Genomic DNA, 72,089 nt, shown 5'->3' with positions numbered 1-72,089 from the left:
AAAAACAGTCTCAAAACCACTTGTGTAAGTTAAACCGTCTCAAAGTTATTGCCATTTAAAGTGACACATGTCAGTTTTGAAAAAAAAGGCCTGGTCTTTAACATACTTTTGGGCCTGGTCCTTAACCGGTTAAACAATGTGTTTTTACCTGCTTTGTTATGAGCTGTGCATATATAATTGACTAAAGTAATTGAAACTGATTGATCAAATTTACATTGGTGGGGTCCAAACATTGGGACACCAGCTGATGGGTATTTTTCACGGGACCACTTCTTAGCTACAGTGCTTACATGCTGTGTTTTATAGTGACTGTTAATAGCATTGCAGTCGTGTCACATTCACTAGAAAGGTGCATGAGTACACTGACTGCAGTCCCGTGTAAACAATTGATCAACAGGGGCCCCCCTTGATGATCTGATCGGCAGACCCCCATCTATCTAAATTTGATACTCTATCTTAAGGATAGGCCATCAATTCAAAATAAAAACATAAAAAATGGATATCTCCTTTAGGCCGGAGTCCTACATTGTGAAAATGCAGAGATTTGTCTGCGACGTTTTACAGTACCTGCAAAGTGGATGGGATTATGACTAATCCCATCCACACATTGTAGAAAAATATCCTCATGTCAATTATACTGACATATAGGTATAACAGGGACAGAAAATCTGCAGAGAAAATCTGTGGGCTTTCTGTGAAAAGTGCTGTGGGAAAAAAAAGTGATGTGTTTATCTTTCACATGATACTAAGTGTTGTCTAAATTATTTCCAGAGATGTCACAGGTTGAAAACAGTCGGAATTGGGATTATATGTCCATACCTCCCAACTTTTGAAGAACCGAAAGAGGGACAAAATGTGCAAATTTTAGCCCCGCCCACTTGTGTTGACTCCGCCCATTCTCATTAATTTTTCATGTGCCCGCACACAGTATAATCCTCCTACAGTCACCCGTAAATTATATGTCCCCCCTCTATCTCTCCCCCAGTTTCCTATACACCCTTCATCTGCCCCCAGTTTCATGTCTCCTCCATCTCTGTCCCCAGATTCATGTCCCCCCATTCCTGCCCACAGTTTCATGTCCCCCCATCTCTACCCTCAGATTCATGTCCCCTCCATCTCTGCCCCCAGATTCATGTCCCCCCATCTCTGCCCCCAGATTCATGTCCTCTCCATCTCTGCCCCCAGATTCATGTCCCCTCCAACTCTGCCCCCAGATTCATGTCCCCCCATTCCTGCCCACAGTTTCATGTCCCTCCATCTCTACCCCCAGATTCATGTCCTCTCCATCACTGCCCCCAGATTCATGTCCCCCATCTCTGCCCCCAGATTCATGTCCTCTCCATCTCTGCCCCCAGATTCATGTCCCTCCATCTCTGCCCCCAGTGTCATGCCGTCCTCTCCTTCATCTGCCCCCAGTTTCACGTTCCACCTCAGTGTACACATTACACTTACCTTCTCCTCGCCACTCTCTCTGCACCTCTCTCTCTTTCGCACACAGTTGTAGGTGCGATGTGACGTCATCACATCGCGTCTACACAGCCAGTAGCCGGCGTGCAGCGGCGAAGCAAGGAGCTGAGCTGTGACAGCTCCTTGCTTTAGCCGCGTATGTGTTCACCTCAGATCTGCATCCTCTGGACGCAGATCTGAGTTGAAACCGGGACATACCTCCCTCCAACCGGGACACGTCACCGAAATCGTGAATGTCCTGCGGAAATCGGGACGGTTGGGAGGTATGTATGTCATATATATTACACAGCTGTATATAAATATCCTAATCCTGACTGTGAAGAGAATCTCTTCTTTCATATGACACCAAAAGCAGGTTTGTACATTTCATAATTCTTGAGATATATGACCCTCACCTACTTTCGTTTTTTTTTTCTACATATCAAACAGCCCCCTTACTCCCTACACAGGAACATTCAGCGAGAAGCAGAAACAGCTCTCAGTACAGAAGGAAAGAGTGAAAAAATACAAGATTTTCCAGAAAGGATCCAAAATGTGCTTATAAAGTATATTACTGTTTAATTATTTATTAATGACACAAATACTGCCAGAAAATCAAAGGTTATCCAAAAGTTTAGTTATGCTTTAAGGATTGGTTATTATGGTTTTATTGTATTTGGCTACCTTTATCACTGAATTCATTATTTCTAGGAATGAACAAATTGGTTCGCAAAAAACAATTTTCCAAAAATTTCTCGTTCATCCGAACCTAAAAATTTTTGGGGTTGCCACGCATGAACCACTGTTATACTCTAGGGATCTCTAATAAATGGAGACCCCAGGGAGGTGAGTAAATATAACAGTCTCAATCAAAGCCTCAGTAGTCCCCCAGGGATTTATATTGTGTGTGCTGGAATGGTGTAAGAATTTAAGATATTTTTTGCCTCTTTTCACAATGAAAGAAATAAGAAGATCATTGCTAATAATTCTGAGAATGTTTTTGTCAATTTGGGAAGTTATGTCTCTTGTCTTCCACAATCTATTGCCTTTTGAGGTTACAATGTTTAAGTACTTTTCAATCAATGCTATTGTGCCCTTGAAGTGCATATGTTACCATTTTTGTTGAAAGATTTAATTCCAGGGCACTATATTTAGTAAGTAAAAATTACAGTACCCAAAAGAACTAGACCATCTGCCAAATGGCAAGAGCACATCCAGAATACAAGATGAAAAAGATAATGATTCATGGTCATAAATGACATAAAAAAGCATCAAAAACCCTGGGGAGTGTTTAAACTCAGACTGAAGCAAAGCAGAAGGAAATGTACTGAAAATCTAAGCTATTTCCTTTAAATAAAACTTTCTTGACTTGTGTAAAACAATCCGTAATAAACATATGTTATACACACATAAAATGTGTAATGGTAGACATTACAGATCTCATTGGTATTGTCACCCAACCTTCTGAAGACTCTTATTTAGAATATAAATCTGCATTTTTTTCAGCATGGTTTTCTTCACTTCTTTGTTTTTGTGAATTTCCACACAGAATTAATTCTGGCATTAACAAACTCTGGCCATGAAATGGTTAAACACCAAAAACTAAAGCCTTATTCATATGCCTGTTTTTTAACATCCATATGCCATTTGTATTTATTATGGATGGCGTAATGATACATTCATTTGTTTGCCCCTAATGTGGAGGCATTAATTTAAAAATAATTGATATTAAAGACTAATTTAAATAGAATATACTAGTAATATGAATAGAATATAAATTGTACACAAAACAAGCAGCTACATACATGAAAAAACGTCATTGTCATAATTAAAGAGGACCTGTCACCCTACAGGCTTGTTTATTTAGTAGTACTTATGGTCTTCATTAAATAACAATTTTGGAACATCTCTTCTTATGCCTCTGCTTTGTGTTGTCCCCTTTTGTTCCTCCTGGAAATGTATGTATACATTGAAACGTGGGTTATATCATCCCTATTGTCAAAGGGGTGTGTTCTGACACAGCCTCAATCTAATAGCACTGATTGGACAGTGTGATGCCCCCAACTGGTAACACCCAGGTGTCAATTCATTCATGAGATTTTAGGAGGATTAATAGAGGAATAGCACAAGGCAGTTACACAATTACCGTATTTTTCGGACTATAAGACGCACCTAGGTTTTAGAGGAGGAAAATAGGGAAAAAAAATTTGGAAGCAAAAAATGGTAAAATATTTAATATATGGGAGTTGTAGTTTTGCAACAGCTGCAAGGCCACATTGACAGGTGACCCTGCAGCTGTACGGGGACGCATAGAGTGTTTTTTTTTTGCGGGGCCAGAAGTACTTTTTAGTTATACCATTTTGGGGACTATATATTTCTTAGATCACCTTTTATTGAAAAAAAACGGTGGTTTATGATATATGATTTTCTACTTTTATATATATATATTCTAGGGACAGGAGGTGATTTAGAACTTTTATTTATTTCATATTTTTATTATATATTTTTAAAGTTTTTTTTTTTTTTTTTACTATTTTATTCCCCCCCAGTGGCTTGAGCCTGCGGTCACTTGATTGCAAGTCCCATAGACGGCAATACAACTGTATTGCCGTCTATGGGACATTCTGTCTATTAGTATTACGGCTGGTCATAGAGACCAGCCGCAATACTAATACAGCAGTGACAGGCCGGGGAGCCTCATTAGGCTCCCGGCTGTCACCCGAACAGGTTGGCTCCTGCGATATCGCCGCGCAGGAGCCGGCCTGCAACTCTACAGGTACGGGGCCGGTGGGGACCGGCCCCGGGGGAGAAGGGGCCGCTGATACTGACCCGGCATCCGCTGTACTAGAGAGGCGGATGCCGGGCGAGGGATAGACGCCGGGGCCTGAGACATCGCTCCTCTGCCCTGCCTGAAGCCAGCAGCAGGGGGGACGGAGGAGCGGAATAGCATCGCTGCTGCTGGCTTCATGCAGGGCAGAGGAGCGCAGCGATGTCTCAGGCCCCGGCGTCTATCTCTTGCCGACATCCGCCTCTCTATTACGGCGGGTGCCAGGCGCCACATTCAGACTATAAGACGCACCCCTCTTTTCCCCCCAAATTTTTTGGGGAAAAAGTGCGTCTTATAGTCCGAAAAATACGGTAGATAATTCAGAATTGTTATTTTATGGAGAATACAGTTATTTATTAAAACAGACATGTCAAGGAAGTTGATGGGTCCCATTTCATATCCTCAGGCACATGCGGTTTTATATACCACTAGAAAGTGCACGGAATTCAGTGCACTGCTGGTTTTCCCGTTATGTGCGCCAGGGAAAGAGATATCGGTGCCGTTACCGATCTCTTCCCACTGTCAGAAGGGCGTTCCTGACAGTCTAGCTGGGCTGTGAGGACCCCCCAACAGTACTCGTTAATAGCCCTGTACTGTCACAGGGGGTGTTTCTTACTGACCAGCGATGACATTAAGCTGTGAAGAATGTCCCCCAGTACTAGTCTATGGACAAGTACTGTCGGGGGGAGGGTGTTCCTCAAATCTTAGCGTCATCGATGGTAGTAGTAGTAAGGAAGGAAGGCCCCCTTTGACAGTACAGTGCTATGGACGAAACTGTCGGGGGACGTTCCTCATAGCCTAGCTAGACTGTCAGGAACACTCTTTTGACAGTGAGCAGAGATCAGGTAAAGGCACCGATATCTTTTGCCCCGGGGCACATAAAAGGAAAACCGCATGTGCCTGAGGACATGAAAGGCCCTCTTTAAGCCAAAATATTTTTTATTTATGTTAAGGCTAATGTTTGGTGTACCTGGTAATCAGCAATGGGGCATTTACCTACCTTAGCCATTAAGAAAGGCGGGATATTTTATGTGGCAAAGGGACTTTAGGGCACTCTCAGGATCCAGTAGCAACTGCTAACTGCTGTACATTCCCCATAGATAAACCTCGGACCTTAACCCCCTTCTCACTCGACACCGTACTATTACATCATGCTGAGAATGTAGTTATTGCTCAGCACTGCAATAGTATGACACTGTAAAGCCATGGGCACAGGAGCCAGGAACTAGCCGACAGAGTCGGTAGATACTCTGAATCCAACAGATTAACCTTCTGGATGCCATGATCAATAGCGATCATGACATCCAGGGGCCGTGGGGACAAGATAACACGCCCCCTGCCAACCATGAGATCCTTCACAATAAGATTGTGGGATTCAAGGGGTTGTCACAGCAGCCAGGAGTGAACGCTGTTAAAACAATATACTGCTTTGCTCTAAATTATGTATTTTGGTCACTTTGCATCCCACAAAAATGGCAATAAAAAATTATCAAAAAGTCATACATACAGGGGCGTAACTACCGCCATAGCAGTGGAGGCAGGACAGGAGGCAGGACATTAGGGGCCCGGTGACAGCCACTACCGCTGCTATCATTATACTCGGGGGTCTTTGCAGACCCCCGAGTATAATAATCGGCGGATCGGGAGAGGTAAGGGAACGTAAAAAACACTGTTACTTACCTCTCCACGATCCTGCCAGGCCTCCTTCCTAATTGTCTGACGTCACATGAACCCAGCTTTCTTCCTGGGTCATGTGACGTCCGACGTCATAGAAGAAGGACGGCAGCAGAGAAGACAGTGTAGGAGCCGGGGGACAGGTAAGAAACAGTAATTTTTTATGTTTTTATTCCCCCCGGTCTCCGATTATTATACTCTGGGGTCTGAAAAGACCCCAGAGTATAATAATTGTTTATGGGTGTCCACTATGGGCTATAATACTGTGTGCAGGGGCCACTAAGGGACATAATACTGTGTGCAGGGGCCACTATGGGGGATAATACTGTGTGCAGGGGCCACTAATGGACATAATACCGTGTGCAGGGCTTACTAAGAGACATAATAGAGTGCGGAGGAGGGGTCGGTCAAGGTCTTCGGTGTCGGTTGGGGGGGCCCATGTCAAAAAATCGCCATGGGGCCCGCCACTCCTAGTTACGCCACTGCATACATACCAAACACTAGTACCAATAAAAAGTAGAGCTTGCATCACAAATAAAGAGCGTTAACATATCTCTGTCAACAAAAGGGTAAAATGTTATAGGAATCAGAATATGGTGACCGCAGGAAAATTGTTCATTTTCAAAAAGTGATTTTTTAAATTGTAAAAGCAGTAAAACACACTAAAACCAATATAAATGTGGTATCGCCGTAATTGTAAACACCCGCTGGACAAAGTTACCATGCCATTTGTAAGGCAGTAAACAAAATGCAAAAAAAATTATGATAGAATTGTGAGGTTTTTACACATGGACTCCCAAAAAGTTAATAAAAGTTAATCAAAGCATTATATGCACCCCAAGTGATGCAAAATAAAAGTAAAACTCTTCACACAAAGAATAAGCCCCCACATAGCTATGTCAACGGAAAAATAAAAAGATTATTAATTTTGGTAGGCGGTGAAGGAAAATAACAAAAAAGTTTTAACGTACAAACTACCCTGCGTCCTTAAGGGGGTAAAAAAAAAAAAAATATATATATATATATATATATATATATATATATATATTTATATTTTATCTCTTAGAAGAATAAATATTTATTTAATATAAAATATATTTATACATAATAATAAAGTGATTGATCAATGATGAAACAGCAAAGAAGCAAAGAAAAATAAGGTATACTAGGGTACTACGGTGATAATGTTCACAAAAACAGAACAGTTGTGTCCATCCTAGCAAAATATCATAGGGTGTAAATGACCACTCTGTTGAATTCTATGGATTCTCCCTCCTAAGCAAAATGAACATAAATGATAAATCCGATAGATCAGTAAACTGGAGAAGTAACACGAAGAGAAATAACCAGTTAAATCACTTTAGCTATGGTTTTGTATTGCACTGTCCCCAGATAATGACCCAATAAAAAATCGGCAGTGTTGTGGTCATTGCTCAGGAGCAGAAGCAGACCTTTCATCCATTCAATATCGCCCTGTCCCCTGCCGTGCAAAAAATCAATCCAAACACCATTAACCTTCAGCATAAGTAAGCAGATGTTGCCCTGGAGACTTTTATAAATCTTACTGAAGACAAAACTATATATTTATTATTTCAACAAAACTGACAGTTTTTGTATCTGGGTAAATCTTATAGTTACCAAGGCAATATGATGAGATGGACTGCCCAAAGGTACAATGAATTCCTATCAGTTAGGCCTCATGCACAAAGCAGAGTCCTGTGTATGCAGGTAATATAGCAACTGTAATACCTCAATGTGATTGCTTTACAGAGCCCGACAGACTCCAAGACTATCTCTCAGTCAGATAGATAGATAGATAGATAGATAGATAGATAGATAGATAGATAGATAGATAGATAGATAGATACAGTGGGGCAAAAAAGTATCTAGTCAGTCACCAATAGTGCAAGTTCCACCACTTAAAAAGATGAGAGGCGTCTGTAATTTACATCATAGGTAGACCTCAACGATGAGAGACAAAATGAGAAAACAAATCCGGAAAATCACATTGTCTGATTTTGTAAGAATTTATTTGCAAATTATGGTGGAAAATAAGTATTTGGTCAGTAACAAAATGTCATCTCAATACTTTGTTATATATCCTTTGTTGGCAATGACAGAGGTCAAACGTTTTCTGTAAGTCTTCACAAAGTTGGCACACACTGTTGTTGGTATGTTGGCCCATTCCTCCATGCAGATCTCCTCTAGAGCAGTGATGTTTTGGGGCTGTCGCTTGCAACACGGACTTTCAACTCCATCCAAAGGTTTTCTATAGGGTTGAGATCTGGAGACAGGCTAGGCCACTCCAGGACCTTGAAATGCTTCTTACAAAGCCACTCCTTCGTTGCCCTGGCGGTGTGCTTTGGATCATTGTCATGTTGAAAGACCCAGCCACGTTTCATCTTCAATGCCCTTGCTGATGGACGAGGTTTGCACTCAAAATCTCACGATACATGGCCCCATTCATTCTTTCATGTACCCGGATCAGTCGTCCTGGCCCCTTTGCAGAGAAACAGCCCCAAAGCATGATGTTTCCACCCCCATGCTTTACAGTAGGTATGGTGTTTGATGGATGCAACTCAGTATTCTTTTTCCTCCAAACACAAAAAGTTCTGTTTCTACCAAACAGTTCCAGTTTGGTTTCATCAGACCATAGGACATTATCCCAATACTCTTCTGGATCATCCAAATGCTCTCTAGCAAACTTCAGACGGGCCCGGACATGTACTGGCTTAAGCAGTGGGACACGTCTGGCACTGCAGGATCTGAGTCCCTGGCGGCGTAGTGTGTTACTGATGGTAGGCTTTGTTACATTGGTCCCAGCTCTCTGCAGTTCATTCACTAGGTCCCCCCGCGTGGTTGTGGGATTTTTGCTCACCGTTCTTGTGATCATTTTGACCCCACGGGGTGAGATTTTGCGTGGAGCCCCAGATCGAGGGAGATTATCAGTGGTCTTGTATGTCTTCCATTTTCTAATTATTGCTCCCACAGTTGATTTCTTCAATCCAAGCTGGTTGCCTATTGCAGATTCAGTCTTCCCAGCCTGGTGCAGGGCTACAATTTTGTTTCTGGTGTCCTTTGACAGCTCTTTAGTCTTCACCATAGTGGAGTTTGGAGTCTGACTGTTTGAGGGTGTGCACAGGTGTCTTTTTATACTGATAACAAGTTTAAACAGGTGCCATTACTACAGGTAATGAGTGGAGGAAAGAGGAGACTCTTAAAAAAGAAGTTACAGGTCTGTGAGAGCCAGAAATCTTGATTGTTTGTAGGTGACCAAATACTTATTTTCCACCATAATTTGCAAAAAAAATTCTTACAAAATCAGACAATGTGATTTTCTGGATTTGTTTTCTCATTTTGTCTCTCATAGTTGAGGTCTACCTATGATGTAAATTACAGACGCCTCTCATCTTTTTAAGTGGTGGAACTTGCACTATTGGTGACTGACTAAATACTTTTTTGCCCCACTGTAGATAGATAGATAGATAGATAGATAGATAGATAGATAGATAGATAGATAGGAAGAGGAAAATATGGCAGCATTCCAACATTTAGAAAAAATGTTGGAGTGCTGCCATTTTTTCCACTTCTTATGTAAGGTTGAAGATTAGCCATCTTCTAGTTTGGCTCTGCACCCGGTTTGTATGCTGTGCTGCTTCTGCATTTTGTTCTACTAGATAGATAGATAGATAGATAGATAGATAGATAGATAGATAGATAGATAGAATCTGCTTGCCATTGGTAGGGTTACCAAGGAATGGGACCTTCATAGAATGGGACCCCTTACCAAAATTGATTTACACTAATAATTCACCCTAAGGCTCTTTGGACTAGGCATCTGATGAGATGTCTTTGACTAGGGTCAGGATGTAAAAATAAACCTGAGCCTTGTCTCCTTTTGTACACCATCAGTTTAAGGCCGGTTGCAGACGACCATGGTGTGGGTCAGCGTGCTATCCATGTATTTTTACATTCCTATTTATTTAATGAAAGGAGTTACAGAAGAACGGCCCATGCACGGGCGGCATGCAGTGACATCCCCGTATAACCCCCGTGTGCAGCCCGTGCTTATATATCATGGCAGGCCGGTTGCAGCACAGTCGTCTGCAATCGGCCTCAGAGAACCTCTACATGGTACATGTCCTACCATATATTAAATTGTGTTTAATAGATTCAGCATCTTTCATGTTCTTCATACGCATTTGTTTCATGTCTGGCATCTACTGCAATGCTATATGTATATGGTTACACATTACATGATAAAAAATGTGATTATATCAATAAATGTGAAATACCACAGAAATATTTGCTTTCCCTTCCTCCATCTGTGTTACAAATGAACACAATCTACATAAATGCCACAATTTGCATGTGTGAAGCCAGCAATTATTTAGCTTTTCATCACATGGGACAAGCAGGCATGTATGACAAATGGCAGGGCTGTTCATAATGCATTGCTATTGCATGATGAGATATTAATAGCAGCAAATATAATGTCAATTTCTTTATAATAGGGTTTACATCCTTTAGGCTTAGTTCACACGTAAACTACATGTGGCTTATTTTGGCACCGGAAAAAAATGCTTCCTAATTAGGAAGCTTTTTTGGACCTTGTTTCGCTTTTTGTAGTGTTTTTTGGAGCGTTTTTTTTTTTTTTTGTAAAAACCGCTTCAAAAAACGCCAGGCTGTTTTCCCCTCCCGTAAGGTGAATGGGCTGAAAAAAACGTGACGCCTTTTTTTCCGCGCGGTATTTTGCAAAAAAAGTGACACTTGCATTTTTTGCCTCCCATTCACTTCTATTGCTTTCTTCAGGCGGAAAACGCCTGAAGAAAGGTCATGTCGCTTCTTTTTTTCAGCTAGCAGAAGAAAAAAGCTAGCAGTCTACATAGATCACTATTGTAAAAGGGTGGATTTTGAAGCGAAATCTGCTGTCAAAATCAGCCTCTTTGCCCCTGTGTGAATTACCCTAAGGTTTTTTTTTTTTTTTTACATAAAAACTTCATGTAGGAACATGTCTATTATGGGTGGTACAATTGTTATCGCATTGCAGACTATCCACCTATCACCATCATTCAGTAGAGCCCTGTATACGGCCTGTATGGCTTCACAGCACATGTTACTAGTACAGCACTGTGCCCTGTCATACAGGCACCATCAGAATTCAGTGCACTAAAAGATGCTCCCATAGAAGGGAATACCGTATGTACTCGAGTATAAGCCGACCCGAATATAAGCCGACCCCCCTAATTTTACCACAAAAAACTGGGAAAACTTATTGACTCGAGTATAAGCCTAGGGGGGAAATGCAGAAGCTACTGGAAAATTTCAAAAATTAAAATGGCCAGAGTTTTTGGGTGCAGTAGACGCTGGGGAAGGGGAGGGGGTGTTTTGGTTGTCTGTCTGCCCCTTCCCTGAGCTTGAAGACTGATTTTTTTTTCCCCCACTTGAAATTCAGCCTGGCTGAATATAGGGTATCTGCAGTGCTCCTATTAACCCCTTCCCGATACCCTATACTTAGCCTGGATGTAGTCAGGCTGAATTCCAAGTGTGGGGGGGGGGGAACTCAGTTTCGGGGAAGGGGCAGTTAGACAACTTTTTTTTCCCGCTACGGCATTTACCGTACAGGAAAAATATATTTATAGGTATGTAGAGCGGACGTGTTTGGAGACAGGGATAACTAATGCGTATGTGTTTCACAGTATTAACAGTATTAGTTTTATATGTGTTCTAGGGAAAGGGGGAGGATTTGAATTTTTAATACTTTTTATTTACTAATACTTTACTAATACTTTATTTTTATTTATTTATTTAATTTTTTTTTTGTTTGCATTTATTAGAATCCCTAGGGCTCTTGAACCCCAGGGGGTCTCATCACTAATGCAATGCATTGCAATGCATTGCATGCAGGGTTCTTCTGTCCGCTTGAGAAGTCGGACATCTTCTCTTGCGGACAGGAAAGGACGGGCACGGAGTGCAAAAGAACGCACCCGATGCCCATTCAAGTGAATGACAGGTGTCACGGACACATATAGTGTCCGCTCCTAGTGTCCGTGACAGATTATGAGCGGACACTAGGAGCGGACACTACATGTCAGACACCGACGGTAGTGTGAACGCCCCCTTAGTCGTCTTTGAATCCTTTTTCGGGATCCTAGGTGATGTCATGCGTCCAAGTTCACTGCTGAGGCCCAATCATAGTAGGGATCCTGAGCATCATGGCATAGTTAAACAAAACAAATTTGTCCAGAGGGTCATTACAATGATACCATACTTATAAACTTATAATGTTTTTATTATGTTTTTCAGCTTTTACTAAATGTAATTTTTTGAACATTATTGGCTGCCTGGCTGTCATGGCAACCCTTCATACCTTGCAATTTCATTACAGAGATTCCGAGTATGGTGCAGAGCGGGCATTACTCCTGTATATTATCTATGTACTGTAACACCACTATGTATATTATCTCTGTACTGTGACAATACTGTGGATTAGCCATGTACCATGACATCACTGCATTCATTATCCTATTACTGTGACATCATTGTGCTTATTATTCTCATAATGTGACATCACTGTGTATATTATCTCTGTATTCAGAGGCGTAATTTGAAGCTTCTGGGCCCCAATGCCAAATCTGTATTGAGGTCCCTACCTACCTTGTGCCATTTAGACTAATACTAGATTTTATGCAGCAGAGGGGCCTTTGAGGTCCCCCAAGGCTGAGGGCCTGGTAGTGATTGCTACCTCTGCACCCTTTATAGTTGTGCCCCTGCCTATATTGTTACATCACTGTGTGCATTATCTGTACTCTACTGTAATGTGAATTATTGTGTAAAGTAGACTGAAATGATAGTGCAGTTTTCAAATCTAGAACTTGCTGCTTAAAGGGGTTGTCTACAAAAGACTATTTTTTTTTTTTAATATAGAGGCTGGGGAAGGTGAAAAAGAAAAAAAAAAAAAAAACATACTCGGCTGTCCCAGGCTGTTGTGTGATCCTGGCTCTTGTTCTGGCATTAGTCACCGCTTCATGTGACTACTGAGGCCAATCAATGGCCTCAGGAAAGGCCACAGGACGTCACAGGTGACATATGGGAGTGATTTCCTGGATCCTCTCCTAAGGCTGCTGATTGTCCTCAGCGGTCACGTGTTGCGGGACTTCTTCCAGAACAAGCCCTGGGACATCGCAGGATTGGACAGTGGCCAGGGACACCGGGGATTGGACAGTGGCCAGTGTTTTTTTACACCTTCTCCAGCTTCTGGAGTAAACATTTTTTTTCCTGGACAATCCCTTTAAGGTTGTCATGCTATAGTTGGACCTCATTACAAGGTTTACTCTGAGGCCCCGTGGTTACTGCCCTGGTTGGTTGTAGTATTACAGTACAGCCTCAGAGCCACAGGTTTGATCCCCAGTATTGGTCTTGGTCAGAATACTCTTTTTTTTTTTGAGGATTCCAGTAAAGAACACCCACTCCCTAGCCTGAAATGGCTGTAAAGCCATTGAACACTTAATGCAGATATCGTGGAGCTTATGGCAATAAATGCAGCAGAATTTATGTTTAATGTTTAGTAGAAATGACTTTTCCTCTTCCAGTTATTCTCCAGTACTTGACGCGCAGCCACCACATGAGCGGGTTACACCAGGACGCCTGCTCACGTGACGACTGTTCGCCGCAAAGTCCTCCAAACTACAATTCCCATGATGCACAGAGGAAGCGCTGGCCGCTGTCCAGACAGTGGAGACGGGAATGTGGCTGGGAGCTGTGACGTCAGCGGGTGGGTGCGGCCACGGGCAGAGTGTCCTCTGCTTCCAGCAAGTTGTATGGCCGCCGTCCCCTCCTGCTGTTTGTAGGCGGGGACCCCCGACTCTGGGAGGAGCGGCCGCTGCACAGCCAGACTGTGAACCCGAGAAAGAGGGGAAACAAAGAGCGAGCACCCCGGGGAGAGGAGCGCCACTGCCTGGCAGCCGGTGTGTGGGTAAATATCCCGGGGCAGGGCGGGGCGTGCGAGCACATATGTGTCTGTGTGTGCACCTATGGAAACATGCATGTTATGTGTGCTGTCACCGGGCTCTATTGTCCACTCCCCTACAGAAGTTGTGTGTGTGCACCCCAAGTGCTGCTGTGTTGTGTAGATCACTCCCGGCACACCGTGTCTGTGCTGCATCCCACACCCTGGGGGTGATTGTGCCCTGACACCCTGCTTGTCAGCCCCCCACATCCCGCTGCACAGATCCGCCTCCCCCTCCAGCTCGCACAGCATGTCATTGGCTGTCCCTCATTGTATGTGCTGTGTGTACGTGTGTCTGCTCGGCCAGACACGGATGGCTGGAGCTGCCCGAAGAGGAGGAGGAGGAGGAAGAGGGTCATAAATGCCCAAGAGCACACACCACGTCCACCCATGCAGCTGATGCTTGTGCCACTCTCCACAATGGTCCTTGCCCTGGCTTAAGTTTAACTAGAACTCTTGCTACTTTTCCCCAGGATATATAGGGTCAGGGATGATCTGTCACAGGGCTGATCCTATACAGCTGTGTGCCCACCGGGTGTAGCATCATAAATGCTTGCAGTAGGGTGTAGTGCGTGGGCTGTGATGCCAGGTAGGTCTGGCATTGTATTGGAGACTAGTCATGATATGTTAGTGCACTGATCCTATAGGAAGAAAGTCCTGACACAGGAGACCCCAGTAGTTATGTATAATCCTTTACTGGCACCAGCCAAAGCATCCGACTCTTGTGTTTCATGTCAGCCTCATATTGTCCCTTTTAATAGAGCAAGCTGAGCGTCAGCTGTCACTTAGCAGGCATGCCCTTGTAGACTAGACCAGGACACCTTATACACACCATAGGATCCTGCATTAATTCCTTAACATATAGAGAGCTCCTTACCTTGAAGTGACAGCAGCACTGAACCATGTTAATAAAATGTACAAGGTATCAGAAATGGGTCATGTCAAAAATACTGACAGTCCACTCAATGCCAGCTGCAGTTTTACAAGGGAAAGCGAATCTGTAACTCGACCACCTGAACCATTTCCCAATGAAGTGACCTTATTTTGCCCAGAGTGCTAGCATCCCCCTGCCTTATTGAGCCTGGATGACCAGTCCAAAGTGTGGGCTTGACTTCGGTTGTTGAAGCTCAGCAATCTCCTTGTCAGTCTTCTGGGTATATTCCAGCCAAGGATTGTTTGCCCTGAGATAGGTGTCTACAGAGCTTTAAGTATTGCTGAATAAGCATTTTTGGGGAGGCAGGAATTGCCCTGGCTGCTGTAGCCCAAATGTATTTCATATCACAAGCTTTCTAAGAATATCTGTTTGGGCAAAAAAGGCTCACCAAGAAGTGGGGTGTAGCATTGGCATGTAGGTCTTGTATGTTTTTGGTCTGCAGGGGTACAGTTGCATGCATTAGTTTAGGATTATTAGGACATTAGATGTGTAGAAGGATTGGTCCTAGTGATGGACTGTATTGATGGATGAGACATTTGAAAGCCAGTGTTTGGTTGCTATGAACGTTATTCCGTGCTCTTGACTGCACTGTATATTACATATCCGGTATACACAGCATTGATCTATAGCATGGTTATAGACAGCAACATTTTGTTTATTATGTAAATGTAAGGACAGCAACGAACATTAACGGTAGAAGAGCCCCCTCCATTTGTGTCTGCTCCCATTGACTCTAATGTAAACAATATGCATGCGGGGCTTTTTCTGCAGAAAAGTGTAAAACATGACAGAATAAAGCTGACCCCACAACTCTGACCTACATCATTATATCAAAAAAAGTCGTACCATCAATTTTCTATTCCATCAGAGCTGTAGTTACGGTAATATCCACAGGAAGTCCAGATTCCCTGTTAGGTATGGACGGTGCTATAGCGGAGAATTTGTATTCTGCTGACAGGTGCATAGGACAATGTCTGGTGAATAAGAATTATATTGGGAAAGATTCTTATGATGTAACTTATCAGATATTTGGTGGTTGTGTTGTGCTCCAAATCTACTAGGTGAGCCCACACAGGTTAGACCTATATGCAGATGCCTCAGGGAATTACAGAAATAGCCATTCCTTCTTAGTGCTATTGTTGGTGGTGCTCTTTTAGCTTGTATTGACTATGGTAATAGAAGGGGACGCTGCAGGTCACACCAATTTCTTGTGGCTTTTCTGCTTGACTGGTCTGCAGATTGTAGACTCTTTTAGGAGAGCTTGTTGTCTCCTACATTATCATGTCAGTGCTTCTGGCTACAGGGAGTCACTCTGTATTAGTTACTTCAAGGCTGGACAACTCTTTAATAGGCTTTACCTGGCTCAGAGAAAGCGATGATACTTTACTGACAGCAGACTACAGCCAATGTGTGCAGTTGTCTGTAGTTATGTGGACCAGGTTTCTGTTAGAGCAGGGTCGGGAACCTTGGCTCTCCAGCTGTTGCAAAACTACAACTCCCAGCAGGCATACTTGCTCTGCTGTTCTTGGAATTCCCATGGACGTGAATGGAGCATGTTGGGAGTTGTAGTTTCACAGCAGCTGGAGAGCCAAGGTTCCCTACCCCTGTTTTAGAGAATCCATCTTGAAGTCTCTAGAACAGGGGTCAGCAACCTTCGGCACTCCAGATGCTGTGAAACTACAGCTTCCAACATGCTCTATTCACTTTCATGGGAGTTGCAACAATGACAGAGCAAGTATGCCTGCTGGGAGTTGTAGTTTTACAACAGCTGGAGTACTGAATGTTGCCTACCTCTTCTCTAGAAGCAGGCCTACCTCAGCAGATGACAGTTCTGGATCTTCACTCCTCTCTGCCCCCCCCCCTTTTTTTTTTTTCCTTTTTTCTTTCAGCACATTGAACTTGTACCTTGAAATGCTGCTGGTGACCCTTGAAGCTCACAGATCTCCATGTGAACCTTGACTGTATTGCCATAGGAGGCACACACCTTCTACCAGGCAGTGCACCAGGAGGAAAAATATATGCTGGCTCATAGTTGGCTTAATATAGTAGAATAGTAGCTATCGCCGGTTTCAGCTAAAAAAAATTAAAATTTTTATGCCTTGGACAAATATTCCCATGAATGTAGCCATGTTTACAGAGAAACGTTTAGCTTCTCCACCATGTTCTCCACCAAGTCAAGCTCTTTGTATCATCTAATAGTTTCTGCTTCTCTGATTCCAATGCAGTTGGTATTTTTTTCTCTATTCCCCACCATTCCCAAACAATAAGTGCTGTTAGTTTTGGAGTCTGATATGCTATTTAGGGCATGTTCACACCAGCGCCGGGTCTCCGCTTTGCAGGTTTCCGTCTTGTGCCCGAGAAACTGGACAGGAGACAGAAACCTGGCAGTCAGTTTTCAAACCCATGGGTTTGCAAAGTAACCGCCCATGAACATCTTGTGCCTCTCCGCGGCGAAACCGTTTTTTTTTAACTGGACCCAAAGTCGGACATGCAGCCCTTTGTGTCTGGTTTAAAAAAAACTGTTTCACCGCGGAGAGGCACATGACGCTTACGGGCGTTCACTTTGCAAACCCATTTAAGTGAATGGGTTTGATAAGTGACTGCCAGGTTTCCGTCTCCTGTCCAGTTTCCCGGGCAAAAGACGGAAACCTGCAAAGCAGAGACTGGGTGCAGGTGTGAACCCGCCCTCTGGTGGCTGGTGCTGGGCAGCAGCATAGGGGGTGTAATTCTGAGCTCTGACACTAGCTACCTCTGATTGGCGCGCTAAATCATTCCCCCCCTCCTTTCTGCCCCTGCTTAACACTGTCCATCTGACAGTACAGAACCTGAAGAGCATGTTAGGCACCAAACCAACTGCAGTGATTGCTGAGGAATGGAGGAAGCTTGAGAACATATTCCAACTGTGCCAGAGTCATCGGAGGTGCAGCTATTAAGAGATGCTAAGAACTGGAATTGGTGGAGGTGGTGAAAAGTCTTTATTAAATTTATAGTATAAACAGTTACAAGTTAAACACTTTTTCAACTGAGGCTGTATGTTACAGAAAAGCTACTTTTTTTTTGTTCAGGTTATGCTGTATTTTTTTGAGCCAAATCCAGGAGTATATTTAGCAGAAGTATAAGTACTCTTGGCTTTGACTAAAAAAACACAGCTTTCTGGCAATAGCCTTAAAGACGTTGTCCTGGCAAATGTTTTATATATGTTGGTGTGAGGAGAAAGAAAACAATAAAACAGAAATCATACTCTGCTGTCCCCGGTGCTCAGGTGTCCTCCCAGCGCTGTCTGGTCCTGCTAATTCAACGTCTTCTCAAAGTGAAACTGCTCACTGTTTGCGACGTCCTGGATCCCTTCTTCTGAAGCCGCTGATTTGTCTCAGTGGTCACGTGACTGCTGAAACCAATCAGAAGCCTCAGGAAGAGACCCGGGATGTCAGAGGTAGTGACATCACATGCCCTTTGCTGGGGCTACTGATTGGCCTTGGCGGTCACGTGTGGCTTGGACTTCAGCAAGTCAGCACTACGGAAAGGTGTGTATGATTTAAAAAAAAAAAATTCCCACCCCCTCTGGCCTTTTTAAAAAATAAAATTATTGTTCATTCTTGCGTGGAAACCCATTTAGACTGGGGCATCACGAATCCCATGCCCACTTTACAGTAAAAACCTTGGTGCGGGCCCACAGCGACAGACGCAGTTTTCCAAATTGCAGCATGTCAGTTATACCTACAGAAACGCTGGCAGTTCCCCATAAGTATAATTGTAACAGAAAGTCTGCAGAAGAAACCTCTGCAAACTTTCTGTCTAAAGTGCCACGGTTTTTCCTGCAATGCTTTTTTGCTGTGGGATGTCCTGTGGGGCCTTAGCCTCAAGGCTGAAAACACACACAACATTTTCATGTGTTTTTTTTTTTTCATCATTTCTGCTTTTTTGGGAGGTCAAAATGGAACGGTATCACCTATAATGAAGTGTGCAAAAGACTACCTACTACTTGACCAACCAACTAAAAGAAAAATTGCTTTTGTTGACTGTGGCAACCAATCACAATGCAGCTCTTGTTTTATCAGAACATTTTAAGGTTGGATCCACATCTGCACTGGATTTGCCATAGCAGACAGGGTCTCTGTCTTTTGATACCCATGTGGACCCAAACGACGGAGACCCGAACGCTAGCGTAAACATAGCGTAACAAGGGAACATTGCATTGTGATGCAGTTTCTATGGACAACAAACACAGTTTTGGTTTGCAGTGGCTTTTATAATACACACAATCTTCTGTTCTTGCTGTTTTTGTGCCAGTTTTCCTGTAGGACTTAAATCCCCAGTAGGGCTCACTATTAGAGATGAGCGAACACTGTTCGGATCAGCCGATCAGAACAGTACGCTCCCATAGAAATGAATGCAAGCACCTGTGACGCTGACTTTGCCGTCAGCCGGCCGGCGTCACAGGTGCTTCCATTCATTTCTATGGGAGCATGCTGTTCGCTTATCTCTACTCGCTATCTAAGATCCCTTTTAGTATGTTTTTGGAGTGTGGGAGGAATCCAGAGTACTCGGAGTAAACATATGCAAACATACAAACTCCTTGTAGATGTTGTCCTTGGCTGGATTCGAACCAATGACTCCAGAGCTGCAAGGCAACAATGCAGTGAGTCATTTTGTCTTCATATGGAGAACATATAGAAATTTCTTATGTGTTTCTACACTGGAGAGTCTGTTGCCAGTTTTGTCAGTTCTAAAGGCAGGAATAGAACGGCAATTGTAGCTGTCAAAATGACAGACTTCAACCAGCCTGATCATAGGTCAGAGAAGTCTTGTCAGCGCTGCAGTTGGATCTGACACAGAGATATGTCTTTCGTTATGAACAGAAGTTGCAACACGTGAGAACAGAACTTAAATTTGCTATAATGGCAGCAGTATAGTTTGCTATAAAAGCAGATATCCAGTATATGAACATCTTGTTCATAGATTCCTATTAGATAGTACTAAAAGTATATAGATAAATGTATTTTTTGTTATAATCTGTTATACATGGCAGTCCTTGGATTCACTATGCATGACTGTAACTGTATTTCAGACGCAAACTCTGCCCTTTGTTTTCTTTTAAATAAAGTTGTTGAAATGCTGCTTGAGTATGAACTGTAGCATGTGATGAGCAGTTGGCTTTAGTACATACTAACGGCTGTCTTTTTTTCCCCCCTCCTCTTCTCCCCCTTGGTTTTTCCAGATGTATTGTGTCCTTCTTGTAGAGAAAGAATGCACAGCTCTATGAAATCCAGATGCAGTGATGAGAGTACTTGACTTTGTGAACCATCTGAAAAGTATTACTCTTGGATGTAAGCAGAACTGCAAGCAGGGATTGTACTCCATAGTAAAATGGGGGAAGACGCATGGAGAATTGTAAGCGTCTTCTATCTGTTTAGTGACATTTACTGGAACCATTGAATTCGGCCTGCATTCCACTGCCCTTTCTTGTTTGGGATATGTCACTACTGGAATTCAGCTCTAGTTTTTGCCCCGAGGTTTATTCTGCAAAAGTAACACGGTTTGGTGTTCGAGCTCAGATTCCCGACCAATAGCTACAATGGCTCAGACGAGTTTGCTGCAGGGGAAACCTTTCTACTGCAGGGAATGGATCTTCCACAAACTCCAGCACTGTCTGCAGGAGAAGACAAGCTGCACCGTAAGCACAGCAAACAAACTGTCACTGGTGGCAAACTCTGGCAGCAATGGCGGCAGCACTGGCAAGGGCACAGCATGGGGATTACTCTTTGTTGGTGGCCCTGGCTGTGGGAAAACAGCTCTTTGTACAGAATTGCTGTGGCCAAGTTCACCTGCAGGTTTACAGAGGGGCTTGCACCGCCAAGTCTTGGCCTTTCACTTTTGCAAGGCTCAAGACTCTGATACTCTTTGTGTGGGAAACTTCATAAGGGCACTGGTTAACCAGATCTGTCAAGGAGGGCTCATGCCAGGATATGAGGATAAACTCAATGACCCTTCAGTTCAAAAACTTTTACAGCCTGGAGAATGTGAACGAAATCCATCCGAGGCATTCAAGAGGTACAGTATTGTCAAGCCATCAGTGCTTAAACAGTTGTCTGTGTACTGCTTGTCGATGACTTACTAGGTGGTGACAGTGTACTGTGCAAGTGGGCGTCCATGTCTAGGAGTGACTGCTAGCTATAGGGGCTAGTGAGACTACTTCTAGTACTCGCAACATGGATAGAAATTAAAAACTACCAAAAAAGATAGACTCTGGGAGCTTTCTAGGTGTTTTGTTCATTCTGTGATTTTTTTTTTTTCTAGTTGTAAGTAGTACAATTATAGCATTTAGATGACTATTATTTGAGTAAAATACATTACAGTGGTTCCCACGATACAAACTATTTTCTCTTGGCAATATCTTTATACGTGCTGATTTCCTGTAACATCCCAATGTTATGCTGTATTACGGCCAAATCGCTAAATTTCTATGGCCATCTGTACCTCAGGAGAAAGGATAGGATTTGCATGGACAGATTTGATCTGCTGTCATCCACAGACTAGAATGTCTGCCTTTATTTCCACACATCGATAGAAACGTTGCTTTGAGGTAGTAGTCCTGCTAACTATAGTACAATTTCCATGGAGGTCAGATCTGCTCTGATGAAATGGCTCCATACATTCTAGCCATTCCTTGTCGTAGCATGCCTGGCCAGCCATAGTTTTATCTGATCTTTCATCTGCTTGATCACATCAGGTTGTTCTGTTGGTCTGGTAATCTTAAAGATGAGCCTTCACTTATAGGTAAGAAAATAGCATTTACAGCAGCTTCTTCATTTTGTTGTAATGGCCTTTCCCAAACTACAACTGCTAATATTACAAAGGCGGAGTATGCCATCTGTATACAGGTGTCAGGTCCGGCACATACAGCGGCAGAGAACTTTATTCTTCTCTGCCTTCGATACCCTGTTATCAGAATTATTTCGCCTTGCAACAAACTTTTTGGCTTTAAGTATTTTTGAAGGAATTGCAGATTCTTAAAGGGGTTATCCAGTTTTTCCTATTGATAGCCTATTTTAGTACATCAGCTAAACAATAATGGGGACATGTTGTCTCAGTACAGCTGATCTGCGAGGAGTTCCTGGTGTCAGACCCCCACCAATCTAATAATGATGACCTATTCATCAATAGCAGAAAATGGATAACCCCTTTCACATTATAGGAAAGGCATTATTAACAGTTTTCCCAGCTGCAGATCATTCTGCTTTCTACTAAATTACTCTGAATTTTCATCAAACCTTCTGTTGATTTTGTGGTAATGTTCTTTGCACAGTAGTGCTGAAGTTCTTCCTTTAAAGGGGTTATGTGAGGCTATAAAAAAAAAAAAAAGAAAAAAAAAGCACATTCTCTGCAATGGCTAAACTAGCTTAGGCCCTGTACAGATCACATTTTTTACATCTCTAAAAAGCATGCAAGGAGCAGTCAGAAGCTGATGCAAATAGATGACCTTCTGTTTGCATAGATGTCAATATTAAAAAAAACAAATCCATTGCTGTTCTTTTTTTTTTTTCTTTTTTTTTTTTAAAAAGGACAACAAATCATAGTATATCATACTTTTCTGTCCGTCCAAAAAAAACGGACAGCAACTGATCTGTTATTTTAACGTTGTTTATATAAATGGGTAGTCATCTCTGTGTTCACTATTTTGAAGCCATTAAATAGATGTAAAAAACAAGATTCAAAATATTGGCAGGAGAGGAAAGGAATAAAACCTTTTATTCCCCCTTCCCCACTGTGCTCTGTAAAGCTAAAAATGTGGCCAAGAGGGGACCTGCATATATAGTTTAGTAAGTAAGCGTATCCAGTGCCGGGAATGAACTAGTAAGTTTTATTTTTGTCACCCATTAACCGCATTCATTAAACACCTCTTCTGACAGAATTGTTAGGCATGGTTCACATCTACATTCGGTATTCCATTCGGGGAGTCCGCATGGGGACAATGAAAGCACTCGTACCCCATAGACTATAATGGGGTCCGTGTGTTTTCCATGTGGAAAGGAAAGTAGTGCTTGAAGTACTTTTCTCTCCACATGACTTGTGCGGACACTGCGTGGAAAACTCAAACCCCATTATAGTCTATGGGGTCTGTGTGCTTTCATTGCTCACCGCTTTTTAATGTGTTCGAAATTCCATGTGGGGAGTCCCCAAGCAGATTCTCCAAACGGAATACCGAACGCAGATATGAACCAGACCTTATTCATGGTGACATAGTTAGACATGTCAAGAGTGGTAATATACCTCTTTAATCATATACAAGTCTATGTAGAGGGTAGGCAGAAAGATGCAGCAGGAGCTAAATCGTAAAATTGTATCATCCACAGTACTTTATTCACATCCGTACCAGTCAGTAATTCTCCATAATGTCCTGTATAAAGCCTGCTTTTACTGGACAAAAAGCTAGACAAGCAGATTCTTCTCTATACTGTGTGCAGTATATGGGAGGTTACATAGCAGCCATGCAGCAGCTCAGGGAGAAATGAAACTGAGAGCCTGCAGAGGGGAAAATTGCTAAAACAATGTAGAATGCAAGTAATAGTCAGTATTTTTTCTCATATTCACACACTATACTATTGCTTTACGCAGTTTGTTGAAAGTTAGGTGTGCTTTAATGGAATGCGTCACCAAAAATGGCCAATTTATTAAACCAAATTTTTATATCTAACCACATTAGATATACTTTTTTTTTTTTTTTTTTTTTTAATCCAGCAATTATCACTCTGGCCTCTAAGCCTAGAAAATAGTGATCTGTTTCATCCTCTTCTTTTAATAAATATATAAAAAAAAATTGGCAAAAATTGTCTAAATGTTGAGCAGAATTTTTACTATGTTACCTTAATGGGAATAACATTGGTCTAATTGCACAAGCATTAATCTGAACAAGCAGAGATGCACTGTGAAGTATGGTGGATGAACATGGTAGGGGTCTGTCTATCTTGTGAGGTAAGAGATGGATTTAAGATGACATTGTAATAGAACTGCAGACACGGTTCTAAGAGCATCTGTGGCAGTGCCTGCCTTCATAGAGTGCGGCAATGGGCACCTGGCAGAGAAGAGATAAAAGTGGCGATAATTAGAGAAGCTTTGCTGAGTCATTGGAGTTCTAAAAATCACATTTAGGACAAGGATAATTAATTTCTGCTTCTTTTATAACTTCTTTCATTGTGTACGCTTGCAGCTTTTATGAGAAGTAATAGCCTCTCTTGGGGTATGGAATGGCTAATGTAATCTTCAAGTCAGGAGCCAGGATCAGCACAATCCTAAATGACTTTTCAATACTATAGTATTATATTGGCCACATATCTCTTTATTCTTTGGGTTCTCTCTAACGCATAAGCTTTAGCCCGGATGCCACACTTTGCCTACAATGCTGTTCTATGTGGATCACATCTAATAAGACTCGGACATGGTACAGAAAGGTCTGGATGAAAATACAAAGACTCATCTTTTTAAGGTGGAGGACCGAGTGCTGTTATTTGTTATGGTAGCACAAGCACCACTGCCTTAATATACAATATTGGTAATAAAATAAGACCAAATTCTCTTTTGGATAAAGACCACGATGCTTTAATAATAGTAACACTTATACCATAAATAATTGTTACATCATAAGCAGATTATCAAATAATAAATAAATAAATAAAATATCCATCCATCCAAGATAGTGACAGGAGCATTCTTGAATTGGAAGGGTGCAGGACTTTCTGGTGCATAAACTGTATGACCACAGCGACCTACTTTCCCCCCTGGATACTGATGTCCAGTCAGTCGTTGTCAGGAGAGATGACGGCTCAATTTGTTGTACCACTAACAATATAAAACAAGGAAGGGTGAGGACAGCAAAACCACAAATACCAAAGATAATAAACATCCCTAGAAAGAATAAAAGGGGGCTGTGCCACCATGCGTCCCCCCAGCTAAACACCCTTGGGGACCTATTCCATTTTTAGTTATAACAACTGCACGGAAGTAGGGAAAGGAAAATGTCAATGGATGGCCCAGTGTTTGCTGACACTAATAGAGGGAACATAAAAGAGCAATATGGGCAAAACTGGTATAGTGTAATGCCTCATGGTTAGCACATGGCACAGCCATTCTTCTGTTTGGTCTTCTTAGAATGCCTGTGTTATATGATGCCTGAAATGGGGCAATTGGCATGAGCCTCGTGTTTTTTTTTTTTTTGCCTTCCACTGGATCAACACTGTAGGGATTGTAGGGTTATAGGTTGGACTTGATGGACTGATGTCTTTATCCAACCTCATCTACTATGTAACCTGTACCTAGCATATTGGGGGGGATTTGTCTAAAAATGAGATTATTTTTGTTGCCTCTGACAGTCAATTACATAGCTTTTGTTTTGTATTCTATGCTTGAAAAATGACCTGCACTGTGATAGGTTGCTATTGGCAGAAAAGACAGTCTTCCATTTAGACAGATGATGTACAACATGCTGTAGACTGCAGGACACCATCCTATCGGACTTCTAGAACGTATCCTTTGGATGCCATCAACTAGAATTCCTGTTTTTAGATTGCAAATCTGTTTTCTAAGATGTACATAGGAAAACAGTGCCCCTGCTTCCTGCCCTCTAGGGGCAGCCCCCTTACACATCATGCCCGACTTTTTCAACAAGCCTTTAATGCTATGCGGGGATTGGCCAAATCAGCATATTTTTCCCATAATTCCTCCAGTGGATCGAAAAAGGCTTTTGTAAGACTCCATACACCTGAGAAGGTGATCGCTCCGTAAGGAGTGATATTATCCCCGGAACCTGTTTTTAGATTGTTCATGTAGACTGCTATAGCTCTCCATTTGGGAAGAATCCACTAATAGATAATACTGAGTTACCAAGTTTAGCATTTTTTGTTTTTGTTACTTGGCTTTTGCTATCCTTGTATTGTAAATGGTTTTGTGACATAAATATACTGTATATTAGACTAAGGCAGACTGTACAAGTAACCATTTTTGAGCACTAGCTGCTATCTGAAAAGAAAGTATCAGTGGTACACATGAGAATAGATGTAGGATAATGAAGTCCCCTTTCAGAAGAACCTTGGAATGTTGCATTATATAACTCTCTTCCAACAAGAAGAACGGTCTCCACTGCCACCTATTGGAGATAGATACCCTACAAGTCAACGTCCAACCTTTCAACAGGCCTTGTTACATAACTAATGGTATACAACAAACCCAAATCTTCTCTATAAGGAAAAGACTTGTCCATAGACAAATATTTCAAGGGTTTTTGCATTTTGTTTTCAATACAGAACAGGGTAGTAGTTGAAAATTAGGAGGCCTTGGGGGTAGGTCTATGGAGGATAATCTTTTTCCTTGGGTTAAGTTAATGTAGGAAGTCTGAAGGGCCAATCAATACATCTGGGAGGAAATGTATGCAAAGTAGCATACAAGAAGAAGTAAAACTGGTGCCTTTTTTGGTGTTATTTGTTATCGACCATCCTGGCACTGGGAGGAATTTATCAATCCCTCTATGGCAGTTTTCTGGTGGAGAGGGATGATATTGTGGCGCACATTTGGCTTAACGAGGATCTTTCATGCCCTCCTACACATAAGGTTTATATACTGCTAGAAAGCCGACAGTGTGCTGAATTCAGCGCACTGTTGTCTTTCCCGTTATCTCTAGCCCGGGGCACATATTGCTGCCGTTAGTTTTGGCACCGATCTCTGCCCATCGTTAAAAGGGTGTTCCTGACAGTCTAGTTTTGTTGTGAGGAGCACCCCCCCCCCCCCCATTCCTGTTCCTCACAGCTTAGTGTCATTCCTGGGCAGTAAGGAATGTCCCCTCTGACCGCACAGGGCTATGGACGGGTCCTGTCGGGGTTTTCTAGAGGTATATAAAACCACATGTGCAGGAGGACATGAAAGACGCTTTTTAAGGCCCTTTTCTTTACCAGACATGGACCACAACCTCTGTTCTGTGCCTCATCCTCCATATTGTGCGAATGTGAGTGCGGAGTGGACATATACATTTACTACCCATGCCAGTGGACGTGAGTAGTTAAACTAGAAATTTTTGCTAATTCCCAACTGGCGTATATCTTAATTCTGGTGCAGTTGTGTGCGCTTTATTTATAAACAGGCATGTCTTAATAAAACTGCCCCAGTATCTCTTATTACTGGGGATGTGCTTCTTTGCAAACCCTTTGTTGCCTGACCTATAAGACTGTTTGGTCCCGATCCCACAATATAAGGATAACTCTCCAACATTCAGGTCAGCAACATATTATTTTTGCAAATTCCGTTAGCAGACATTAGTTTTCATCATAAAAATGGGGATCCAATGGAATGGGGTATGACAAGCTATCACAATTTTCGCTTAGTCTCTCAACTATAGAATTGACTGTGAAATGTGAATTTAGGCTGTGATGGAAAAATAAAAACCATATATGTTAAAATATATATGTAGGGAAGCTACAGGCTGATACTAGTAGTTACCTCCAGTTATACCTATAGTAATGTTTCTGGGTAGTGATGCATGAACGCAGTCAAATGACGTGTGTATGTGTGTTTTAAATACACCTCTACAGTGTATCGCATTAATAGCTTGTGTACATGTTATAGAGCTTGAATATTGGACTTGGAAGGAGAAAGGCTGTTATAGGAAGCTATACTGACCTCTCTACTTATAAGTGTAGCCATTGTTGAATTGACCAGTTATGAATTTACCGGTCTTTATAAAGCAAAGTTGAAACTATGTAAAGTACTGAAAATTTTATAGCCTACATCCTCGTGGCAGCCACCCATCTTCTGCTCCATGTGGCCTTACGCTAAGTATATCATGGAAGCTTCTGGATAACACTGATGCAAGTTATCACCATCGTAGTTGGCTTATAGTTCTCCTCTATGTGAAAATCATTTAAAAAGTCAGCTTTTTTCAAAGCTGTGGAGTTGGAGACCAGGACAATTTTGGGTGGAGTTGGAAAACTCTTACCGACTCTTTCAAATGGTTATATTATACAAATTTTAATATTGTATAATTAGATGAATACTGTGTTATGTATTTACCATTATAGCACTTCAATCACTAGCTGTTTAATGAATTTCTGACTGGTCCTGGCTGCCAGCCATTTACAAAGGAGTCAGAGCAGGAGATGGGCTGGAATAAAATAGGAGTCTGAGTGGTTGTGCCTACCAACTCCATAGCCCTGATTTTTTTTTTTTTTTTTTTTGTCCAATTACTGTAGAAATCAAGTACCAGTGGTCAGATCTGGAGGGAAGTGGTGAAAAGAAAAGCCAAAAAGCATTCTTATACTACTGAATAGGTTTGATAAGTTTGATGGGAAATATCTAGGGTCAGACTCTTTCAATGTATTTATTTATCACCTACCCAGTAGATTAATAAATGGTTTTGGCTGGAATACCCCTTTAACATTACGTTGTAGTCTCTTTGGTGTTTTGTCGGTATTTGGTTATGCTATTAAGCAGTGTTGGATCCATTGTGAGGAAATGGAAACATTGTAAAACCCAGGCATCACACCTAAAAATGTGACATCAGGAACAGACTAGTAAAAATTCTCATTCGCATTGTCCGCCGTTTTAAAATGATGGACACCCGAAGGACTGCATTATAGTCATTATAGTCACTGGTCTCTGTGCGTAATTGGTATTTTAGCAGTCTGCTTCGGTCTCCATTGTTTCAGTCCACAGTGCTAGTGTAATGTAGAACCTAGTGTAATCCTGAAGGTATATCTGTTGTGTTTGGATGAGTTCTAGATTGCAGATCTCCTATTACTACCTGCTGCTGCCAGATCTTCTCAATTCATTGACAATTTGTTTAAATTAACAGATTGCAGTATAGTTGACCAGTACTGGGTATTTGTTTTATAGGTGGGGCTGCATCGATTTAAAGGGGTTGTCTGGCATTAACTAAAACATTAAAGGGGTTGTCCCATCACAAGGATCCTATCTATACTGCTTGTTAATGTGAATGTAAGACTTTTCCTAAATACATTGCTTCAGCAAAACTGCTTTGTTTGTCCACGATATTACTTTATTCATTTTTTTTTTTTTTTTTTTTTTTTACACATCCCTTGACTTATCTGGTCATAAGTCAAGTGATGTATCTGCTGCTCTGAAGGGGGGAGAGGGGCTAAGTGCACGGGAGCAAGCCTGGAGGGGGGTAGTTTACACTTTGGGGGGAGGGAAGGGGCCACCAATACAGACCCGGCATCCGCTGTAATAGAGAGGCGGATGCCGGGGAGTGTAGATGCCGGCACAGGTGAAGCCAGCAGCGGCAGGAGCGATGCTGCTATTCCGGAGGGGGGGGGGCAGAGAAGCAGAATAGCAGCATCGGTCCTGCTGCTGCTGGCTTCACCTGTGCCGGCGTCTACACTCCCCGGCATCTGCCTCTCTATTACAGCGGATGCCGGGTCTGTATGACATTGTGAAGGCTGTACGTCCGATGCCTAGTGCATCGGCAGCGCACACGCAGGGCCAGCGGTATAGAAGCGACAACTTCTCGCCGCTGGCTTTGCATATGTAACCCCGCCCACCAATGACACAACAAATCCGGAAGACAGAAGAATTTACTGCAGCGAAGACTAGCGAGTATGCGACGTGGGACAACCCCTTTAATACTAAGCTAAAACCCCACCCCTGCCTAACTTCTATTTTACTTCCTTTAAAAAAAAAAAAAAAAAAAAAAGTGGTGACTGCCCCAGGCACATTTTCTGATTTCCTGGTGACGTTTCGTTTTGCTGTTTTTGGAGAAGGGAGGTCACCAGTACTACTTGCTCCCCTCCTCCCTTTCCATCCCCTTCATACTCACCACTGCTTCCTCTTCTGCTGGGCGTTGCGTCCTTCACACGGGAGCTGGCGCCTACGCAATAGAACGTCGGCAGAAGCGAAGGGAAACTTTGTTCTATTGATGACTACTTGTCTTCTCTTCTGCTTCTTGCGTGGGTTTCAGCTCCTAGATATGGGCAGAAGAGGGTACAGCAGCACAAAAGTCATCTCCAGGATGAGAAGACAGGTAAGTATGATGGGGTGGGGAGGGGGTTGGGGGACTGAGTTAATTAGCTAGCTAGATAGGGCTAGTAGTTCATGGGCTAGCTAGGGAAACTGGGAGGAGGGGGGGTTGTGAGGGATGAAGTGAAGTTGTAGGCTAAGACAGCAGGACACTATCCATGTAAACAAATGTAGAGGATACCAGTAGCTCCAAGAGAAAGCCAGAAATCATTCAGAACACTGCTAAAAGTATTTGGTTGCACTAACACACATTACAAATATATATATGAAGAGCTCAACGGAAAAATGGCCTAAGTCCAAAAATCAATATTGTGAGAAAAACGAAATTTAAAGTTTTAGCCTAAAGCAAACGGGCATTATTGTGGAATATATCTATCCAATGTAATCAGCTAATGAACACCGTTAATCCTAATCATAAATTGTATTATTTATTAAAAAAATTCGGCTTAAGTGCAATCTTATGCTAATATTGTCAAATATACCGTAAAAATTATTAAACGATGAAGAATAATAATTACCTGCCTCCCTTTTCGGCGCTAAATATGTGCAAAAGTCGATTTAGAGCCTTTTAAACAATAAGACAAAGTTTTTACACTAATATAAACAACAGACCGGAAGTCACGATTTCAATGAAAAAATGACCAACGAGAGTGAAGTAAGTAAGTTTGTATTGGACTTAGGCTATTATTCCATTGAATGTAAATTCTTCTGCATTGAAATATATGGACTTAGGTCATTAATCCTAGGTACCTTGTAAACCCAATGCATAGAACGAGGTACAAAGAAGCTTTCTAGGTAATAATTTGAAATATGACAAAATGTGGACTTAGGCCATTTTTCCGTTGAGCTCTTCATACATATATATATATATATATATATATATATATATATATATATAAATATAAATTTTTGCATGGAAAAACCCTTTTAAGATTTGTTCACTTGTGGCATTTTCAGTGCTTTTCAGTGCACAGTGAGAATGTCACCTAAGAGGGCCATGCAGAGTTTACTCTTATGAGCTTCTTGGTAATAAGAGTAAAAGGAACTAACCTGTTTTCACTATTCTGTGTGTCAGAGCCAGGATACAAGGGATGTCTTATTTTTAATACCGTTTAAAATTAGTGGGTATCATCTACATTAAAAATAGTAAGGGCATGTCGGGCATTTCTTATGTTCCAAATATTAACTATGTGGAGGAGACAGGAACAGGATATTTCACTTGGCGTATGCCCAAGATAAACAGTATGCCTGTCAGTTTGCTTTTTAATGTGAGTCGTCTTCTGGTTTTCTACCTGAACCTTGTAAATAAATGAGCTGATTTTAATACACTGATTATTATATGGTAACGTTCTTTATTTTGCTGTAGGCTTTTGGTATTATAGTTTGCTCTAGAACTTCCAAATATTTAATTATACATTGGGGGAGATTTATGAAGACTGGTATTTTCAATGCCAGTCTTCATATATCCTGTGTTGGCAAAGGTTGGACCTGCTCATAAATCATGTGCAGCCTTTGCCAGGCCATGCCCCTGCACTGAAATCTGCTCCAGCTGAAAGCTGGCATAGACGCCAGGCTATAATTTTAAATCTGGAAGGCTTGCCCCAGCACTCCCTTTCCACTCCTCCTTTTCAGGAAGTGACGAGGATAGTGTAAAATGCCAATTGAGACTCAATTTGTTGCAACTGGCGTTTAAAAAGCCGCACACCAGAGATGTTCATTTTTTTTTATTTTTTTTTCTAACTTTTTTAAAAACTTTTTTTTTTTTTTTTTGCACCACAAAAGTGGCCTAAGGGAGATGAATAAACTCCCCCCCCATTGACATTGACAATGAGACTGTCATCAGATTTGTTAATCACAAATCATCACATAAGTGGTGTGCTTGTGTCCAACAAATGACTAATGATCGCTGTAAGTGTCCCCGCCATAGAGCTAGTCAGTTAGTCGAAAAATAGCCAAAACCAACCATCAATCCAGATAACCAACCTGATTTTGGGTAGTTCAGTTATTTTGGTTGGGTTATTGCCATATTCACAAACTTTCGCCTGCCAGGAAACTGCTGCTGTTATACCCTGGGGTTAATTAATGGAGGCTCACAGGAAGTGATCATAAAAAACATTTGTTAATTAAAAAAAAAAAAAAAAAAAATTAAACCGCCGGGTGACGAGTGAAGCTCGTGAGATGAATCTTAAAGCTACATTGAGAGGTGTAGCTATAAGGAGCTCAAGGCAGCCCAAAGCCCTCTCTACATCATAGGAGGACTCCATTATTATAGATGGCACATAGTAGCAGGTGCTATAAGTTATGTTTCTGGACTTTTTTTTTTTTTTTTTTAATTGTTAGATGTCTTTGAGCTAGAGCAGGGGTGGGCAATTAATTTTCCCATGGGGCCGCTTAAGAAATTGAAACTATTCTAGAGGGCCATGCGCGCCGCTGCAAATTTCGCTCCACCTACTTCTACATTGACTCCGCCCATTCTCATTCATCTTGTCATGTGCCCCCACAAAGTATAATCCTCCTACAGTCACCCATACATTATATGCCCCCACATTATAATGTTCCCTTCCAACTGCCCCACTGTATTAAGTCCCTCTTCTAGTGCTCCAGTTTAAAGGGATTCTACCATTAAAAACCTTTTTTTTTTTTTTTCTTTTTTTTTTTTTTTTTTTTTTGTGGAGAAGACGTCAGAATAGCCTTTAGAAAGGCTATTCGCCTTCTACCTTTAGACGTGGTCTCCGCTGCGCCGTTCCTTAGAAATACCAATTTTTTACCGGTCTGCAAATGAGTTCTCTCGCAGCGATGGGGGCAGGCCCCAGCGCTCAAACAGCGATGAGGGCGTCCCCACCGCTGCCAGAGAATTGTCTACAGCGCTGCCTCCTTCTTCGTCCGCAGCGTCATCTTCAATGTCTTTTTCCGGCACAGGCTTGTAACCTCTAGGCTTCGGGTCTTGAGTGGAACAGACTGCACAGGCGTACAGGCCATGGGAAAATGGCTGCTTGCACATAAGATCATCCCCAGGTCATGGTTATGGAGACCCTGTGTAAACGATGAAGTGAATAATCTCAGATAGCAGCCAAACAAAGCAGTTTTGATGAAGCAATGTATTTAGGAAAAGTCTTAAATCCACATAAGATAGCAGTATAGATAGGATCCTTGAGATGGAGCCCTTTAAAATGGTCTAGCTAGTTCCAAAGAATTTTGTCCATAACTGGTTAACCAAAAAACAGTTTGTCATTGACCAATATATAAAATATCAAGGATAACATATTCTGATACTTTGTGTAGCGTTCTATAAAATGAGCATATATATCTTTCTGCTCGTGACGACTGTATTATACTGGAGCATCACACCACGGCAGATCCTCACATCGTGTGGGAGAACAAAAGCCTCCATAGATCAGGAAGTAGCATTGAAGTTATGTTTCACATCAGGTTGATAAAACTAGTATTAGAAATAAATATCAGGGGTGCTTTTGGAGCTTGTTGGGAGTAAGTGACCTTAAGTTATTAATTTTTCTCACGTCTTGTGTTATGACTGTGTCTCAAGGTCATATTATTGTTCCTGCGACCTGGGATTAATAGAAGTGCAGCGATAAAAGCGAGTCACATCTACAGTCCCTGTGAATCTTTCAAAGTCTGTAAAAGCTCGGCATGAAAACAAGGCCTCTTTCAGTACGGCGGGGCAGTTTTGTCTCTGCTTTGTGCATCTCACAGTGTGGTTTAGTATTGATGCAGATTTAGCCATAGTAACCTGTATATGATATGCAGCAACAACAAGAATGGCTTTGAGAAACGGCCGCTTTTCTTGACCTTTGTGCTTCAATGTTTTTGTATACAGTTCTGCAGGAGGTTTCCTATTCCTGTGTATACAGTGCACTAATGTCCCAGGCTGGAAATTTCCACTGGTAGCTTGGATAATCTGAATTTTGGGGTCAGAATTTAACACTATAGTTTCTATCCAGTATTTCCTTCCTGCTAATGTATTTCAACCTTGGGAAAACTTGTTACTGCTTTCATGCTATGGCTTTTAATCAGTTTCCATGTACCCTGGGAAATCTCCTGGTACTTAAGGTAAATGGATCCAAAAACATATGCCACCCAATTACCCATGATAGAAACAAAACGGTATGTGTTTTGTTTTCTTTTTAAATAACTACATGCAATTCTGCAGCTTAGTGCTATTCCATGTAGTAAAAAAAATGCAAACCCCGCCAGATACCACCTGAACATGGCCTCTTTTGTCCTCCATTGAGTGAACGAATCCATTTAGATGCGCTAGGAGCGTACTATTATACCACATAAACTAGCAAGCAGTGACTGATTCTAGCAGCTATGGGCTTCTATTGGGGTCCATCATATTTATAGGAAGAACAAAGCTTTTGGAGACTAGCTTTTAATAATCTTCCTTCTATCTGCAGGTGCGTTCTTCTTCCTCTTCTGGCCTTGAATGCTCCTTCTCAGAGCCTTCTACTTGTGGTTGACTCAGTTGATGAAGGATGCAATGTTACTGAAGGAGAACACCGACCATCTGGTTTATCTGGAACAATAGCAGATCTTCTAGCAACACATCATGAATTCTTTCCACCATGGCTACTTCTCATATGTTCGGCCCGCAAACAGAGCAGAACAGTCACAAAAATGTTTACAGGTACGTATTCACGTCACTTCAAAGGAGTTGTATGTGACAATCTGCAAATCCTTCCAAAAGCTATGGAACAAAATGTTTTGCCAGTGCCTTACAGCCAGAGTTCACCTCCATGCAGAGTCTGGCTGTCTCTGTGGTATCCCTGTTGACAAGATCACACCTTGTAGATTGAAAAAAAAAAAGTCTCCCCTAAACCATGAGACGGTTCTTTCATAGGTTAGTACTCAATTTTAACCAGAACAAACAAAATAACTAGACTAACCCAAATTCAAAATTTTAGACAGATGTGGAAAAAATGCTGCAAAGTAAGAAAGCTTCTAAAATTAGAAGTGTTAATTTTGTTAGTTGATAAAAATAAGCTATTACGTGAATAAAGAAAAGTGAAATCAAAATGAAGTCGATATTTGATGAGACCACCCATTGGAGGAGGAATCAACATCATCTAGTCTGTCTGGGATTACATGAACAGAAGGATTTGAACAAGTTTAGGCCGGGTTAACACGGAGTATTCTGGCTCATCATTTGGTACGTAGACGCCGCGGGAGGATTTGCGGGCCGTATACGCTCCCATTGTTTTCAATGGGAGCCGGTACCGTACACGCGGCGCTATTTTGCGGCCGCCGCAAAATCACGGCTGCAAAGTGGTGCCGCGTGTACGGTACCGGCTCCCACTGAAAACAATGGGAGCATATATGGCCCGCAAATCCTCCCGCGGGGTCCACGTACCAAATGACGAGCCAGAATACTCCGTGTGAACCCGGCCTTAGGCAGGGCAGAAAAAATGGTTTCCCCGTGGAGAGGCTGCCTACGGACACCAGCGATTTGCTTTAAAAACCCATTCAAATGATTGGGTTTTAAAACTGCCCACCGGGAAGCTGTCCCCTATTCAGTTTCTCTGGGAAATAGGACGGAGACCCGGCGGGTGGACATGGGCGCAAGTGTGAACGTCCCCTTACACCCACAGAAGATCTTTGGTAAGTTCTTCAAGATGTTTTGAACAACCTTTCTGCCAAGTTTCTTCCAAAACTGTGCAAGTGTACCTAGAGGAATTGATGGGGTAGGACCAGATACTGATTTGGTTTAGTTCTCTCAAAAAGTCTTAAGACTTTTATGTAGGGTTCGGGGGATATTGTCACTCCTTAGGGAGAGACCACCATATAGGTGTGTGGAGACTTGTTAAGCCTTTAGCACTCCACTTTGCAAGGAACTATGGGAAGAATATGCAAATCCGCCTTCCATGATGTAATTAGGAAGACAGTTGCTGCCTTATTGTTGCAAACCAATAGAGGGCGCTCACTGGAATGTGCAAGCCTGTCTTAAGACAGGATTCCAGTGAAATAACCCAATAATGGCTGCTCCCTTTAGCCTCATGCCCGACCTTCCAAGAGGCTTTTATGTAGTAAAGCATTCTTACTTTCCAGAAGGTTTTCTACACCTGCCTAACTCTTTGGTACCATACTGTGTATCCCGCCAGCCAGGGTCTCTCTGGGCTTACTTTTATGTGTGTGGTAAAGTTACTTTAAGATAAATTCCAGTAAATCGGTCACATGTTTTATTGTGGCCTTTCATTTTTTAATCATGTCAGCCTTTTCTTTCTCTAATAGCTATTAAAATCACTTGTTTTATTGAAGCCTTGGCCTGTAAGGAACAAGATAATTTATGGGTTTTGCAGAGCTATGTTAACTATGTGCGTTTAACAAAGCGGCCCCAGAGTTCAGTGAAAGACCCCTTTGCTATTTATGAAATAGCCTGAGGCCACGCTTTGCTGGTCGCTCTCTTTGGTGGCCAAAGGTCACTCTGCTATTATGTGAGGGAATGAAAGTGCTGAAAGTAGTCATAAAGCTTACGTGTGCATAGTAAATGCAGATGGCAAAATCACTGGTAAGAAATGGAGATATAGTAAAAAAAAAATCATGGACTTCACATACCTCAGACTTCAAGGAGAATCTTTTTAGGCCTGATAGGTGTGTCTGTGTGTGTATGGTCAGGGTCTTAGCCATGTTTTTACGGCTAGCACACGGACCCATTCATGCCTAGGGCCCCATATACATGAATGTGTATTATCACAGGACTGTGTGTTGGGCCGTAAGCCCGGGGCAAAACTCAGGTCAGGTCCTATTCCTGTCCATTTTACAGGCCAGGCTCACTGAGAACAGTAGTTGGGGCTGTGGAGCCACAGGCAACACTTTGTCATCCATGTGTCATTTAGCCGCCAACCTAACCGATGCGGTCATGTGCATGGGCCTCAGATTTCTTTTAGGTCCATACACTTTACATTTTTTTAATTGCAAGAAATAAACTATTAACACTTCTATTTTTGAAAGCATTCTTACTTTTCAGGGTTTTCTTTCCAAACCTGCCTGAAACTTTTACACCGTACTGTATATATGAAGACATCCTGGTATATTGGTCTTTATACTGGTCATTTAGAGGCTTTCAGTGGACAGTGATAGATATCGCTAAGACCATCAGAAATGCGTGTAAAACATAGATGCATCTGGTTGTAATTATTTAGGATAGGTGTAACTAATGCCCCTACAAGCCTGTGTTTGGATTTTACAGTTAGCTGCATACCGCTGCTATGAAGTGCCTTCTTTACTGGTAAATGATGACTGTTATTAGTGTATTGGGACAGCTGGTTCATTATAAACATGTCCCTGGACATCCTGTGTTCAGGCGGAATTTCTCAATAGGCATTAGTAATTCCTATTGTTATCTGCATCTGTAGTACATGTAGGCGACCATGAATGTTTAGAATCTTTATGTATAGGAACATGCCCAAGACAAATTACTACAGGCTTTCGACGCCTTTCAGACTAAGGCTAGGCTCACATCTGAGTCTCCATTAGAAACTCCGTCTCAGAGGACTTTTTTCTCCCGTACTTTCAATTTCAAAATGGTGGACACCCGACAGACCCAATTATTGTCAATGGGGTCTGCCATGCTCCGTGTGTTACCATTGTTTTATTGATCCAGCTCTTCCTAGTCTCCGAGTGTGAACCTATTGTAAAGAGCCAGTTAGAATGCTTAGTAGCATGCAGGGAGAAGCTACCTTATCCAGAGATTACCAGACTACCTCAGACTTTCAGGCATTGATCATTCTCATCTAAAAGAGAGTCAGCATATCAACCTAGCATCACTGCCCATGGGCTGTGTCGTGAATTGCAGGTATGCCTGCTACTGCATTGAAGTCCCATTTACCTGTATAGACTTTCTGATATCTGTGCACGTGACTGACACATTGCTGTAGAGAACCTGCACAAAAGTAGGTGCTGCTAAGTATAGTAGAGGAATCGGTTGTGTGGGTCAGTTACATGACAGGTGTAGTTAAAGGTGCCAAAATATCACACAATCGTTGGTTAATTATTCCATTAACCAATGATCCACAACCGTATTTTTGCTCATCAAGCAAGTGGACACCCCCTTTAAACATGGCCATTATTCCTAAGATTGTGATAAGTATGTGCAAGGAATCCTTAAAGTCAAGGTTTTTAATGAAGCTTACTTTGCTAAAAAGAAAGAGCATTCAAGAAGAGGAAGGAAGTCACTCTGTTAGATGTCTCGGTAGCAAATTTTGACAGATGGGTTGCTGTCCCCTGAAGTTAGATTCTGAGTCTGCAGTGTAATTGCTTTCAATGGTTATTCACAGGTTAGATCTGCAAGTTCTAATTGCGCTTCGTCTTCTGAACAGCCCTATTGACAGTAATGGATATTTTGCAAAGACAGGCTGGTGCTCTGAAGTAGACACTAATTGTTTGTGGATCAGGTTTTCACGTTGGACACAGGATGAGCTGCTGTTTAGGATTCCAAGAAATGAGGAGGAAAGGGTTAGCTGAGATGGAATGCTTCTAATGATTAATGCCCCGCTTGTTCCAAGAAAGCTTAGACAAAAGGCTCTGTGGTAATGAGAAACAGCTGTTAACTTGGCATTAGATAACTCTTAAAGGTGTAATCGCCCAGCACATATTGATCTTCTTTTACCAAAGTTCACGGTAAGTGTTAAGTATCCCATTTTATATATTTCTCACTTATTCTTAATATACGCAGTCAGGGTGTGTTCTTAAAGAAACTTGCCACACTAATAATTTATATAATCCTTAAAATCTTAATGTGCCGTCACTCGGTCAAGGAGTTTGGTGCCAGGAAAAGGCTGGGGGAGGCGCCGAGGGTCCTTTGGCTTGGGGCCACGCCCCCTTTAGGGGCGGGGCTCCCGGTCTGATGGCTCTTGGCGCCAAAAATCCCTTTTAACCCCACACTCTCATACCTCTACTGCACCCTCTGACCTGGACCATTTCAGAAGCTTCCACTTTCCACTATACCCCACCGGTAAGATTGTACAGGATTTGTGATACCAATGTATTCATAGGACATAACATTTTGTCTAGTAAGCTGGGCACCATTCCTCAGTAGAAGCACGGCGACATATCCTATTCGGTTTGGCAGTATATCATCTTGTTGAATACACCTACTTCACCTGTTTATGCATGCTCTACTATTGTCTGCTCATTTTATGGTGTTACCCAGATATGCATATGTCTTATAAACCTTATACCTTTTGGGCTACATATCTAACACCATTGATTACCTTGTTGTGTACTATTGTCTGTATGTTATTTGTATATTATTTGTACTATATTTATGAGATGGAATCACTTATATTTTGTTATTTCCTTTTGTATTTTTAAGACAAACTGAAGAAGGTCTATATGAGACCGAAACGTTTTTGTCGGATGTTAATAAAAGTTCACAATATTTTGGAAGCATTAATTTGAGTGCAGGAAATTTATTTCTAATAATTTATATAGTTGGCAGTCCGGATGCTTGGACGTCCACTTACCACTCAGTCTCAACAAGGATTATCTTCTTTTTAATGCTAAGTGCTGCATTTATCTGCTGAATAGGGAAAAAAACACATACATTAGTGGGGAAAGGTCAGACATGGCAGTGAGCGTCCAGTAATTGGCTGCAGCAGTCATGTGCTGTTGTCAGAGACTCAGGAATGGCGGGGGATTCAATAGACAAGTAATGAAATATTGTTGTTTTCACTCACACAAATGTTTTATGTAGTTAAAGGGGATGTCCAGGGTTAAGGATTTTATGGCCTATCCTCCAGTCCATGCATCTCAGCCACCATTAAAGTCATTGAGAGTTGAGCTGCAGTAAAGGTGCCTGGTCGCTATACAGGGGACGAAGCTTTCTGCTTTATTGTGTACAGGATGGGTGCCAGAAACTGTTCTGTACAGCTGTTGGCACACGTCGATAAGAATTTTATGGTCTGTACTCGGGATAGGTCATAAATACCTAAACTCCAGACAACCCCTTTAATGTGGCTCACCAGTAGTTTGCAGAGCGAATAAGTTATCATTTTATTAAAATCACGTTATTTATGGAGGGAGTGGTTACAAAGACATATGACAGCTATTTTACTATTGAGGACTCTGTTCTGTGTATTGCTAGTACCGGTATAAAGACGTGTATTGAAAGCTGAGGTATATGTTCCCACCATCTTCATATCAGGCAGACACCGACCTGTGTGTTGCAGCGTAAGATGCGATGTCGAGAAGGGTGTGACAGGCTCATGCCCTCTCCATGTCTCTCAGGTGCCTCATACTCACTGCGAAATTGTGACACATCACCTTTAAAGAAGTCCTATTAAAATGTAATGATCCGTCACTCGGTATTTAATTGATTAGGTGCTCAGAAAAGGCATCTCACCGCCATATTCAATGAAGAAAGAATATTTCGGGCACTCAATGGGAATTTTTCATATATTTATTTTAAGCATCCAGAGTTATACAAGTTACTTGTATAACTCTGGATGCTTAAAATAAATATATGAAAAATTCCCATTGAGTGCCAGAAATATTCTTTAAAGAAGTCCTGTCACCAAACCTGGAAACCCAATGACATGGCTCATCTGATATGCGCTGTCATCCTGAGCATTGTGCTGCTTTGCTTATCCAAATCCATTCAGCTTTTCCAAATATGTAAGCTCTGTTGGTGTTGATGCAAATTGGGGTATACTAGCAAAGTGGGTGGTAACAGTACATAACATACTGCACTTAGAGACCACCTCTAGAGAATTCACAGTGTTGCCGCCCAGTTGGCCAGTATACTCTAAGGCTAGGTTCACACCTGCGCCTGGTCTACGTTCGGGGTTTCCATCCTCAAATCCGCTTAAAAAACGGGGAGAGAAAAGTCCTGCAAGTCTATGAGATAACCGCTTTTTTAAGTGGGTTAGGTTTCCGTTCGTGGGGTCCTTAAGCGGACTCCTCGAATAGAAACCCAAATACAGGTGTAATCCTACAACACGAAAAAAAAAAAAAAGGGCATGTATCTTTGGAAAGGCTGAACAGATGTGGATAAACATAACCGCAACATGTTCAGGGTGACGGCGCCATGTAAGGGCTCGTTCACATTTGCGCCCGGCACTCCGTTATGCAGGTTTCCGTTTCCTGCATAAAACAGAGCAGGAGACGGAAACCTGCAGGAGTCTTTCTCACCCTTTCATTTGAATGGGTGAGAAAGCTGTCCGGCCATGAGCGGCGGTGAGCATTTTATGCTCTCCGCCGCGAAACCGGGTTTTTTAATCCGGACACAGTCGGACATGCAGTACTCTGTGTCCGGTTTTAAAAAAACGGTTTCGCGGCGGAGAGCATAAAACGCTCACCGCCGCTCACGGCCGGACCCGGTCTTTGTTTTCTGTCTTCTTGCATGCAGAAGACGGAAAGCACAGAACGGAGATCCGAACGTATGTATGTCATTGGGGCTTTGTAGATCAGGTGACAGCTTTAAAGGGTCCTGTTACTGTTCTGAGACTTGTAGCTGGCTCTTCCAGCTCTCACTGTTATGGTAATAACTTTGTGTTCATATTTAGACCCCGTCTGTATGGCTATAGAAAAGCACTGTAAGTCACTGTACAACCATGCCTGAATTTACCTCCATGTCTCAGCTCTTACTTGTTAGAGCCAGTTAAAGAACAACTCCTGAAAGTCTTCCACAGTCTTTGAATGTTTCCTTTTCTTACCTGCACATTGTGAAAGTGTTGCGGGTGCCTTCCCTTTATAGTTTCTACATTGAAGCAGATAGTGTGTATGTGACCATATGTAGTGTCATGTGTGATGTGTGCACCGTCAGGGTTGAGGCCTCAGGCAATGTAGTCCTGTAAATCTTGGCAGGCAGCTACAATACTGTACATACTATACAATACAGTACTCCTTATTGCATAGAATCCTGTAGTAAGTGCACATTCTTGCAGTTTCTTCTCTCATAGGAAACATTACATAATGAGCAATATAGGAGAGTGATTGACAATATCTGTGGATTATGTTGGTGCTATACAGCTAAGCATAATGTATAAATAGGGTATAGATGCCAGATTGGCAGGGTTTTTTCAGCAGCAGTTCACCTGCCACGGCGTCCCCTCCAGCTTGTACCTGATAAATGGACAGCTCAGCTTTCCTGATTTTACTACAATTCTGCAATATATATATATATATATATATATATATATATATATATATATATATATATATATATATATTTTTTTTTAATTTATTTTTTTATTATTAAAGTTCTGTATCGTATTGTGCAGTACTTATGTTCTTCCTTGACATCTGGGTGTTATCAGTTAGGACCTACAAATTTTGACGCCGTCCAATCGATGCTTACAGTGTAAGATTTAGGCAGGAGACGCCCCTTTGACAAGGTATGGTAAGACTCTCATGTCAATATACTCAGCACTGCAACCTTAAGTTGCTCCGACTTTGTGCACATGGTCTGTATAGAGAATCATTGAGAATCGGACCTACACCCATCTGTATTTCTTTGCCTGTTCATTCGCCTTTTTAGCTTTTCTCTCTCTCTCAATGTCTGTCCACTGGATGGGCTCTTTGTGCATTACCAGCTAGGGCTGGGCGATCATGAAAGAAATCAAAATCACTATTAATTAAACTTCTTACCCTGATTACGATTAAGGATTAATTATAATTGAAATAATCAGCGTGAGCAAATTTACATCTATTAATTGAGATGATGTACAGTTATTTTGCAATTAATTGCCCTGTCCTAACGCTATTGCTGTAGTAGCTACCGATTCTGCGCTCTCCTCACAGCAGGCAGTGTTAGGGGGCGATCACGATACTATTTATTTTTTTTGCACGGACACAGTTGTACATGCAATACTTTGTGTCCGTGCAAAAAAAAAAAAAAAGGCTCCAGGCAGAGGCCGCATATGGACACTGGTTTTAAAGCTGACTGACGTCAAGCCGTCCCTTGTCCAGTTTCCCCGGGTTTTAGGACAGAAAACTCTGGGCGGACAGCGATGGTAGTGTGAACACCCCTTTATAAATAAAGAGAGCAACCGCAGCTGTATGCCCCAAACGGTATTGCCGCAGATAGTCTTCTCAGGGACCCGCTTGGGAAAAGAGAACTGCAGACTGCTAACATTCTATTGGACAGCTTTGGTACTTAAATATACTGATTTCTGCAGAAACCAATGTCTTGTCCCCGCAGCAGCGGTGTGCTGAGTTTCTGCACATGTTCACACTGCTTTGTACGCTTCTTTCATGTTTATTTTTGAACCTGTTAAAAATAACAGTGAAATCTGATCCAACCGGATTGTCCAGGAGCATTTTCATTGTCGATGCCATACTAGTTAGTCATATGGACAATTTTGGGTTTTGTGAATGTTGCCGCGGCAATGGAGTGGAGTTGTATATCCAGCAGGTGGTTTGCCAGGTGCAAGAGATTTCGGGTTTTCTTAATTTTCTCCTGAAATAATGCTTACCTATGCTCTATAGAGGCCAGGTGTGACATTCTCTTCAGAACATGAGCTGCTGTACTACATAAGGAGGGAGAGCAGGCTTCAAAGAAAGTGACGTTTCAAGTGGGCAAAATCTCTCCATGTCTATGATAAGACCCTTACTCATTAACCCATGTAGTGTGTGCATTGTGCCATGTGGCCGGCAAGGGAAGGAGCTTCTATTTAAGAAACCAGCTGTTTGATCCTATGGAAGATTATGTTGCATAGTATGGAATTTAACCATAGGGGGATGAATGTGTTATACAAAACCTCTTGGTGTACATATGATATGAATTACGTCAGCCTGTCTAAAACTGCATGATAATAAAAGTATATGAGAAAGTTTTTCACAACTTTTTGGGAGTATGTTAGCCCCCAGACCCTGCACAAACTGATCATAGGGGCTGAAGTGTATCTTGGTGGGCAAAAACAAGGACCTTGTGAAATTGCTAAAAATACATTTATATTTTAATGTGAAGAAGTTGGTAAGTGCATTGGTGGCAAGACCAAGTTGGCAAGTGCATCAGCTCTCCTCACGTAAGACTTCCCCTCAGCCATGATTGACATCCTCAAGTTGTGCCTGAGCCTGTCGCTCTGCAGTACTATCACTGATGATGCAGCTAAGGCCAAGGACAGTATGGCACATGTGCCGGGCATGGGGTGATGGGCATCAGCAGAGTTTCCAAAGATTGGGAATGTCAATCGCAGCTAAAGGCTTGCACTGGGCAGCATGAGACTACCTGTTCTTGAAGGCCCACTGCACTTACTGACCCATTTTACATGAATATGAGTTTTTTTTTTTTTGTTAAATGTAGATTGTGAGCCCCATATAGGGATCACAATGTACTTTTTTCTTTTTTTTTCCCTATCAGTATGTCTTTTTGTGGAATGGGAGGAAATCCACACAAACACGGGGAGAACATACAAACTTCTTGCAGATGTTGTTCCTGGTGGGATTCGAACCCAGGACTTCAACGCTGCAAGACTGCAGTGCTAACCACTGAGCCACCGTGTTGCCCCATTAAATATGAGATTTTTTTTGTGTATTTCATTATCATTTTGTGTCCACTAAGGTATGTTTCAAGATCCCTATTGTAAGCCGATGGCTGGTCAGGTAATGGAGGGGGTGTACATCTCACCCAGACTACTAAGGTGGGTGAGATGAGAAAACTCCAAGAATGTTTGTTCTCAGCAGACAACTTTCGTCTGCTGAGCATTTTGGTAAATGCTCATTACTGGGCTGGATTTTTAGGAATGACAGGTAGGATTGGTAGTGGGACCTGTCATTCCACCCCCCCTCCAGTCCACACTTTGGGGATGTTCCGGCAGCGATTCAGCTGCAGAGAGTCTGCTCGTCAAGGAGGCTTAAGAAGCCAGCTCCAGCAGCAACACTTTGGCAGAGTTTGGAGAGCTGACAGGTCATATTTTTGGAGCTGTGTCCTGAAAGATTCTACTGGCTTTTGATTTCTGTTTTTCTAGGTGAGGTAACCTATTCTATGTTTAGTTAGAGCCTAGCCAGGCAGGTATATATTTTTGTATTGGTTCCTTTTGTTGCTGCACTATATTTTTGAGTGAAAATAAACTCTTCCTTTGTTTCGGACTAATGAAACTGGACCTGTGTGTCTATGCCACCCCACCTAGCAACCCCAGACCCTGACACTATATAGTTCTGTGATTGGTTTGAGCTATGACAGACTCCCAAAATGTAAAAATGGTCACTTGCTAGTAAATCGTCTTCTCAGAAGTGATAGCCATGTCTTGTCAGCATCTTTAGTTAATAACTACTTGGGATCAGTTCTTTTCTTAAGTTCTGATTTACTGATGTGTTTCCATTTTGAGTGAAATTCCCAGGGTATACTCTAGCGCACTTCAGATTAGGAGCCACATGCATCTAATCTTTTCTCTTTTGACAGTCTGTGGACCAGAAATGCAGATCTGAGCAATAATGTATGCTAATTTCTAACATAAATTATAGTAAATCTATCTGACAGTGGGAAGGCCTATCTAAGTTTTTGTCATTTTTAGAAAGCACAGAGAGAAGCAAATATGGTGCAGATGATTTTTTTGCCACAATTTGTGGCAGTGTACTGTGACGTGAATGGGAATAATTCAGGGGCATCATATGGTTTGCTAGCTCTTTGCGTAAGAACTTCTTACCCCACTTGGTTTAGTTGCAGGGGTTAAGATAAGAGGTGAGGTGACGCATACGTCCGGAAAGTCTGTTGAGATATGTTTCCGTTCCTTAGTATGGCGCCTGAAGTGCGGCTTGAATATTTTGTGACTCGGGTAAGTAACAGTCACCCCTGTACTGTTAATATATGGCACTCATTTAGCAGTGGCTCAACTAAACAGTTTATTACTAATAGAGGACTTTTGGGGGACTTATTGTATACATGGTTTTCTCATGCAAAATTATTCAGTATTGCAGATAACGTGCCTGGAATTCCACATGATATATGTTGGAACCTTTTTTTAACTTTTTTTTCCCCCCACTATGAAAGGGTAACATTGCATTGCATACAGGTCACCATTTTCTTAGAGAATCAGTATTTATTGACTAGACAATGAACTGTATTTAGTATCTTTGATGTGGCTTCTGAGATCAAAAACCTCAGATGTTGAGGCATGAACACAGGCATCTGTCTCAGCCATTGTGATCTCTGTAAAGCCTGATGTTTCATCTACTTCAGGTGTCTCCATGCCTGCATAGATATGTACAGCTTGGTATAGTGGCTTTCCATGCTGCCCGAAACGTGAGCAATGAGCTCGCAGTACAAGTAGCTTCATGTTTGTTTGCCGCTGAACTATAGCATTTAGGTAGGATATTACATAACCATTAGATTAAGTAAGGTTACTTATATTATGAAATAAAATGGGATAAAACATACTACTTCATTTCTACTGCTGGAGAGATGGTACATTTCCTCTTCTATATCTCCCATGAAGCAGTGGATTGCATTCAGAGATCAGATGTTTGTGAGGGCATGTGTGAGATGTGGGGTTTATATCTGCCTACTGTAAAGGGTTACAATAGGGCTATCTAGGGCATAAGGACCAGTGACTGGTTTAGTGTCCCATGTACACCTGACAGGTTCCCTTTAAGTTTGTATAAATCTTAATCATACTGTATTTTTTCGGTTGACATTGTGACCTTCAAACCTTGTCTCTCCAGCTGTTCAGAGGACAAGACTCCGCATGTAGCGATAGTCTGCAGCTTTCATGGCATTCTGCACAACAGCTGGAAAATTACAGATTGTCAACCACAGCTGTACATGTAGGCATATCCATTCTTATTTATGGGATCTTGCACTTCACTTTAGCTTAGTACATTACTCAAATAATTGGAAAATATCAGTTACACTAGTATGGAACTTTTGCATTCTGCATACAGCCATCCTTTAATTTTAATGGGAAAGCAGCTTCTGATAGTCACTTAGAGCCAGGTACCTTCGCCTAATAGGTGTGGATGCCTCCTCTCCGACCTTCATCTGTCTGGCACTTATGGCTTATCCTGTGGATATGCTGTAAATTCCTAAAATTGGAATACTATTTTCATGATAAAGAGGAAAGGATGTTTCATATATAATAACTTATTAAATACTGAAAAGTGGCATTTAAAGACTGGATATTTCTAAGAGATTGGATACTCTTACTATTCACATCTTTCAGGATTACGTGAAGATACAGATGGATTGGAACAAATCTACATCCGTAAAAGATCTATGGCTAGTTCTTCAATGTGTTGGGAGCAACCTCCCTGCCAGCTTCAATGCAGCCTGTTTAGCTCACAGATCATTGCTTACACTGAATACAAATGTATCTACCTAACATATGTAGGTGCTCATTCACATGACAGGGTTTCACAGTTGTGTGCAAGCAGTTTTTTTTTTTTGTTTTTTTTTTAATGGACAGAACAAAGTCCTGTAGAAAATAATGGATCTATACAAACTAACTTTTTTCTTTTTTTTTTTTTTATAATTGTCAGTGTGACCGTTTTGTTAAGTAATAAGACATATGATTTCTCTGGCCATTTTCATGAATCTCTCAATAGAATCAAGTCTATGAGGAATCCGTAAAAACAGATTACACTTGATAGCACACTCAGCCTTGAAAGCGTACTGTTTGATGTCCGAGTATACCACCCTGTCATGTGAATAAACAAAGAGGTTTTTTGGGTTCAGGCAAAAATCTGCCTGGGTGCGCGGCATAAAATAATAACAGAACTATCACATGCCTGTTTAATACCCTGCTGTTTCGGTGCTGCTGCTCTAGCGCTCCCCACCATTCTTTGAGAACTAGGACTACACAGTGACTATGGTGGCAACTCTTGACACACAACCAAAGATTGTTGTGTCACTCTATGACTCGTCAACTATTGTAAGTGAAACGAGTTTCATTGCACTGCCAGTTGCAACAAAAAATCCAACAAAACTTAATCTTTGCAAAGTCTCATTTGTAGCACTCTCAAGGGCATAATGTGACTCCATCCACTTACATTAGTGTAGGATTCGCGATCTTTGGTTGCACGATGAGTTGTGGCCCCAGTCGCAGTGTAGCCTTTGCCTTACTTGGCCCCAGCAGTGACATCTCGCTCTATCCTGTGACCACTGCCACCAGACTCGGTGAGCTTGTGTCGTGCTTCACTGTGGCTAGTGATTGTCCGCAGCCAACCTATGAGTAGGTAGAGACTTCTTTAATAAAAAGCCAAATAAATAGAGTAGCACCACAGAAACGGCAGGTAAGTAATGTTATTTTTTTATTATTTTATAAAATTTTTCCCCGAAAGGAAGATTTTTGACTTAACTCTGAAATCCTCTTTAAGTGTCATTTACTTTAAGACATATAAAACACAATAATGTTCATAACCTGAACAGTCCTATGGTGAACAGCTGCAGTAGTCAGTGCTCAAAAGTACAGACTTATCCTTGCAGACTCTCGTGTGTTTTTGTGTTTAAAGGTGCCTCTAATAAATACTGACCTGGGAAGGGCGGGGTTAAACACTTCTTCATTAAATAGAGTTTAATAATCGCAAGGAATGAGGATCACTTTGTAGAAGGCTTCTTCTCATTGTTAGAGTCTGATTTCCTTTTGATCATTCTAAAAAAAACTAATATAAAAAAAAACTAATTAAAGCTCCTGTTAGTCAATGCTATTATACAATAAAACATGAAAAAGTCCAAGGGAGGTGAATACTTTTTACGGGCGCTTTGCATAAATTGAATGCGTCTTAATGTGCTGGCTCATATAATTGCAATTTGTGCGGGAGAAAAAGTATAAAACCTCAGATCAAAAGTGATTTAACAAAATGGTAAAATAGCTGTGTACTAGATGTAGCATACACAGATTGTAAGGTTGAACAGAAAGACACAGGTCCAGCCATTTCAGTTTATTATACGGCAGTATATTTGTCTGTGATTTCATCTTTTATGGAGGGCATAAAATAATTATCCGCAACACATCCCCTCATGTAAACAGAGGTTGTGCTACTGACAATAATGTAGAATATATGAGGACAATCATATTAATAATCATTCGTCCCCTTACACTTTGCTTCCTAGTTGATTGATAGACATTTACAGGCAAGCAACGATCCACACGCTGTATTGAAGTGGTGCTCGCAACGGAATATGTTCCCCATCCTGTGCTGCTGCTTTCTTCCTTCTTCCTCTTTCTTCCTTCTTCCTCTTTCTTCCTTCTTCCTCTTTCTTCCTTCTTCCTCTTTCTTCCTTCTTTTTCTTTCTTCCTTCTTTATCTTTCTTCCTTCTTCCTCTTTTCTTTCTTCTTCCTCTTTCTTCCTCTTCTTTCTTTCTTCCTTCTTCCTCTTCCTTCTTCCTCTTCTTTCTTCCTTCTTCCTCTTCTTTCTTCCTTCTTCCTCTTCTTTCTTCCTTCTTCCTCTTCTTTCTTCGTTCTTCCTCTTCTTTCTTCCTTCTTCCTCTTCTTTCTTCCTCTTCTTTCTTCCTCTTCTTTCTTCCGTCTTCCTCTTTCTTCCTTCTTTCTTCTTTTTTCTTCCTCCTTATGTATTATGCCTTCTGTTTTTTTGTAGTAAATAGTGTGGAGAGATAAAAATGTGTATGGTTTTTAACATGCAGATTTTTCTTTTATTACTGTTAGACATTTGTATACTCCCTTTAAGGCTGGTCTTACATGACTGTAATGCTTTTACGGTCCGCAAGTTGCTGATCAGCAACACTAGTTGCTGATCATCAATATAGACTCCGCAGATGCCCGTAAACTGCCGCACTCGCCCATAGAGTTCTATGGGCTAATCCGTGCTCTGAATTACGGCCATTACAGACATGTTCTATAAAATGCGGACCACGGTTGCGGCCCGGCACACCACGGATAAAATATCCAGTGGTGTAAGAGGCCGCATTGAATATAATGTGTCCGCAAAAGGTCCGCAATTGAAAACCCTCAATTGTGGACCACTTGCGGTCTTAAACTATGGTCGTGTAAGACCAGCCTAATGGTTTTTGCTTTTAATGCTGTTTTTTTTTCCCACACGGAGGTAAAGGAATTTTATTACAAAAAAATAAACATAGGAAATGCCAATGTGGTCACTTTATTGTCTTAAATGAGGCTGGAATGTTGTTGAAATGGGAACGACTTTTCCTTAGCAGGATAAAGGCTTTAAAATATAGATCTTAAGTTTGACTGACTGGTTGGCGTAGATGGAATAGAATATATGCACATATCCAAAAACAGTCATTGTCAAAAATATTAAATATATACCGTATGCTGTCTGTGTGGTGTTATATTATAGTACTGTACAAAAGTTTTAGGCAGGTGTGGAAAAGCTGCTACAAAGTCTAATGCTTTCAAAAATATAAGTGTTAATAGTTTAACAAAATGCAAAGTGAATGAACAAAAAAGAAATATAAATCACATCAATATTTGGTGTGACCAACCTTCCGAAGCGAAGACGTAGAAGTGATAATATGGCCCCTGAACTCAACAATCTCAAGTCTTTCTGTGATTATATGAAGAGTCAGAGAGATTTGAGCAAACCTCCATCTGCAGAAGATCCGTAGTTAGTACTACAACCCTCCTGAGTTCCTTTAAAAACTGTGTGCAAGTGTTCTTAGAATAATTGATATGGTTTTGAACACAAAAGGTGGTCACACCAAATATTCATATTATATAGTATCTTTTTGTTTCTCAGTATTGTTAATTTTTTATTTTTTTTTTATGTAGATTGTGAGCCCTATATAGGGCTCACAATGTACTTTTTTTTTTTTTTTTTTTTTTTCCCCCTCTCAGTATGTCTTTGTAGAATGGGAGGAAATCCATGCAAACACGGGGGAGAACATACAAACTCCTTGCAGATGTTGTTCCTGGCAGGATTCAAACCCAGGACTCCAGTGCTGCAAGGCGCCATTGAGCCACTGTGTTGCCTCAGTATTGTGTGTTTATGTGTGTGCATGATATGCGTTTAAAATCTATTACCTTGCTTTAGATATATGTATAGTGAATAGAGTCTTCCTAAACTTAATTAAGCTTTGTTTCTTTTTAATTACAGGTTTCCGAAAGATAAGTCTGGATGATCTCCGAAAAGCCTACATAGTTAAAGATGTACAGCAATATATTCTGCACCGTTTAGACCAGGAAGAAGCTTTAAGGCAACATTTAACCAAGGAAACAGCTGAAATGTTAAATCAACTACACATAAAAAGCAGCGGGTGCTTTCTTTACCTGGAACGCGTATTGGATGGTGTTGTAGAGAACTTTATTATGCTCCGTGAAATTCGCGACATCCCTGGAACATTAAATGGCTTATACCTCTGGCTCTGTCAGCGGCTATTTGTAAGGAAACAGTTTGCAAAGGTCCAACCCATCTTAAATGTGATTCTGGCCGCTTGCAGGCCTTTAACAACCACTGAACTTTTTCATGCTGTTTGGACCAAAAACATGTCATTGACCATGGAAGATTTTCAAAGGAAATTGGATGTTCTATCTAAAGTCCTTGTAGATGGGTTAGGAAACACTAAAATCCTCTTCCATTACAGTTTTGCAGAGTGGTTGCTTGATGTAAAGCACTGCACTCAGAAATATTTATGTAACGCAGCTGAGGGGCATCGAATGCTTGCAATGAGTTATACGTGTCGAGCAAAAGAACTGACACCAGTAGAGGTTCAAGAGTTCGGTTTACATCTCATACATTCAAATTTGCAGTTAACAAACTCTGAATTGGCGTTGTGGATGATCTGGAATGGAACATGTGTTAAAGACTCTCTGTGTACTGTAATACCAAAGGAACAAGAGGTGCTACAGTTGTTGGTCAAGGCAGGTGCACATGTTGACAGTGAAGATGATAGAACTTGCTGTATTGTAAGACAGGCCTTGGAGAGAGAAGATTCTATCCGCACCCTTCTAGATAATGGAGCATCTGTTAATCAGTGTGACTCAAACGGAAGAACTTTGTTGGCCAATGCTGCTTACAGTGGTAATCTTGATGTTGTCAATTTACTTGTATCGAGAGGGTCCGATCTTGAAATAGAAGATGCCAATGGGCAAACTGCACTTACTTTAGCCGCTCGCCAAGGACATGTTAAGGTTGTAAACTGTTTAATTGGATGTGGTGCCAATATAAACCATTGTGATCATGATGGATGGACGGCTTTAAGATCTGCTGCATGGGGTGGGCACACTGAAGTTGTTTCTGCACTTTTATATGCTGGAGCAAAAGTTGACTGTGCAGATGCAGATAGTCGAACAGCTTTAAGAGCGGCATCCTGGGGGGGACATGAAGATATTGTACTGAATTTGCTACAACATGGAGCAGAGGTTAATAAAGCTGACAATGAAGGTAGAACTGCTTTGATTGCTGCAGCATACATGGGTCACCGAGAAATTGTTGAGCATCTTTTAAATCATGGTGCAGAAGTTGATCACGAAGATGTTGATGGGCGGACTGCTTTATCAGTAGCTGCACTGTGTGTTCCTGCAAGCAAGGGTCATGCCTCTGTAGTGAGTCTTCTAATTGAACGGGGAGCAGAAGTGGATCATTGTGACAAAGATCTAATGACTCCATTACTCGTGGCTGCTTATGAAGGACATGTAGATGTTGTTGACTTACTCTTAGAAGGTGGTGCGGATGTTGACCATACTGACAAAAATGGTCGTACGCCCCTTCTTGCAGCAGCCTCTATGGGACATGCATCTGTAGTTAACACACTACTTTTTTGGGGAGCCGCGGTGGATAGCATTGATAGTGAAGGTAGAACGGTTCTTAGCATATCTTCTGCTCAAGGAAATGTTGAAGTTGTGAGAACACTTCTGGATAGGGGCCTTGATGAAAACCATAGGGATGGTGGTGGATGGACTCCCTTACATATGGCTGCCTTTGAAGGACACCGAATGATATGTGAAGCATTGATTGAACAAGGAGCTCGGACAAATGAGATCGATAATGATGGTCGAATTCCTTTAGTACTGGCCGCGCAGGAAGGTCATTATGACTGTGTGCAAATTCTTTTGGAAAATAAATCTCCAGTTGATCAAAAGGGATATGATGGGCAAAATGCTTTGCGTGTTGCCTCACTAGAAGGACATCGAGATATAGCTGAGCTACTTCTTAGTCATGGTGCCGACATAAATGCCAAAGATGCAGATGGAAGACCGACACTTTATATATTATCGTTGGAAAATCAATTAACAATGGCTGAATATTTTTTAGAGAATAGCGCAAATGTAGAAGCTAGTGATGCTGAAGGAAGGACAGCTTTACATGTTTCCTGCTGGCAGGGACACTTTGAGATGGTCCAGTCCCTCATATCCTACAGAGCTGATGTCAATGCTTCAGACAATGAAAAACGTTCTGCCTTACAATCTGCGGCTTGGCAAGGCCATGTGAAAGTTGTTCAGCTTTTAATTGAGAATGGTGCTCTTGTTGACCATGCATGTAACCAAGGAGCCACTGCACTTTGCATTGCAGCCCAAGAAGGACATACTGATGTTGTACAAGTTTTGTTAGAACACGGTGCTGACCCTAACCATGCAGATCAATTTGGCAGAACTGCTATGCGTGTTGCAGCTAAAAATGGACATTCTCAAATAATTAAACTGCTTGAAAAATATGGCGCATCAACTCTAAATGGATGCAACCCTTCTCCTGTTCACACCATGGAGCAAAAAGCCTTAAATCCTTCATCAACAAAAGGGCAGTCTTTAACAATTAAATCGAATAGCTCTTCTAGCACCGGGGGAGGAGATGTACATCCTACAATGCGTGGCTTATGCAATGGCCCATCTCATGCTTTTAGTTCTCCTTCAGAATCTCCAGACTCTACTGTAGACAGACACAAGTCATCACTATCAAATAATTCCCTAAAAAGTTCTAAAAACTCTTCTCTTCGGACAACCTCATCTACAGCAACTGCTCAAACCGTGCCTATTGATAGTTTCCATTGCCTTTCTTTTACAGAGCAGATTCAACAGCATTCACTTCCACGAAGTAGAAGTAGACAGTCGATAGTATCCCCTTCTTCAACAACTCATTCCTTAGGACAAAATAATTCTCCCACAAGTGAATTTGAATGGAGCCAAGTCAAGCCTAGCCTAAAGTCAACAAAAACAAGTAAAGGAGGCAAAGCAGAAACCTCAAATAAATCTAGTTCTGGATCAAAGAAATCCAAGCCAAGCAGCTGTTCCCAGTCTAAGGTCTTAGAATATGAAATGACTCAGTTTGACAAAAGAGTTCATGTTCCAAGTCCTGTAACCGGTATGAATGTACCGCTAAAACAAATCCCCGAAGACGCATCAAAAATTCAGATTACCTCAGTACAACAGGAGGTTGGTCGTTCTCAACAGCAGTTCCTTATTCAACAGCAAAGTGCGGAACAAAAGAAAAGAAATGGAATCATGACCAATCCCAATTATCACCTTCAGGGAAACCAGGTTTTCCTCGGTAGAGTTTCTGTGCCACGTTCAGTACAAGGTCGAGGACATCAGGAGGTTTTGGATGGCTACCCTTCAACAGAAACTGAGTTAGGCCTTAAACAGTCGCTAAAGCTTCAGATCGATGGAACAGACCCTAGCTTTAATTACAAAAAGGAAACGCCACTATAAATGGTAAGTTTTTCTACAGATTTAGATGGTTTCTGTTTCTTTGAAAAGATACTTGATACATGGGTCCTTATATGTAAAAACCCGCCCAAGCAAAAAGCGCAGCCCCAGCAGGCTGCACCAAACTTCATCTCCTAAGCATATTTACATGTGGCGGTAATGTTCCAAAGTCGCATATAAAACAGCTACACTGGTTTTCTCTGGTGACGTACCCGGCTGCTAGGCAGCTGTCCAAACTTATTAGTGCACTACTTAGCAAGATCAGAAATGACTTTTCATTACAGTTTCCCTAATGAATGCCTACATTTGGAAATACCCCCCCCCCCCTTTTTTTTTTTTCTTTTTTTTTTTTAAATCACATTCTCCTTTTCACCGTATTTGCATTTTTCTTGGTTGTACCATTTGTGAATTTTTCCAGTTTTTGTTTCTAAACTATAGCACTGTGTCACGGGATGGTTAGAGTCTATACTATAGGCAATGTGTAATATATATTTCATGTGGAATGTATTCTCTAAACTGTTGTATACATCAATGTGTAGTTGGCTGATTAGGGTCTAGTGTGTTAGCACATTGTATGCAAATACCTCTAACTAGTGAGGACATTGGGTGGAGATAATCTGATCGGTGTCTCCAAGAAGATGTTGGATGGTGCATTGTCCACAGGAGACAGGGAGTCTGCTCTCCTTGGTATAGGTGAGGGGGGAAGGATCTGTGACTCAGCCCTTCCCACCCACAGATATAGGTGTAACAGTCTTAGTATATAGTTGTAGCTGGAGTTAGTATGTGTTAGCCGGCCTGTGCACAGCTCTGCAGAGAGCCAGGATTTAGTTACAGGACCAAGGAACCAAAGTTATCATTGGATTGTGACTTCTGTGGACTTATTGTTGTTACGGTTGATGTGACCGCCGCCGGCTACTAACTTTGTGGATTACAATAAATTGCTGTTGTCTCCCGACCTCTTGCATCCGTGTTGATTCAAAAGACCATCCGGAGGAAGACGTATACCTTTGCTCCGTGACACACTGTATGTTCTTGAATTTTAAATTAAATTTAGCCTGATACATCTTTGTTGGCCTTAATACTTATCCCAAGAGCATTGGTGAAATTAAATAAAAAAAAAATGTAATATTGTGCTTAATAAATGTGTGATGTACTTGGATTCCATATACATAGAGGCACCCCAAGGTGCAGCCCTGGCATTGTGAGCATCTGGCATCTAAAATGGGATGCGGTCCCATAAGAGGCAACAATGGAGGGTTTTTTTTCCTGTTTTCTCTTATGAAGTAGGACTCTATTCTAACCCATAAAAAGGTTCATCTTCCCCACCATCATACTCTAATAAATACAAAGTCGGAATTGCTAACCCCATATTAGATAACTATTAAGTAGCTATGTCTTCTGCAATACACCTCAAGAAGTGGCTTATGTCCCATAAAATGAAGGATGAGAGAAAAATTAGTCAATGCCCATACTTTTCAGACTGTCAGGTGTTCTTGTTGTGAATAAGACTTTGCCAAAGGTCCCAATACAGAGGTTTTGACTTTGACTATAGTGTCAAATAGTGACCAGAGAGAGTGGTAGAAAACATCATTCTGATAAATAAAAGTAGTGACATCCTAACTGTTTATAAAAATAAATGCATGTATATAGAAGCCAACAAAATGTGGCCCATGCTATACAACAAATTTCCCTTGGTGTTCTAGAAGTATAAGAATTAGAGATGAGCGAGTAGTACTCGATCGAGTAGGTATTCGATCGAATACTACAGTATTCGAAATACTCGATCGAGTACCACTCGCTGTTCGAATGTAAAAGTTCGATGCAGAACCAGCATTGATTGGCTGAATGCTATACAGTCGGCCAATCGATGCTGGTTCTTCTCCTACCTTTAGAAGTCTTCTCCGTGCAGCTTCCCCGCGGCATCTTCCGGCTCTTCATTCACTCTGCCAGGCATCGGGCCTGGGCAGAGCCGACTGCGCATGTCCGGTTGTAGTGCGGGCATGCGCAGTCGGCTCTGCCCAGGCCCGATGCCTGGCAGAGTGAATTCAGAGCTGGAAGACACCGCGAGGACGCTGCAAGGAGAAGACTGCTCGGAGGATCCAGCCCGACCCTCACTCGTGGACTTGGTAAGTATAATTTGATCGAACGTTGCCTACCCCTGAAATGAGCAATCTCCCCCCCCCCATAGACTATAATAGGGTTCGATATTCGATTCGAGTAGTCGAATATTGAGGGGCTACTCGAAACGAATATCGAACCTCGAACATTTTACTGTTCGCTCATCTCTAATAAGAATGTAAGAACAAGCAGTTGTCATCAAGCTTGTATTTAGAAGTCACCATATAGTGCCCTTCTTCAGGACTAATGTTTAGTTTAGCCTTACCCCATTTTACAACTTAAGACGTGGTTGCTGTAACAAATTTTTTTTCTACAGTTACAAGGGATTTTGCTGTCCTTGTGCCTCATATAGGTGGTATTATGTTGACACTTCATGCTACTATTATTTTTAGTACCCGCTGAATTGCCGATTGTTCTTTCAGTAGGGTATAGAAAGGAGTAAGGTTTAGCATGGCGACAAGTTATTACAGTACAGTAGAGTCAGGACCAATTGTGGGTGGTGTTGGGAAAAAAAGTTTGACTCCAATGTGAAAATAAAATTATTCATTATTTTTAATTGTACAATTTTTAATATTGTATAATTTAATGCATACTTTCTTACATATTTAATTTCATAGGAATGTATTTACTGGCTTTTTAATAGCTTGCAGAATTATTACTGCTTCTGACTGACTCCTTCATAAATGGTTGACAGCCATGGTCAGAGTTTGGCTGAAGGAAAATAGGAGTCAGTTGTCTGGGCTACTGACTCCACAGTCCTGGCTAGGTCAAAGATCATAATGTAGTGCTGGCTTTATCACAAGTCATGAAAGTGTAAATGGTTGCATTCAGATTAACGCAAAAAAATCTAAAACATTGTGAGTCGCAACGCAAAACCTTTCACTTTAATCAGCGCTGCACTATGGCTTTTGAGTGTGGAGCAGCTTTAGTGCTGGGCAGTTAATACATTTTTATCAGAATCATGAAATCCATATTCGGGTATGTGCACACAGTTTTTTGCAGGTGGATTTTGGCGCAGAATCTGCCTCAAAATCTGCCTGTAGAAACGGCTCCCATTGACTTCAGTGGAAGCCGCTTGCTTTTTTTTCTTCTGCCAGCTAGTAGTGGAAAAAAGAGAAATACCCTATCTTGCCGCGGATTCCGCGGCTTATTCAGCCGTGGCTCATTCATTTGGGCCTCATCAGGAGCAGGATGCCGCAACGGAATGCCAATGCACTGCATCAACATCCTGTCGCGGCTAGCCGCGCGGAAATTTGCATGGCGGAAACCATTTTCCACCGTATGAACAGTAGCCTTCCCTGGAATCTGATATATACCATACAGGTTTCTTCTCCCACTACATTGTATACATGGCTGACTCTAGACTTGGTTCTTGGCATTTCATTATTACCAGTCTCTAGATGTGGTAAGGTTAGCATCTTAATCATATATGGATTTCTTCTTTTACAGGTTAAAAAAAGCACAAGACTGTAGTATTCTAGAGAAGATACCGACCGACAACTGCAAAGCTTTCAGTTTTGGCTTCCATAAAATCTGCAGTGAAATTGACTTGAAAATTGCTTTAATGTGCCTACCTGTAGGCAACATAATGTTAAAAATGTGCTTAAAGACGTTTTGTGCACAGAAATGCACTTTGTAACTGCACCTCCGACCCTTTTTCCCATTAAAAACAATTGCGGCTAACAGCTTTTCAGATGGAAGCGAAACATAATAAATATGCATGTCCTGCCATGAACTGAACGACCCCCCCCCCCCCACTCGTCTTGTTTCTCCTGTTTCTGAAGACATGCAGCAGGATGAAGTCCGGCCCTAGAACCTGTGCAAAGCAGGCAAGAGTTGTAAATGAGAAAAAAGCCTATTTTTCTGCAGTATTTACCTACAGTATGGAATTATCAACCCGCGTCTTGCCTCGACATGCCCTGCACAGTCAGACGCAAGCAGTGCCCATCCCCCCTTTTGCAGTGGAGTTGAATGTATTAAAGCTCAACTTTCCTTCAAGCCGTATTTATCCACCACTGACAATTTCAGTGTTATGTATTTTTCTGGTGTTAATGTTCTTGATTCTTATTTAAAGAAACTTTGTAACCAGTTATGTTGTCTTTGTCCAGGTAGAGGAAGGAGTACTTATTTACCTGTTTATGTCAACAGTGGACAGATCCAAATGTATGAGCTCAATTGACTCGTTCCCTACATAGTAACGTTGATGCATATTTATTTTCCACACAGCGCTCGCTCGAGGGTAATAAAATATTAGTGACGCCTCTGCTGATGGATTGCAACATATTATCAAAGTTTAGAATTTTCTTGTCCCTGTGGGACATATACTTAATAATAAAAACAAGTTCTTAAATAGTAGCCTTAAGAATACAAGTGGCTAATAGTCATAAAAGGGAGTACAGTGGGTGTCCTGTACTGCTCGCTCACCGGTCTGTTCCATTTTTTTAAGTTCCCTAAAAGTTGCCAATTTCTACTGACCATTCATTTTCCGGACTACTTATTTATTTTCTTTTGGTAAATGAACAGATTTCCCTTTAAAGGATTTCAGTTGGCTCCTTGCTGCCATTTAATCTAATTCCAGTATTAGATGGTGGATTCACGCTGACGCTATATGTTGCAGAAACGCAGTGGGGAAAAAAACACAGCATTGTGGGGAAAAAAAAATCCTTCAAAGTGAATGAAATGTTATTTAATGGGGGATGTCCAGGATTTGGACAAATCACAGAGGAGGCCGTGGAAAGTGGAATGCAAAAAAAAAAAAAATCATACTTGGAAAGGATCCAATGACATGACCATTTTTCATGCAGGACTTCCCATATGGTCACGTGCACGGCAAGAATTCCGGGATAGTTGAGTATAACTTTTTTTTTTTTTTTTTTTACGGTTACAACTTTCCTGATCTCCTGTAATTTTTCCAATTCCTATAATCTCATCCCCACATTGCGTGAAAAAAAAGTGTTTTGTCTTCTGCAGCATGTTAATTTTACGTACAAAAACAATTTTCCCATAGACTCTCATTAGGGCGAAGCAAAAATGCAAACTGTCTGCAATTTTTTATTTATTTTTTTTTTTTTAAAGCAACTTCTACTTGCATGTGGCTGAGGCCCACTTCACATGTACATTCGGTTTTCTGTTTGAAGAGTCCGATTGGGGACCTCCTAAACGGCAACCTATCCGCAAAAAGTTTGTTACCTAAGGAAACCCGCGGACCCAATAGCCTTTCATGGGGTTCATGTGGTTTCTACACGAATAATGCGGAGAGAAAACTGCTGTTTGCAGGATTTTTCTCTCCGCATATTTCATGAGGATAGGCAAACGGAATACCCGAGTACAGATGTGAACGGGGCCTTAGTCTAAAACCGTTTTACAAGCATACCTTTATGTCCCTAGACTGAGGTCAAAGCGAATGATGGAAGGCTACTGTGTCATACAACGTTACTCTTCTGCACTGAAATCTTTTACTATCATACTGTGCATGTGCAAGAACGTGTGATGATGGACGCAGTAGAGCGGTGGGGCAGTGCCAAGCAGGGTCATGTGAGGAGAACCTGGCACTTGCAAACTAATTTGCATATCATTATATTTTCCTGAAATTGGACCTCTGTCTAGGCACATAAAGGTACACTTAAAAAGAAAAAAACAAACCGTTTTAGTCCACTGTCTTGCAACAAAAAAGTTTTAGGCAGAAAGGACAAACCCTCTTTAACCAGCAGATTTTCAGCTTTTGGTTATAAGTTTTATGGTTTTATTTTTGTTTTGTTTTTTTGCGATAGTGCACAGTTTACCACTATAAAGGAAAGGCAGCCATTTTGTGCACTGGACCAGTAATAATGGTTACGTATATTGATCATTGTAGCCAATAGACCATTCTTATAGTTTTAACACAACATGGCTGCCCACAATTTGTGTAGTCAATCTGCTGTTTTCCTAGGGCTGCCTTCAGTCATTTCTTCTTGACCAATTGCTTGAGATACCACAATTGGGGTGGGGGGAGGGGTTGAGTCTTTATTTTATTTCCCCTTTGGTCATTTTCCACCTAAGAACTTGTTCTACCTGGTAAAACCACTAGTATTTTTCTTTGACTCCATAAAAGATCTATCAGCTGGAAGAAGTGACTCAAAGAACTGCTCTGAAACCATTACATTTAATCCATTGTTTATCAGCCAATGTGCTTTATTATTGGTGGTTTTGCTTCTAAATTTGGCAGTATTTCATTTGTCTGTATAATGTTACTTTACAAATCATTTACTCTGCTATGCAAATGTATTTTGCTCCATCTTTTATGGAAAAACATTCATTTGACTTTTTTTTTCTCTGTTTCTGAATGTAAATATCCAATGTAAATTGAATTACACATTGTAAATTTCTTTTTATTTTATTCCTTGTATGATATTCAGCAAAAGACTCCTATGTATATGAAAGTGCATAATAAATATATTTGCTTTTCATCAAATATCTCACTATTTCTTTAATATTTTGTTTAAAGGTATTGTTCCACGCTATAGCACAATTTCAATCAGCTTTATTTAGCCATTTTAAATGCTCCTGTGTCTGAATATTGCTGGTGCGTACTTGTTATGGCTCCCCCTTCTGTTCTGTTTACTACTTTTAGGAATGTTCACCTATTATGTCCAGTGGTGATGGATTATTTGGAAAAATATTCATTATATTGATTTTCTGGCAGTATTTATGTCAATAATACATTTTGTAATATACTTTTATCAACGAATTTGTGCTCCTTTCTGTGAAATCCTGCATTTTTTTTTTTTTTTTTATTTTTTTTTTTTTTTTACTCATTCTCAACAGAGAGCGGTTTCTGCCTCTCACTAAATGTTACCGTGTACGGGAGTAGGGGGCTATTTAACATGTAGAGAAAATGAAGGTAGGGGAGGGTCACTTCAAACAGCGATATCAGGCATTATATAATGTACAAACTTGCTTTTGGTGGCAGATGCAAGACAAGTTTTTTTTTTTCTTGTAGTGCTACTTATATAACTTCTAGATATATCACTGGCTGAAAACGGTCAGGATTAGGATATTTATATGCATCTGTATAATATGTATGATCTAAAAATCCCAATCACAAATATGTTTTCAACCAATGTAATCTCTAGAAATAATAGATAGCACTGCAAGAAGAGAATTTTATCTTGCAATTGACACCAAAAGCAAGGTTACATAGTATAATATCCAAGATATAACTGTTTGAAGTGACCCGCCCCAAACCTGATTTTCTTTACATTTTGCACAGTCCACACCCCATACACAGTTACTTAGTGAGAGGCAGGAACAACTCTAAATACAGAAGCCAGGGAAAGAGTGAAACGTAGGATTTCACAGAAAGGAGCCAAAATTTAATAGAGTACACTACAAAATTTATTAAAGACGCATACTGTTCAGAAAATCACAAGTTGTCCTTAAAGAGGACCTTTCACCACTTTTGGGCACATGCAGTGTTATATACTGCTGGAAAGCTGACAGTGCGCTGAGTTCAGCGCACTGTCGGCTTTCCCGATCTGTGCCCGGTGTAAAGAGCTTACGGTCCGGTACTGTAGCTCTTCTATGGTCAGAAGGGCGTTTCTGACCATTAGCCAGAGACGTCCTTCTGCCTCGCGGCGCCTATCGCGCTGTGCTGTGGAGCCGGGAGGAACGCCCCCTCCCTCTGCTCACACAGCTCATCTATAGACCAGCATTATCAGGAGAGGGAGGGGGGAGTTCCTCCCCGCTCCACAGCACAGCGCGATTGGCGCCGCGAGGCAGAAGGACGTCTCTGGCTAATGGTCAGAAACGCCCTTCTGACCATAGAGCACTACGGTACCGGCACCGTAAGCTCTTTACACCGGGCACAGATCGGGAAAGCCGACAGTGTGCTGAATTCAGCGCACTGTCAGCTTTCTGGCAGTATATAACACTGCATGTGCCCAAAAGTGGTGAAAGGTCCTCTTTAAGTTTAGTTATTTGTTAAGTGACTTCCCAAATAGCAGGAATGACTCTAAGCCCTCGTTCACATGTGTTTGGATTGCGTCCAGGGGAGTCCCCCCTCCCCCGAACGAAATACCGAATGCAACTGCAAGCGGTGTGCCAGTGAAAGCACATGGACCCCATAGACTGCACAGAGATCATGCAGACAAGAATGTAGTTTACAATCTACTTTCCTGTCCACATGATTCGTGCGGGCAACATGTGGCAAGCACACAGACTCCATAATAGTCTATGGGGTCCGTGTGCTTTTACAGCACAACGCTTGCAGTTACGTTCGGTATTCCGTTCGAGGGGAGCCCATGCGGACTCCCTGCACAGAATACCGAATGCAGATGTGAATGAAGCCTAAGGGTCCATTCACATGGAGGAAAATGGTGTGGAATTTCAGCGCTGAAAAAAAAGCCTCCCAATGACTTCAATGGGTTCCTTTTTCTGCTAACAATAATGTGACATTCTGCTTCCAGTATGATTTGTTGCTATATCTCTTTTTCACATCATTAATTTTTTTTAACAATATTTCATGTGAGGAGCTACATATGGATTCCCTGGATCAGAAAATTAAATGCCAGGTATCTTGAGTTAAGAGGTAGATTTTTCTTTTCAGGACTCCTATCTAGCAAACCGTTTTTGGGGACCTCTCCAACAATAACAATATACAAACATTAGATTTATTTATTTAGCTTCCTTATATAGATCCATCACATTCCGCTGTGCTTTACAGACATTGTCAATCACCATGTAGGGCTCAATATCTAAATTCTAAATATTAGTATGTTTTTATCAAACCTTTTACAAAGAAAGTAGGACAGATAGATTTTGGCTCTTTGTGTTACCCTTCGTTCACATCTGCATTCGGTACTCAGTTCGGGAGACCACATGGGGACCCAAAACGGAATACCGAATGCATCTGCAAGCACTGTGCAGTAAAAACACGGACCCCATAGACTATAATGGGGTCCGTGGCGCTGGCCTTGTGCTGCCCGTACGAATCATGCTGACAGGAAAGTAGATTGTGAACTACTTTCCTGTCCGCATGATCCCTGCGGAGATCTGGCGGCCAGCACACGAACCCCATTATATTTTATGGGGTCCATGTGCTTTCACTGGCACACCGCTTGCAGTTGCGTTCGGTTTTCCATTCAGGGGGGTCCTCATGCGGACTCTCCCAGACGGAATCCAAACGCAGATGTGAACGAGGGCTTAGGGTCCATGAATAAAATGAAAGATTAGGACCAATCTGACTGGATGACCTAAGCATTCTGCATCAATGTAAAAAGTTTTTCCAGGATAAAATTATTAAAGGGGCTCTATCACTGGGAAAAGTCATTTTTAACTAATCACATGCTTGCATAGGCTTTAGAAATGCTACTTCACACCTACCTATAGTATGTAGATTGCCTCATTGGTTTCTGAATAAGCCCATTTTTATTCATATGCTAATGAGCTTCCAGCCAGCACAGGAAGTTCCCAGCAGCACTTGTCTCTCCTATTATCTTCTATGTGTGTGAGGCAAACAGGAAGCTGAGTCAGCAGCAGCATTCTCCCATAGGAAACAGGAGAGCAGTGCATGATGTATCGTGCACCAGTCTAATTAGCATATGAATAAAAATGGACTTATTCAGAAGCCACTGAGGCAATCTACATACTAAAGGTAGGTGTGGAATAGACTTTCTAAAGGCTATGCAAAGATGTGATTAGTTAAAAATGACTTTTCCCAGTGATAGAGCCCCTTTAATGTCCTATAAGTTACTAATATCATATTGGTGGGTGTCTGACACCCCATCGATTTGAGCTGTTCTCATTAGCTGATACACAGAGAATGGAGCAGGAAGCAGATAGCTCTGTTCTTTGTATAGTGATAGAACGGAGTCCCTGCAACTTAAATGCCATTCGACTGAAGTAGAACTGATCTGCAGTACCAGGTCAACCAATATGGTGTTAAGGATAGGTCAACAATATTTTTATCCTGGAAAATCCCTTTAACTTAATTAGAATTTGCCTTATTAGTTCTATTTTTTCCTCATCTGTTTTATGATTTATAATGGTTTGGATCAACCTAGCATGCATATTTGCTATCATAGGTGAGGTTTATGTTGCTGCCAAACCCTATTATATGGTTGTTTTGCAAGCAGAACAGCTCGCAATCTTGGAGTATATTTTGCATGTTCCTGGTGGGCCGACTTCTTCCCATCCAATATCTGTAACTAAGACGCACAAAAGTACAGGACACTAATAATGCTTGTGCTTTCCTTGGGTATTAGGAATCCACAAGCTTCTTTAGGGCTAGTTCACACGGGGACAATGAGGCAGATTTTGACAGCAGATTTCGCCTCAAAATCCGCCTCTATACAATGGTGGTCTATGGAGACTGCTAGCTTTTTTTTTTTCTGCTAGCAGTTTTTTTCTGTTAGCAGAAAAAATAAGCGACATGACCTTTCTTCAGGCAGATTCCACCTGAGGAAAGCAATAAAAGTGAATGGGAGGCGAAAAACGCCTCGCTTTTTTTTGCAAAAAAAGCCTAGCATTTTTTTGCAAAAAACAGCGACTGAAAACGCCTAGCTTTTTTTTTTTTTTACAGTCCATAGGGAGGGGAAAACCGCCTGGCGTTTTCAGAAGCAGTTTTAACCAAAAACTGCTCCAGAAAACTGTCCAAAAAAACACCTTAAGGTCAAAAAAAATAGCTTCCTAATTAAGAGGCGTTTTTTTTCAGAACCAGAATAAGCCAGGCGGTTTTTACGTGTGAACTACCTGATTCTGTGTCTGACTGTATACTGCATTATCACATGACTAGTATGTTTTTAATACCAACATGTCAGAATTTGTATCAGCAGTGTATTAATTGGATCTGAATGAAATCAGTCCGAGAATCGTTGATGTGCTGTTTGCTTGCCTGTTTAATCATACTTACATATTGCTGTCAGACAACTTCAAAGGGATACTACCATTAAAAATCTTTTTTTTTTCTCCTTAAGACGTCGGAATAGCCTTTAGAAAGGCTATTAATCTCTTACTTTTATCAGTTGCCTCCGGCCCACCGTTCGGTAGAAATACTGGTTTTTACCGGTATGCAAATTAGTTCTCTCGCAGCACTGGGGCGGGCCACAGTGCTCAAACAACACTGGAGGCGTCCCCAGTGCTGCCAGAGAACTCTCTCCAGCGCCGCCTCCATCTTCGTCAGCAGCATCTTCTTCATAGTCTTCTTCCGGTGCAGGTTTCCGACTTCTAGGCCTTGGGCACAGCAGACTGCGCATGCCCATAGGCCACACGAAAATGACCGTGTGTAAAAACTGGTATATCTACTAAATGGGAGCTGTTCTGCTTGCAAAACAACCATATAATAGGGTTTGGCAGCAACATAAACCTCATCTATGATAGCAAATATGCATGCTAGGTAAGAGACGAATAGCCTTTCTTAAGGCTATTCTGACGTGTTAACTAGAAAAAAAAAAAGTTTTTTAATGGTAGAATCCCTTTAACAAGTTTTATTGCAGACAGTAGCAAAGAAGTATAGTTTCCATCCAGCTGTCATTGGTAAACCGTGTGGTTTCTCTGACAAAGCGCTCTGCTTCAGGTAGCACTTACTAGGGCTGGTGCCCACTCTTACAAACACATTGCGTTAAAAATATACTCTTTTCAAGGGAGCAATCACTTTTAGTTTTTGGATTGCACTCACATACAGCAGTAATTTACTGTCATATTTTATTTCTTTTAACACACAGTCCTTTGTTTAATCAACCAAGACGAAAACAAATTCATTTTCTTAAATCTACACACCTCCTTATTAAAGGGGAAAAATCTTGTGTTCTGCTTATGCAAACAACACAAGCAATTAATGAAGAATGCAGTGAAACTGGTTCATGGTTACATTGCTTACGTAGACAATTGGATTATTACATTATAAATTATATACTATAAATTTATAATGCCAAATCTCATCATTGACGTGGTGTGCAGCTTTAAAAACAAGATATGATTAAGGCTAAGGCTCCACGTAGCATCCTGCAACGCATTACGGTTCTTCCCGCAATGCTTCCAATTATACCTAAGGGGAAACCGCCGGCATTTCCGTAGGTATAATTGACATGCTGCGGTTTTCAGAACCGCGGTGTGTCCACGGCATGCTTTTTACCGCAAAGTGGGCATGGGATTCGCTAGTATCCCATCCATTGCTCTGTAAAATGCCGTGATTTTTTTCCAAATTGTGGCATTTATGCTTTCTAAAGCGAGAGCTAAACAGATAGACATCACACGATGACATGTTGACTTCTCTTAGTCAGTCAGATACACTGTATTGTGAAAAATATTGGTCTGCAGTCTATCACCTCTGCCCAGCATATTCAGCTGTCTCCACCATGTTACTCAGCACATTCCTGTTATGAATAATATACATTTGTTATGTATGTCATTTCTGAAGGTATGAAGAAGAACAACTTTAAGCTGAGGCCCCACGTTGCGGAAAAGCTGCTTTTTTTTTTGTTGCAGTTTTTGTTGAGGTTTTTTTGAGCCTAACCTAGGAGTGGGTACAAAAGGAATGGGAAATATAAAGGAAGCTTTTAAAGTTCTCCCTTCTGCTCAACCCACTCTTGGCCTTGGCTCAAAAAAAGCTGTATTTCTGCAACGTTAGGCCTTATGGCGCATTCACACGATGTAACACGGAGCTGATTCTTGCACGATAACTCGCATAAGAATCCGCACTGCAAAACAGATTTCCATTGATTTCAATGCGTTCCGTTTAACGCACGTAACACATTGAAAAAAATGGGAGGCTTTTTAACCCATTGATTTCAATGTGTTACGTGCATTAAACGGAACCCGTTGAACTCCATGGGAATCTATTTTATGGCACTGATTCTTACGTGAGTTATCGTGCAAGAATCAGCGCCGTGTTACATTGTGTAAATGCCCCCCTTAGCCTTAAAGTCTTAAGCAGATGAGGCAGTTGGCTCTCCTGGGGTGGGCCTACAACTCCCTAGAGCACTGATCTTGTTTCTGAGACCCCTACCATCTCATGCCTGTATGAGCCTATGCAGTGAATGTTGATCCTACTACTGCTATGATCTATGAGTATATTTGGGGGAGGTGGTAAATTGCCTTTAAAGGGGCTCTATCAGCAAAATCATGCTGATAGAGCCCCACTTATGCATGAATAGCCTTTAAAAAGGCTATTTAGGCACCGCTAAAGTTATATTAAACTACCCCCCGTTTTAAAATAATAACCTAAAAAAGAATGTGCTCTACTTACCGAACGTGCATGGTGGGCAGGCATTCAGGGTGTGTCTTCATCTTCATCCCCGCCTCTTCTTCCTCCGATGTCCTCCAGTCCCGTCCTCCTCCGGCGCTCGCGAACCGACTTTGATTAAAAAAAAAAAGGACCTGGGCGCATGCGCAGTAGCTGTAGTAGACACCGCATGCTACTGCGCATGCGCCCAGGTCATTTTTTTTTTTTTTATCAAAGACCGTTCGCGAGCGTCGGAGGAGGACGGGACTGGAGGACATCGGAGGAAGAAGAGGCGTTTTTTTACATAGCTGGGTCATTGAGAGCTGAAGCACATAATGCATAAAGGTTGCCAATACTCTTATTACCTCACCTGGCATTAACAGAAACTGGGCACTGGGAGTTTCATGGTATGGGTTTCCATGGCCAAGCAACTACATGCAAGCTTATAAATTAAGAATATGCAAAGTAACATTTTCGGGATGGTTTTTGCAGTTTTGATGTGACGGTCAGGGAGTTACTGCTTCAACATACCAAGACATTTTGGAAAAATATATGTTTCCAACTTAGTGGGGACAATTTGGGGAAGTTAATTTTCTGTTCCAATCTGACTGTGCCCCAGGGCATAAAGCAAGGTTCATAAAGACATGCTTGGGTGAGTTTGGTGTGAAAATCCTGACTTGCCTACACAAAGCGCTGACCTCAACCCTATCCGGCAACTGTGGGATTACCTAAAATGGAGATTTCAAGCCAGTTTCTCTCATCCAATATCATTGTCTCACTTCAAAAATGCTTTTATGGATGAATGGGCAAACATTCCCACAAACATACTCCAAAATAATCGTGGAATTAACCACTTCATAACTGTCATCTGAAAGACCATGTTAATATGCCTTTTTTAGTATCCAATCAGGCGGCCTCTACAATGAAACATTATTGTCCAGGCAGCTGAAGGCCCACCCCCATTGCACCAACTGCCTCATTTGCATAACATTTCAAATAGAGGTATGTTTATTACTGTAATTGTAACATGGTGGAGGCAGTTGTATATGCCTGGGGAGAGGGTAGACTCCCTTTACTTGTACTAATACATTTTCTATGGGTAGCCATGCTCAATCTGCTTGTAATGCACTAACTAGTGTCATGGATCTCACAAGACTATTGATGTTTATAGTAGGTACAAATTTGCTGAACTCCTCTGTGATGCCACATCATCGCAGCGTCAAATAAATCAGAGCCACCATAAAATGGCCGCTAAAATGCCCTAAATAATGCTGATACCCATTTTCTAACATTTCATAACATATTGGCTGCTCAATAATAGGTTGAGAGAAGTTTATATACCTCCAGCTTTTCAGTCTAGTGACATTCGTCAGTGAATTTTGAAACTTCTCAAGTCAGTTAAAATCTTGTCATTCTTCTCTATAAGAAATATAAAAAAAACAAAAAACTTGAGTCTTCAGTAGTTGATACCTTTTTAAATGGCTAACTAATAATGGTGACAGATTACAAGCTTTCGGGATATCTCAGATCCCTTCCTTGGGTATATTTAAAAACAATTTCTGAAGGATGCATATTTATGTAAAAAGAGGCACATAGGACTAGAATGTTGGTTGGGAGAGTGGATGATCATTGGTACATACAAGTAAACAATTCACGGTACAAAAACATACTTTTTCCGTATACTCTATAAGAAAGTTAGATATCTTGCTAGACCACTTAGAATAGGAGGCAGTAGCATCAGCTTTCATTTCTGCTTGCTTGACTTTGTTTTCTCTGGTAATATTTCTAAGGGCTTTAGGGACAACACTATAATAAGCAATGTCCGACTATAATGTACCGCTTGTTGTTAGCAATGAATGACTCAGTCATAGTAAAACGTGTTTTGTTTTAGTACAAGAATCTTAAGAACTTAATTTTACAAGTAAAGTAAATGAGTAGGTTGTGAACAAGGGCTGTGCAAACAGTGATCTTTTTATTTCAAGGGGAGGAAAGTAGCATAGACCAGCAATCTGGACAATTGCCTTAATTGTATTCCCATCTAATGTACCTCCGCTCTGCTGCGCTTGCAGGATATTCCTCAAAGAGTGTGAAATTCATTGAGAACCAGAGGCATTCTGTACTGTTAAGAATTAGATGTTACTTAGATATGTTAATATTTCCCTTATATATGCAGAATTACTTACAGTTGTGCTAAAAAGTTTACATACCCGGCAGATTTTTTGTTTTTTTGGCCTTTTTTCAGAGAATATGAATGATAACATAAAAACTTTTTCTCCACTCGAGGTTAGTGGTTGGGTGAAGCCATTTATTGTCAGACTTCTGTGTCTTTTTTTCCTTTTAAATCATGACAACCAAAAACATCAAATGACCCTGTTCAAAACTTCACATACCCCAGTTCTTAATACCGTGTATTGCCCCCTCTAACATCAATGACAGTGTGAAGTCTTTTGTGGTAGTTGTGGATGAGGCTCTTTATTTTCTCAGATAGTAAAGCTGCCCATTCTTCTTGGCACAGATTCTCCAGTTCCTGTAAATTCCTTGGCTGTCTTGCATGTTCTGCGTGCTTAAAATCTCCCCAGGTAGGCTCAATGATATCGAGGTCAGGAGACTGAGATGGCCACTCCAAAACCTTCACTTTCTTCTGCTGTAGCTATTGACAGGTCGACTTGGTCATGTGTTTTGGATCGTTGTCATGTTGGAATGTCCAAGTACGTCCCATGCGCAGCTTCCTGGCTGATGAGTACATATTTGCCGATAATGTGCTGCATTCATCTTTCCTTCTATTTTGACCAAGTTTCCTTTGCCTTTGAAGCTCACACATCCCCACATCATCAGTGATCCACCTCTGTACTTTACAGTAGGTATGGTGTTCCTTCAATTATAGACCTTGTTGACACCTCTCCAAATGTAACATTTATGGTTTTGGCTAAAAAGTAAAAATTTTGCCAAATTACATTGTTGCAGAAGTTTGAGGCTTGTCTCTGTGCTATTTGGCATATTGAAGGTGAGATTCTTTGTGGCATTTGCGCAGTAATGGCTTTCTTCTGGCAACTCCACCATGCAGCCCATTTTTCTTCAAGTGCCTCCTTATTGTGTATCTTGAAACAGCCTCACCCATACTTTTCAGTCCTGTATTTCAGCAAATGTCATGTGTGTGTTTTTCTTTGCATCCCGAACAATTTTCTGGGCAGTTGTGGACAAAATTTTGGTTGGTCTACCTGACCGTGGTTTGGTTTTTACAGAGCCCCTGAGTTTCCATTTGTTAATCACTGTTGGAATATTGCTAACTGGAATTATCGATTCCTTGGATATCTTTTTGTATCCCCTTCCTGTTTTATACAGTTCAACCACCCTTTCCCGTAGATCTGTGGACGACTGTGTCAACTTCTGTGCATGTTATCAGGCCAACATCACCGGGGTATGGAAACTTTTAAACTGGGTTATTTTGATGTTTTTGGTTGTTATTATGATTTTAAAAAAGAACACAGAAGTTTGACAATAAATGGCTTCACCCAACCATGAATGCAGAAAAAGTTTTTGTGTTATCATTCATATTCTCTGACAAAAGGCCAAAACCAAAAAATCTGCAAGGGTATGTAAACGTTTTAGCACAACTGTACATATGACTTTTCTCTTAGAGAAGTTTTACCATGTAAATGTCTCCCTTATGTAATCCTCCCCAGTAGACTTTTTAATGTAAATTTGGGTGGTGGTGTGTAAGATAGATAGATAGTGACTAGAGATGAGCGAACAGTGTTCTATCGAACTCATGTTCGATCGGATATTAGGCTGTTCGGCATGTTCGAATCGAATCGAACACCGCGTGGTAAAGTGCGCCATTACTCGATTCCCCTCCCACCTTCCCTGGCGCCTTTTTTGCTCCAATAACAGCGCAGGGTAGGTGGGACAGGAACTACGACACCGGTGACGTTGAAAAAAGTAGGCAAAACCCATTGGCTGCCGAAAACATGTGACCTCTAATTTAAAAGAACAGCGCCGCCCAGGTTCGCGTCATTCTGAGCTTGCAATTCACCGAGGACGGAGGTTTCCGTCCAGCTAGCTAGGGCTTAGATTCTGGGTAGGCAGGGACAGGCTAGGATAGGAAGGAGAAGACAACCAACAGCTCTTGTAAGAGCTAAATTCCAGGGAGAAGCTTGTCAGTGTAACGTGGCACTGACGGGCTCAATCGCCGCAACCCAGCTTTCCCAGGATCCTGAATGGAATACACTGTCAGTGTATTCCCGTATACCCGATATATACCCCGATACCCGTTCCAACGGTGTGCCCCCCCACCTTCACCCCAGAAATACCCTGCAAGTCCCCTAGCAATAGAATTGGGGCTATATACACCCACAATTTTT

The 72,089-nt window shown here is 41.5% G+C and overlaps 1 protein-coding gene across 2 annotated transcripts; it reads left to right on the top strand.

Moving 5' to 3' along the window:
* Positions 1 to 13,817: 13,817 nt before the first annotated feature.
* ANKRD50 (ankyrin repeat domain containing 50) lies at positions 13,818 to 59,367 on the top strand. Of its 2 annotated transcripts, XM_075287320.1 has the most exons (5): positions 13,818 to 13,922; positions 20,108 to 20,940; positions 34,320 to 34,549; positions 50,869 to 54,419; positions 57,981 to 59,367. In XM_075287320.1, exons 2-4 carry the CDS (start codon positions 20,465 to 20,467, stop codon positions 54,414 to 54,416), a joined length of 4,254 nt encoding a protein of 1,417 aa, XP_075143421.1. In that variant the 5' UTR covers positions 13,818 to 13,922; positions 20,108 to 20,464; the 3' UTR covers positions 54,417 to 54,419; positions 57,981 to 59,367. The 2 variants fall into 2 exon arrangements, with proteins under 2 accessions (XP_075143421.1, XP_075143429.1); XM_075287328.1 differs by lacking the exon at positions 57,981 to 59,367 and having other exon boundaries at positions 50,869 to 54,421.
* Positions 59,368 to 72,089: the final 12,722 nt, after the last annotated feature.

Source organism: Leptodactylus fuscus, chromosome 1 (assembly GCF_031893055.1).
Source record: "Leptodactylus fuscus isolate aLepFus1 chromosome 1, aLepFus1.hap2, whole genome shotgun sequence".
NCBI lineage: Eukaryota > Metazoa > Chordata > Amphibia > Anura > Leptodactylidae > Leptodactylus > Leptodactylus fuscus.
Note: the sequence above shows the minus strand (reverse complement) of the source record. Positions and strands in the feature narration are given on the sequence as shown.

What these genes read in the sequence shown, in the direction of transcription:
- ANKRD50 (XM_075287320.1), top strand. Translation starts at nt 20,465, where the DNA reads ATGGCTCAGACGAGTTTGCTGCAGGGGAAACCTTTCTACTGCAGGGAA. An exon ending in CCATCCGAGGCATTCAAGAG is followed by an intron (nt 20,941 to 34,319) that starts GTACAGTATTGT and finishes TTCTATCTGCAG; the next exon opens with GTGCGTTCTTCTTCCTCTTC. An exon ending in AGTCACAAAAATGTTTACAG is followed by an intron (nt 34,550 to 50,868) that starts GTACGTATTCAC and finishes TTTTAATTACAG; the next exon opens with GTTTCCGAAAGATAAGTCTG.